Here is a 72,089-nt window from a genome sequence, read left to right on the forward strand (position 1 = left end):
ACTTGAGGACCAGATCTAGCCCAGCTTTCAGACCAGATTGTTAATTATGTCAATCAAAACCTGTTCTGGTCTTTGCATAATTCTTAGAAGACTTATTTAAATACTTTGGTGGCACATTTCTTCTTTCCCAGGAATAATTTACAAATAGAACTTATTATGTTTCTTTTTTGTTTTTTGTTGTTGCTTCTTAATATATTTTACTTTTAGATTAAGTTTAGGTTTATAAGAAAATTAAATAGAAACTACCAAGAATTCCCATACGTCTGCTTTAGTGTGGTTCAGTTGTCAGAATACATTATTATTAAGTAAAATCTACTGTTTATGTTAGGGTTCACATGTTTATGTTTTATGGTACTATAGATTTTGACAAGCTTTTAATGTCATGTATCCACTATCATGGCATTAAACAGTGTCACATGTATGTGAACAGGGAGTTATACAGTATGTAAGTCTGCTACTGTTCCTTGCTGTTCTCTTGAAATTTGCATTTTATATGTTCATTATGTGCCTGCTATAACAGGTGACCTTATATATCAGCCTTGTGCTTAGTTTTAACATTTTACTGTTTCCATCTTGAAATTTTAATAATTTTATCTGTGAACTTGTGTTTTTCAAATAAGGTTCTATGGGATAATGGAGCATGTTGTGTGACCATAAGAAATGCCTACAATGTATTTATTCATGATTATTCCTTGCCTCCTCTCTTTCACATAGCATTTATAATGCCCCATGAGAAGAGAATTCCAGTTAACTCACAATGTGTGGGAGTTCAGTAAAACTCAAAGTGAATATTGCATGGATAAATTGCAGTGTAGCATTGGATATGTGTTCATATTGATTTAACCAAACTAGAGATGTGTCAAGGCCAATTATACATGCTATGTGATCTACCTTCCCTGTTTAGGATGTGGATGTTTTAAACCATTCCTTTTACTCTGATGTAGAGTACATTGGGTCATGAAACTTTTTAATTACAGTGAGAAGGCATGTATGTGCACATGTTTATGTGGGTTGGGGAGAGGGAAAGAGAAAGAGAGAGAGAGAGAGAGAGAGAGAGAGAGAGAGAGAGAGAGAGAGAGAGAGAAGAGAGAGAGAGAGGAGAGAGGAGAGAGGAGAGAGGAGAGAGGAGAGAGGAGAGAGGAGAGAGGAGAGAGGAGAGAGGAGAGAGGAGAGAGGAGAGAGGAGAGAGGAGAGAGGAGAGAGGAGAGAGGGAGAGAAATCACAAATTCCGGAAGCCATATTCCTAGGTATGTACTATGTACTACACTTAAAGATTGAAAAAAGTTTTCAACGTGTCTTATTATTGAAGGATCCCAGGCAACAAATAGAAGCAGAGAAAGGAATCCAGAAATGTGAGTGACAAATGGGCAGAGAACTGGTCACATGGAGGAGTTAGAGCTCTGCTGCTCTTGCAGGCTCTTTCTATGCTCCCAATACAGTTTAGATGAAAGCTGGGAAGGGGACAGGAATACAGAGTTATCAGCCATAGGGGTTAGGAAGCAATCCTGCCCTAATAATCTAATTTGTGCTTATGGAGAAAGACCCAGGGGAGGAGGATGGAACACAAAATGGTTATGTAATCTTTTTTCTTCATGTACACATAGCATAAAGGTAACATTTGATTTAAGTCTTGAAGGATCAGTAAGAGTTCATAAAGCCATCAGAGAGATGCAGACTGCAGGGGCACTGATACATTGAACTACTGCAAGTGTTTATTTTTAGATGCAATTTAAAGCCTATGGAACAGGTGTGGGTAAGGGAGAGGTTGCAAGAGGTCCTATGAAGAAAGCAGAGGATATGCAGATCAGTGGTTAGGCAATAAAGAACATTCTAAGAATTTGTTGTTTCTTTAGAATATTTTAAATAGTTGAATGGCTTTAAACAGAGTGTTGGAGAAACAAATTAGAGGCCTTTGTAAAATGGCAAATGATTCAGTGATGGTGTCACCTATGTAATTTCATATGTGAGTCTGTGGAGGAGTTGTCAGCTGCTACAGGTACATAAAATTCTGAAAATTTCCAAAGAAGCCGGTGAAGGACTTGCACAGTGATTTCCTTAAACTGATAGTAGCATGAAAAGTCTTTAATGGGAATACAGAATTTTATGCAATTTGCTTAGTCACAGTTTAGATACCTTTTGGTAGGTCTTGAATGGAACCCCAGTCCAAAGCTTCCTTTGCTTTTTTTAGCACTAATGTTCCTTTAAAGGCAATACTTTGGTTTCCTATTCACACTTCGACTCCTCTCTCTGGAACAGTCGACTGGTAGACCAGGCCTGAGGCTTCTATGTAACTTGTTCTACATTCTTAATTTCACACAAGAAGAAACTGAAGTTTATAAATCAGGAAAATTTCCCATGAGAAAAGATGTCTCCTGTCTTATAATTTCAAGAGAAGGACTATAACTCAGTTCCTTCTTGTTGAAGATGAAATGTTCCCAGGAATAATGGTTGCATCTTGTACACAGAAATACATAATATTCATTTTTATACTATAATCTTCTTTGTGATCTAGGACCTCTCTGGGATCTCAGCTCTTCACTCACTTTATTGATCTCATGATTCCTTTCACCCTCAACAGAGTGAACAATGAGTCTCAAACTAAGCTCAAGTGAGTTGGCATTAGAAAGACCTAGTTAATTGATAATCCATATTACAATCTCTTGCCCTATTAATGTCCTCTCTCATCACCATAATAAAGTGTTTTGGGCTGAAATCTGTACTCCAAAATTCATGTGTTAAAAAGTCTTAGCCTCTAGTACCTCACAATGTTACTGAATTTTGGAGATAGGGCCTTTTAAGAGGTAACTGAGGTAAAATGAAGTACCTAGGACAGGACCTAATCTGATATGACTGATATCTGTAAGAAAAGGAGATTATGCTGTAATCCCAGCATTTTAGGAGACTGAGGCAGAAGAATTGCAAGTTCAAAGCCAGCCTCAGCAAATTGGTGAGGCCCTAAGCAATTTAGCAAGTCCCCTTTTCTAAATAAAAGAGGGTGCTGGGGATGATGTAGCTCATTGGTTAAGTGCCCCTGGGTTCATTCCCCAGTACCAAAAAATGTTTAAAAAAGAGATTAGGACATAAAACCTTACAGAAGAAAGACCACTTGAAAGTTGTGGAGAAATATTTCAGAAAAAAAAAAAAAACAATCTTGTGACACCTTGATCTTGGACTTCTAGCCTTCAAAACTATTGTTTAGAGAACCTCATCTGTGGTACTTTGTGATTATAGAACTAATGGACTAATTCAGAAATGATTGTGTAGCAAGTGGTAAATAAGCATATTATCACTGAGATTGTTATACAACACTTTTCCTCAATTCAAAGATATTTGCTCCTGGAGGTCCCTTAGATTATGTTACATTTTATTTTATAATCTTAACTGTTTGTGACATATAGAATGTGAAGTGTGCAATGGAGATACCACAAAACTGAACCTGGTCCTGTCTGAATATCCTCCTTTCTGAGCTTACTGGGAATAGCAGCTACAATTTATCCTGAACTGCATTTATACTAGGCCTGTCACTTATCTCACTTCATGCATTATCATATCAATTCTTTTAACAATCCTGTGAGATATATATCATATTCTTCTCAGCTTGCAGATGAGGAAACTAGGGCTCCAAAAGATTACATAATTTCTACAAGGTGACCCAAATAGCAGTTGCCAAATCCAGGGCTCAATGTCAGGTCTGTTGGATGCCAAAAACATGCTTTTTCCACTGCACTGCCTGAATGTAAGAATTCCGTCTTCCCTGCTTACAGATTCAGAAGGATGGTCATTAGCTGATCCTCTGGTGTTCCACTGAATACTCTCTATCCACTTCTCAGGCCCATTTCTATGGCTGAAATTATTATTTTGCCTGCAATAAAGTGTGAGCCACCATTCAGCTGGAGAAATTTTCATCCAGATGCTTGTGTGTCACTTTGAATTGTTATTACAATAAAAAGTTCCTGTTCATATTTGTTTCTATTTGCATATGTACAGAAGACACAGTTGTTCAGCCAAACCGAGCCATTTTGCAAAAATGCAGCCCAAGATTCACAAAGCAGTTCTGAAAATAGCCCATTTGTGGCCTCTTACTGAGAAGAAACTGCATAAAATATGCAAGACTCTTAGATTTATCATAAGTTCCATACTTTTTATCTGCAATCAGTTTTCCTTGCCCTCCCTTTCTCGTTTCTTGACATACAGACTGAGAATCTACTCTGTGCCAGTCACTAGAGAGACAAGGAACAAAAGTCTGGCCCAAAGGAGCTCAAATTCTAAGATCTGAAGATTCACTCCAGAAATGGGGTTGTTCTCAGAATAGAAGTATAGAGCTAAGGAATATATTTGTGGCTGCTGTTTGTTGTCCCCAGCCCCTTTCTTTGTTATCACATTTATGGAACCAAATTAGAGTTCAGTTTGCTGAAAAAGTCCCTTTTACCTGGTGTTAGAAATATTGGGGTGCTGCAAGAAATTAGACACATACTCAAAAGTTACTCAGCAAGGCAAATTTTACTTCTGCAGAAGGGTGTGTTACCAAAAATATCTGGCAAGCAAGCACCTTGGGCAGGAATATTGCCCAAGTTTTTAGTCCTAAGGTAGCACTCACTGCCCCTTGCTCTGATAGGAGGAGTTCAGGGTTATAGTCTACTATGCAGTTGTCTAATTTAAAATTAGGGTGGGCAGGAGGAAAGACTATAGTTATGATTGGATCACCCACTACACTAGAGGCATTATGATCGGAAGACTGAGGAGGAAGACAGATATGTTTGGGGGGCTCAGAATGGCTACATTTCAACCCCATAGTTTAGATTACAGCAAACATATTTTTGTTACATATTAGAAAACTCAAACTACAGGTTTAACTTTGACAGAAAAGAGAACATTAATCTTACCTCTATTCTAGAACCTACAATGGGACCTACTATAGAATAGCTCCAAACTAAATGTCTATATCTATTTGCAGCTATCAGCATTGATAGTGTATATTTTTTGGTGGGCAGTGATGTATATGATATTTATTTAAAACCTACAACCTGCTCTGTTAGAAGCTGTGCAGAGACTGGGTAAGGGCTTGCCTTCCTCAGCCAGCATGTCTTTTTCTTTTTAAACATTTTTAGCTATAGAAGAATACAATGTCTTTATTTTATTTGTTTATTTTTATATGGTGCTAAGGATTGAACCCAGGGCCTCACACATTCTAGGCAAGCGCTCTACCACTGAGCTACAACCCCAGCCCCAGTTATGTATTTATTAACATAGCCTTTCCTGTTCCCCATCTTCCCTTTACAAACTGGTTATTTTTATTATTTTGTTATCCTGGGATACTAGACCTAGGTTAATATATTAAACTTCTGCACACATACACATTGTTACAACTCAAATATACTCATATTAGGTAGCATTTGGTTTGGGATTGTTTCATTATATTATGCAGAGTGATTCTCAAAATTATAATAAAGATCAGATGATAAGGGTGACTGACATTATCTTTATTTTTCAAAAGTTAAGTGATTTGGCCAAGCTCAGAGAATGAATTATATGGAGTCCAGCTTTGACCCTGTTACTCCATATTGTTTTTGTCCCCTCTCCAGAAAAGCAAGGTCAGGGTATGCATTCTGTTGTTCTAGCCATGGAGGAAGATTTTTCAGTAGTGCCTAGAGGCATATATTATCTCATTATCCCCATTAGGTAAGAAATATTATTATTACTGTTTTACAGATGAAGAAAATAAGGCCTAGAGAGAGCAGGTAAAGCACCTAATGGTATTTGATGCCAGGCTATCTGATTATAGGATCCTTGCTATTAAAAATAATAACTAGCATTTTTCTCTTTTTTTTTCTTTGTGGTACTGGGGATTGAACCCTGGGCATTGTGCATGAAGGGCAAGTACTCTACCAACTGCACTAAATCCCTAGCCCAATAACTAGCATTTATCAGATAGTGCTTACTATGTGTCAGCACCAGACCTAGTACTTTTACAGGCAGAAGTGAGCATGCAGTTAGTCATCAGACCAGTTCTATGAGACATACAGAATCATTTCCTTCATTCTACAGAGGAGGAAAATTTGGATTAAAGGGGTTAGGTGACTTGGCTTGATTTCATACTGCAAGGCTGTATTCACCCCCTCTATCACACCTACTCATATATATTCTATTACTATCTACCCATTACATATGATTACTATATAGAAACTGACTGATCTGAGGTGTACCTCTCCACTTTTTTCCCAGATCACATCCCCATCTCCTCCTCTAATACATCACCTCCAGCAATCATCACCTTTTCCCTACATTACAGAACTTTGTACCTAATAGCAGCAAGCATGTTCTTTTTTGTCTCTTTCTAAGATGGTAAAAATCTTAGAAACAGACAAATAAAAAATGTTGTCTCTTGTTTCTTTCTTTTAGCTACTGCCCCAGTTCTCTGCACCTACTTAGACCAAAGTTTTTGAGATAACTTTTTACAATAATTGACCTCAATATTTTTCTTCCCCATTAATTGACCTCATTTTTTCTCTCCCCATTCTCTCCTGAACTCAGTCTATCCACAATTATGCACACAATTTCAATGACACTGCTATTTTCAAGGTCACCAGTGAGCTCTATCTTGCTAAATCCAATGGTTCTTTTTCAGCCCTTGTCTTACTTGTTCTAACACTGGTACTGAGCACAACTAATCTAGGGAACACTTCTTACACATAACATCCAGGACATCCCAATCTCCTTGTTTTAATCTTATTTGTCTGGCTATCAGTCTTATTCACCCCTACTGTCTTCCTGTTCATCATCTAACCTTTTGAGAAAATCCTAAGACCCAGTTCTTGGGGCTTTTCTCTATGTACACTCAGTTTTAGATGATCTTTTCCAATTTTAAATCCCATCAACATTTTCCTTATTTCCAAATGTTTATCTCTAGGCTGTACCTCCTCCCTAAACTCCACACTTTTATATCCAACTATCTACCATATCTCCACTTGGATAAACTAATAGACGTTATAGACATCATGTGTCTAAAATGAAATTCTCAGTTTTCTTTTTGAAACTTTTTTCACCCATAGACTTACTTGATTTGATTTATGTCAACCTCACTCTGTTTGCTTGCATTAAAATCCTCAAAGTCTGTCCTTTATTCTTTTTATCGTGCATCACATATTTAATAATAAAAAATCTATTCTATCTTTAAAAAATTATATAGAATTATATCATTTTTTGCCACTTCTATAGCTACCTCTCTGGTCTAAGACACCACTATCTTTCTTCTGGATGACTGCAATTTCCTCCTAACTGATGTTCTTGCTTCCACCATTTATAGCCAAGTCATGCCATTCCTTGGTTCAGAACTCCTCAATGGCTTCCCATTTTTTGAGAGTAAAATCCAATATTCCAACATGACTTTACACAATCATCTTCCATGTGCAGTTGTTTACTTCTTTGAACTTATCATGGTCTTTTCTCTCTTTCTTCCACTGTGTGCCAGGAAAATTGCTTTTCTCACTGTTTCTCAAATATACCAGTCATTAGGTAACATCAGCTTTTCTACTTGGTGTTTAAACTGTCTGGAATGTTACTTCTGCAAATATATAGCTGGGTTACTATCTGACCTCCTTCAAGTTTTTGTTCAAATGTCACCTCTTCCATGATACCTACCTGATCCCACTGTTTAAAAGTATACATTATTTACCTGTACTCATGATCTTGCTTAATGTGCTCTATTTTTCTCAAGAGAATTTATGTTCTTGTAGTAAGCTATATGATTTGCTTATGAATTTTGCTTATTGTTCATCTGTATTTTCTAGTGGAATTTAAGCTCCACACAATCAGGAATTTTTATGTCTTATTGAATGGTATAATTCAAGCATATAGAGTAACCCCTGGCTTTACTTAGAATTCTATAGTTCTTGAATGAAAGGATGAATGAATAAATGAATGGATGAAATAGTGAATCTGGACTTTGAAGCTAGTTAGGGTATGTCATAGGCTCAGAATTTATTTTCTCCAGCATTAACCATACTGCATTTCTGATAAACACTGATCTACTTGTCCAGTTTTACCCATCTTAGTTCCCATCTTCAGAGTTACTTCTGTAGTTCTTATTATCCAACTACTATTTATAACAGTTACTTATCATACCAGCAATACTAATAAGTATTTGTCAAAGCAATGATGAAATATATATTCCAGTTCTGAATTGCATAATTGTAGCTTGAAGTTGTTACTTACTTTCCATGTGAACTGGAGTAAATCCTTTTCCTTCTTGAGATCTCAGCTTATTCCTCCATAAAATGAAAACTTATGACTAGATATTCTCCAAGGATCATTGTTTTTCCTCAGGAAATTTGAGTCTATGCTACTGTAGTCCTATGTCCATAATTCTACTTAGTGCAAACAGTGCAACTTTTAGAGTCACAGAGATGTGAATTTGATTCTAGGTTTCAATATAATTGAATAGGCCAGTTCACATTTCTGTACTTCAGATAATTTATCTGTGAAAGTTGGACTGTCTCATTCTGTATATTACAACTTGCAGGAATATTGTGAGCATAAAATTATAGAATATATTTTTAGATTATCAACAGTGTGGGATACACTATAATAATTCAATATGTGGTGTTATATATATAAAATATAGTAAATCACTATTTACATCTATGTGATCTTGTAAAATAGCAAGCTGGAAGAAGAATAAAATTTGGAACTTGTACAACATCGCACAGTGCTGCTAAAAGGAAAGGGCCTGTCATTACATCGGCGTAGCACCTAGCCAGCCAAGCTAGTAGGAACAGACTGTACAGAAGTATCACTCACTCACTGTATATTAAGCAGCTTCACTATCATCGTTATGTTTGAAATAAGATTCTGTCTTACATACTGTGGATATTCAGAAGCAAACAATTCATAAACACAAATAGATATTCTGGCATGTAGTTTCTCTGTGCGTCATGTATTTATTCCTCATTCATAGAATGAGAACACTTCCCAAGGGATAAGCTTCCAGGCTTTCCTTGTATTACCTACAATTTATTGTCCAGTTCTGTAAACAAAGCAGGAAGGATGATATGCTTAACTATGGATAATTATGATTCTAATGTGCATAATACATTTGCTTACAGAACCTTTTTAACCTATTTTGTCTTCACAACAGTATTATGATGTTGATGTTGTGATCATCTCCATATCATATGTGAGGAAAGCAAAGGTCATCAAGATGAAGTGAATTACTATAAATTAGCTATAAAGTGTGATATAATCCCCTATCTCCTGTCTTTAAAGCCATCTCTCAGAGATGGAGCCATTTTGCTTCCAAAATGCAGCAACCTAATCAAGCCCTCTTTCTGAAACCTCCTTAGCACAATGTCTATCACCAGTAGGTGCTAATAAATGTTAGTATTACTTTGGAAACCCCTGTAAGAGCTTTCTGATGTATGCCAGACTGCCTATACCTACTCACTGAGAATACCTTTTAGCCAATGGCTTCCCTATATCCAAACTATAACTGAGTCATTTACTTGAATATAGAGAAGGTGTCAGCAGAACTGGTTGGTGTGTTGATAGGTAAATGAAACCTTCAACTTCCTTCAATAGCTCTCATCAGTATAAGAATATGGGTAAGCACTGTTCTATACCTACAAAAAGCTTTCAAACCAGAGAAAGTATGAAGAATAAATAAACAGAAAAATTAAGGTAGACATCTAGAAAGACTACTGAACTTAACAGAAGATGTGTGTTCTTACTTTCTGGGTCCTGCATTTATGGGTCCTGAAGTCTTACACAAATTACCTAATGTCTGAAGTTAACTTATCTCATTTTTTAAAAATTTTTAAATTTATTAAAGATTTTTTTTTGAGAGAGAGAGAATTTTTTAATATTTATTTTTCAGTTTTCAGTGGACACAACATCTTTATTTTTATGTGGTGCTGAGGATCAAACCCAGGAAGCATGCCAGGAAGCACGCTACTGCTTGAGCCACATCCCCAGCCCAACTTGTCTCATTTTTAAAATGAGAATTATATAAGTTAGGGTTCACAGGAGAAATGAAAGCAAAAGTAGAAAAAGTGATAAATAGATGCATGGGTACATAGAGAGACACACACATACATATAAACATATACATGCTTATCTTTCAATTGATTTATTAAATAAAATATCCAATGCATAAATAAAAATATTTAATATTTAAAATGTATTTATTTCAAGGAAGTGTCTTATACAGCTTGAGGGGATGATAAGTCTGCAATCCAAAAAGGCCCAAAGCTTACAAACTGTTGGTCAGAATTTGATGTTATAGTCTTCAGGCAGAATTTCTTCTTCCTCTGGGAATGTCAGTTTTTATTTTTAAGATCTTTCAACTGATTTGATGAGGCTCACCCACATTATTGAGGTCATCTCCTTATAAAGTTAAGTGATTGTAGGTGATAACTACGAATACAATACCTTCATAGAAACACATAAGTTACTGTTTGGTTGAATGAGCAGGAACTATAAACTAACCAATTTGACACATAAAACTAACAATCATAGAGATGATGATGATGATGTTGGGAATAGCTATCTTTTAAATATATGAAAATTATATTCAAACACCTTTATAAGCACTTAGCATACTGTCTAGTGTATGGAGAAGCTCAGTAATTATTGATAGAAGTAAAATTATGGGGATAAGGAACTATTTATTTATCTTTTATGTTTTTTCAATCTCTGCTACCCTCTAACTTCATTTGATACTGGTATAATACCAGAATATTTTCCATGGATCTTAAAGCTGTGCTGGTTTAAAATAGAGGCATAGTGTCCAAGAGTGATTTTTAGATAGATATATTTTGGTTGAGAGAGACCTCTGTAATTCCTTTATTAGTGATAACATTTCTCATTACTTACAATCTACTGCTTAAATACTAATATATTATTGTATTTCCTTCACAACTATTTTATCTTTTAACTTTCCTATAGGTTATGGAAGTTTATTCCTATTAAAAGAAGAAATCCTTTCAGATTTTTGAAGCTATACATGGTTTAACCTCATAACTTTCTCAAATTAATAATAAAGGTCATCACATGTGCAGAAAGGACACATTTTATTCTATTTAATTCTCAAAATATACCCATATAGACTGTTATAAGAAAGTAAAAATAGCCTTGCCTTTGGGTCTGGAAAAGTGAGCTTTCATCCTGGTTCTGCTACTTCCTAACCAGATGACCTTGGACAGTTCAACTGATCTTTGGATCTGTTTCTTCATTATAAAACTAGCTTTGTCTATCTTGTATATTTATAAGTTATTTAAGAGAGTTAACCCCACATGCAGCCTGAAACTGTTGATTGTATGAGAGTCTAAATGCAACATAGATATTATATCAGACTTTTGCCTAGATAATATGAAAATTTAAGAAATGAAAAGTTAGTTCTAGAAGAATCTAAACATCATTTCCTGTGCTCAGAAACCTTCAATATTACATTGACATTTGTGCTTAAAATTCTCAAGATCTATTATTGGGATCTTGAGCATAGGTTTCTTGTACAAATAACATTTTTTGATTATTCCTTTTTTGACAGATGAAGGAATTTGCATACTTTAGGCAGAACTAGTATTATAACATCAATCAGAACTTCAATACAGACAAAAGTATAGAACAATTGGATGAACACTATCTAGCCAAAGGAGTAGTGAACATTCAAGATCCTTTTTCCACCAAGGGACCAGTTCTGGCAATAGGAAACAGGATTAGAAATATAGAAGGTTAGCTAAGGTACAACCAATTACTTTTCAAAGGAATGGGATTGAATGAAAGAACAAGATGAAAAAGAAGAAAATAAAGTATCAAGCTGCCATCTGTAACAAGAAAGAATCAAAGATGAGAAACAGCCCCCACAGTGATACCTGCCTCCCCCTTGCCTTAATGCTGTGAATCTCAGCATTCCCAGTGTACATGCTTCCTCATAGGTAGTGATAAATATCTTGGCTCTGAATGTGAACAAAGAGGCTTTTAAAATTTTTAATAAAAGTTGCTAATTTCTATTGGTAGAAAGAACATTCATAGGCTTTAATAAGCATTAATTAGGAAAGACATGAAATGAGTTTGTGCCTGAGTTTATGCATATTAAAGAAAACTAAAATGATACATTTTCAAGATTTTTATAATATCTACACTGTATATTGCTCACTTTTGCTAAAGAAATAAGGTTGTGTATCTTAATATTTATACTAATTCTTTGAGATTTTATTCCATTATTTTTTCCATAACTTTTTGTTTACGGTGGTGTTTGCTCCTTTTTCACTTGGAATTTTTCCAGGTAATTCTCCTGGGCAGCAAAGCTGGATAGATTTACAAGTAAAAGACAGTTATATAGACAGTAGGAATGAGTGAGCAATGAGATAATACAAAATAATTCATGTACCATTATTCTTTTTTAATTTTTAAAAATATTTTTTAGGGGCTAGGGATGTGGCTTGGGCGTTAGCACGCTCGCCTGGCATGTGCGGGGCGCTGGGTTCGATCCTAAGCACCACATACAAATAAAGATGTTGTGTCTGCCAAAAACTGAAAAATAAATATTAAAAAATCTCTCTCTCTCTCTCTCTCTCTCTCTCTCTTTAAAAAAATATTTTTTTTAGTTATAGTTGGGCACAATATCTTTATTTTATTTGTTTATTTTTTTATGTGGTGCTGAGGATCCTACCCAGCACCTCGAACATACTAGGTGAGCGCTCTTACTGTTGAGCCCCAGCCCCAGCCCCAACCATTATTCTTTTTTTTTAATAATTTGTTTTAGTTGTTGATAGACCTTTATTTTATTTATTTATATGTGGTGCCGAGAATCGAACCCAGTACATCACACATGCTAGGCAAGTGTGCTACTGCTGAGCCACAGTCCCGGCCCCATCATTATTCTTAATAATGACTTGGATACTTTGTGACAAAGATGTCATATTGCGAGTTCATCCATATTCACCGAATAGCAAAACAGAATGAATAATAATCAAGCTGTAGCCCAAGACTTCATGCAATATACTCCAGAAAAGCACAGATTTACTCGGAGGTAATTTTTTTTTTTTTAAATCACCATCCATAGACAATAAACTGATGTAATAGGTGAGGGGATTTCAAATGTCCAAAGTATCTTTCAGGACAAAATAAAATTATCAGATGTTAGACATTGTACAAAATGACATATAATTGACCTAAGAACTGAACTCCCAAATAAGTTGCATACATACTCATATATATAGCCACTGTGCAATATTGGAACATAAAAGATTCCATGATTCTATAAACACACATGCCCACACTATGCAAGGAAAAAAAAACCTCTTACACACCCATAAAATATAATTGTGTACAATGTTCTAACACACTTGATTTGCTGCCAAATAACTTTTTTGAATAATATAATCCCTATCTTGGTCTGTGAATTAGTCTGTTTAAGCTTCATTGTTCACATCTATAAAATTGTAGTAATAATAATAAGTCCTTGTTTTCCACTTATGTTCAAATGAGAAGATACATTAAAAAATTTTAAGTTACATGAGCAAAAGGAAGTAGGGTAGAAGACAGAGGAACAAGAACAGGGAAGGGGAGGGAAAACAGGGTGGGAAAGGAGTGTTATGAACTGAAATCCAATTAGATATGTGTATGAGTTTGTCAGGATGAACCCAAAGAGTATATTAAAGCTGTATAAAAGGTAAAATAAAATGTTTTTAGTGACAGGATGTTATATAATATATTTTTACATATAAGAATTATTGTATTTATTCTTTTTTTATGACTTCAAATTTCTACCTGTGATTTACAAATAAGATCTATGGAAAAAACCAAAAATGTAACAACCATCACTTTTTCACCAATTTTATCCATATCCAAATTATATTGTAATGAAATTGAATAATTTTGCTTCTTCAAAAGAGTTACCTTTGGAGTTTATATCTAAATGAATATTTGTTGAGCACCACTATTTATAAGACATTGCTAAGTACTTTTACAAATATTACTTCAATTAATTCTTACAGTCATATGTAGGCATACTGAACCCTGTTGTGAATGAAAGAAATTGGAGGAAAAGAAAGGTATCCAAGGTCCCTGTATTGTTCTTATATAGCTACTGTCATTACTGAAATTTAAGGGAACTGACTGCATAGATAAAATCTAAGGAAGGGGTTATAAATTATGTGTGTCAAGACCCAGGAAAATAATCAGTCTTCTATGGTTGAGAGATAATAAAGAAAATAGATGGCCAAAATAAGAGGAATTTTGAGTCAAATTACAAAAACAAATCTGATAAGAAAGATACTGTGAAATATAAGATTAATGGGCTTGAAAGTCAAGTAGAAGAATTCAGCATTCATTCAGTGGGCATTGTAAGTGTTTGAATAGGGTAATGCCTTGATGAAAGCAGTAAATAAAGAAGATGAGTCTGACAGTTTTTCAGAATTTTGAACAAATTCAAAAATATAGATATGGGACTTGAGGTTTGAAATACTATTGCAAATATGCACATAAAATTCATGGTTCTTTAAAATAGGTCTGAACACATGTCTTTTTAAAAACATAGATCTTTATTCTAATGTATTTGAAAAGGATGCTATTACTTTATATGAACATTGATTTGATGAATTGAACTTTTCAGATACCAACCAATTGGGGACTATTCTTATTTATGAGTAATTATGTATTATCCATTTTGGGCCTTTTTATTATTATTTCACATTTCAAGACTTTACTTGTACTTACATTCTTTATGTTTGGAATATTATTATTTTTTTGATGTATACTAAAATATGAATAGTGAACAATCAACCATAGGAATGGTAAAAGAATTATTGTCTTCTGAGAAATGGATGGACTTCCTTTTTTTCTTTCTTTTCTTTTTTTGACAGTAGTACAGTTCGGACCCAAGAATGCTTTACCTCTGAGCCACATTCCAGCCCTTTTTGTCTTTTTTGAGACAGGGTCTTGTTAACTTTACCAGGCTGGCCTCGAACTTGCAATCTTCTTGCCTCAACCTGAGATGACAGATGTGTGCCACTATACATGTCCAGATGGACTTTTCCTTGAATTGGATATATCAAACAAACTAGGATATCATAAAATACATGTTAGATAAGCAAAAAAGTATTTTTGACCTTGTTTGTTTGCTTGTGTTTGTGATGGGTGGGCAATGGAGTTTAGACGTTACTTCAAATCCAAGGCTTTACAATTTCTTTCTTTAAATATAAGGAGACCAAATAAAGCAACAGTATGATGCCAAACTTAATATTAGCATGGAGAATTTAGTATATGGTGTTTCAATAATTGAAAATATCAATTAAATTGTAATTTAAAGGTTATCTTCTTTTGGGGAGATTGTCATTTTCATAGGCTTACTTTTCATTTTCATTTTTCTATCACAAACTCATGTTTCAAAAATTTCATGTTTGCAGGTAGGAATTTGTGTTATATTCACTAAAAATGTTCATGTGCATATTACTTATATATAACTTGGAATGTTTGACTTACAAAACCGATCATGAAAGCTTTACTTCAGCTCGGGGTCTCAAGTTGAAGAACTGGGAACACTTACCCCCTTACTCAATATTCTATAGAAATTACTAGAAGTGTACATACTATGTACAGGCATGGTGGTAAACAAGAAAGGATCCATCTGGAAAGGCACAGGCTCTGAATGTTTTAAAAGTAAAGCTACTTTAATTGAAATCAAGACTATGTAAGTAGGAGGAAATGTCAATGAAAACACATCATTAATGAAAAGTGTGTGTGTGTGTGTGTGTGTGTGTGTGTGTGTGTGTTTTGCTGAGTAAGGAGGGAAGGGTAAAGAAGAGGTAAGCAAAAAAAAAATTATTTAAAGATGTCCCTGACAAAAACAGCATTTTCATGAACCCGGTTATGCTAATTTGTAATGCTGTGTGGGCATGGAGATGTAGATGTGTACATGTACATGTGGGTAACCATGTCACTGAATAAGAGGCTGGTTCCCAAAAGCTAATATCTGGTTCCCAAAAGCAAATATCTGATTATCTTATGGTGGAGGAATATTTTACTTCTTCCCTATAATATCTCTCTCTCTCTCTCTCTCTCTCTCTCTCTCTATATATATATATATATATATATATATATATATATATGATATACACATATATATGTATATATATAAAATATATATGCTTTAAATATTTAAAGTGAGTATGCATTTTTGATATAACAATGACAAAAATCAAGATCTATGTGTAAAGACAAAAATAAAACAGATGACAGCAGAATAATGGGAAAATTCGAGCAGAAACACATAAAACTGGCAACTGTTGTTTTTCACAGCCAACCTCTAGAAATTTATAATGAAGAACCAAAACCAACAGGTGTAGATCATGCAGCAATTAACAGAGACAATAATTAACAACATGTGGAAAAACTGGGTAAATCTGGCTCCATATTGTTATTTGATTTTATCCTGCAGAGTGGCCATATTTGCATCTAGGAAAGTGTCCAATAAAGACAAAATTAAAGGTCTTATGGAAAATAGTTTTCAGTGTAAATGCTGGTGCTAGAGTGAAGCAGAGATCAACCTAATAATATTCTGGTCTCTTAAAGTACGAAGTGGAAGAGAGAGAAAAAAATAATCTTGTTCAAGGATGTCTGACTATCTCAGTTTGACCAGATGTTCAGTAGTAGATTTGGGAAAAGTCAATGAGTTGGTTACCTTATCTGATCCTTATGCTTAACTTCAGTTTCCAGCTTAAATGTTTAGCTTTCTGAGGACGTGATATTTTGGGAAACTCTCAAAGTGGGCAGTGGGACAAGAGATGTATTGAAGTTTCCTAAGTAATGATAGCCATCATAAGAAATGATGAGCTCCTACATTCTAGGGGAAAATATAAATGAACATCCATGGCCTACTGCTTGTCCTGCACCTCTCCCACAATTATAAGAGGCAGACTATGAAGATTAGAATCTGAATCTTCTATTAGGACAAATGTGATTCTTATTTGACACTAATAAGCTACATTATTTTAATATGAGTAGATGTGATATAGGAAGGAGGGAGATAAGAAAATTCCTTAATAATTGTTGAAGGAGAGTGTTATATGGAGAGTTACACGACATTGATATATGTCTAAATATGAGTGTTTAAAATAAAAGCAAACAGTATAATATTAGAAATGGGATATATAACTAAAAATAAGTCAGATTCTATACATTTTTATAAAAAATATGCTTACTTTTTAAAGTCTCCTTTTTTCCTATTGTTTTTTAAATTGATTTTGCTTCTATATTTTATTAGTGTTAACAGTTTGGTGCTGCCTGATGGGCACAGTTCCAACTGAGGTCAAAACAAATCTTTGTCTTTTATACTATAAATAAATAGTCTTTTTAAAGTATAAATTTAGTGCCAATACTTTTACATTTTTATGTCTTTAGTTAATAATCTCACTGTTTAGCACTATGCCGGGAGGATTTTTAAAGTGGTATCTAGTGTTCTTAAGCACAGAAATTCTATGATATGCCTTATGGAGAAAATGCTAGTGTTAGACTTCATCTGGGCATACATTATAGTGTCATTGGCTATGAGTGTAATTTTAATATATTTGGCAATATATATTAAATAAGATGCACGCATAAAACAAGCTTACACTACATTTGATCAGCTCATGAATTATTGGGACCAGAGGCTTGTAAGTACCTTTAAAAGAAAAACTTTAGACAAATTAAGTTTATCACAGTTCATTTGAGCAAAAAACAAAAATAGAATACATGAATTTGGCAGCACTCAGAAGCAGGAGAGGTTCAGAGACCTCCACCAGCAATATGGTCAAGCAGTATTGATATACAGAAAAAGGATATGAGGTACAGCAACAACCTGATTAGTTATTGCTTGATGTTTGCCTTATTTGGACAAAGTATGATGGGACATTTCTCTTTTATATTGATACAGTCTCATCAGCAATTGACTGGGACTTATTTATTACAGAAATATACTCAAATTAGGTTGCAGGGTTTTTTTTCTCTATTTTACATACTAATTAGGTTACCGTTGACTGCATACTAACTCAAAGTATGGAGGTAGCCCAAAATGAAATTTAGTTTAATACAAGCCTGGTATTTCCTCTAGTAACAATGGTTCTGTAATCACTAATTCAGTGTTTTTAATCACTTTTTAGAACATGAATAAATACTATAAATAGAATAAATTCTATATGTGTATATGGAAATTTACAGAAAATTATGAAGCAATACATTGCTACTTTCAGAAACCAGTATACTGTTCGCACATCTAATAATATCACACACTACATTAAAAAGTGTTTTATATATTTCAAAAATTTAAAATCATCTGTGACACAGTCTCTTGCTACAACACAACAAAATAAGAAATTAATTATCAAGGGAATTATTAAATTCACTGAGAATGTAGCAGTAAGAGCAGACTCTAGCATCCATCTGCCTAGAAAAAGTAGGCCTCTTGGAAGACCTGCCTTTCCTACACAGAATTTAATTCCTTGGTCTTCCAAGGCCCAGGGTGAGGAAAGAATTTCCCAAAAGTCACTCAATCTGCATAGATATAATTCTGTCTACATTTGTGATAAGTCATTGTGTATTCCAGTTTAATCACATTAAAATAGCATTTTTGTGTTGTATATTCAAATCCAAATACCAATTCATACATTTCTCAAAAAATACTATTTTTTAATGAAAAGTTAAATCCATTTCCTAATGACAAAGTAAAACCACCTCAGTTTTAAAATGAGTACCCCATAATTCCCTCTACTCCCTATAGTCACTAAGATTCCAGGGAACCTTATCACTCAATTTTGGTCTGGACAGATGTTATCTATTTTCATAGGCTCTTGGGATGTTTATGTTAAGTCCAAGAGCAAGCAAAACTACATAATCTTTACACCTTTTAACAAAATGATTGTATATTCATGGGTGTCCAGAGCTTAATACAATATTTAGAACAGGGTACTCACTTAGCAAGTGTTAGCTGTGGAGAAAAGAAATATATTTATTTATTCTATCATTCCCCAAACCCATCAAACAATAAGATTAAAATCCATTCTTAAGAAACAGAAAATAACATCTCTTGTCAGGAAGGTGAAGTTGAATGTAACATGTAATTTAAATAGAGCTTGGTTCATAAATAAATATATACATATATTTTAGTATTTGTGTGGAGGGAGGGAGACTGACTTCAAGGAAAAATCTGATAGGTATCTGGCTCTGATAGGTATCTGGTATTGAGTGATTCTTAGTTTAGCAGAGGGAGACACTTGATGAAGTCAATTAGTTGCTATACTATTGGCATTAAAATTACTTGACAAGAATTTTAAATGGATGCTTTCAGGATCCTATTTTGGCAGCTATTAACACTGATTCTACCTCCTGAACAAAGCTGTTGCCATATTTGTACGTTACCAACACAGTATCAGATGCGTTTGATCTCTAAACTGTCATGGCAGGATAGTTGATGTTTGATACTACAATGCTAACTGTACTTAAAGACAACCTATCTGAACAAAGGGCACTGTATATCTTCATAGAATATGACAGATTGGAAATGGTCCAGTATTATTTATGTGAATGACTATTGCAGATTTAAGATGCTCATCTTAGTTATTTCCTCATGCTTCATGCACCTTTTCCCTAACCCTCTAATTCCTGGACCTTTAAATGTGATTTAATAATGCAAATTTATAGCCAAATCTTGTATGTGATAAGACCTTCATGTATACATTTTTTCAAATAAATGGTATGCTTGTTTCTACCAAAAATGCTTCACATTACAAGGGAAATGAACCATTACATACATATGTTGCAGAAAAAGCAATTTTCTAGAGACACCAGTCACTTGATATAGATCCTGTTTTGAATAATTTCTGCTTAAAATTGAGTTTGGTTCAAAAAAAATTTAGTCTTTGAATCAGATTCTTGAGTGAAAAATTGCTTCTAGTTCTGCAGCCAACTCACTATAACACTTCTTGCCCATTTTACTTCCCTCTGTCTCCACTATGTCTCTTTTCTGGGGTTTATATGCTAGCTTCCTTTTCAGTTTTCCTCTTGACACTCTGATAACACACATTACCACCAAGTTCAACATTATTAAATTCAGTTATTGTATCTTCTCAAAAATCAATGGCATCATAATATCTGATTTTAAATTATACTACAGACTTATAGCAACAAAAAACGTTATGGTACTGACACTAAAACAGACAAAAACAATGAAATAGAATAGAATATACAGACAAATCCACATAAATACGCTTATCTGATACTAGAAAAAGGTGCCAAAAACATACATTGGAGGAAAGACAGAATTTTAAACAAATGATGCTGGGGAAACTAGACATCTATATGTAGAAAAATGAAACAAGTATCCTTTTCATCCTGTACAAAAGGCAACTCAAAGTGGAGAAATACCTAAGAATTAGACCAGAAAATTTGCAATTACTAGAAGAAAACATAGAGTCAACACTCCAATATATTGGTGTATGCACTAACTTTCTTTATAAGAACCTAAACTTTAAGAAATAAAACCAAGAGTCAGTAAGTGGGACAGGGGCTGGAGTTGTAGCTTAGTGGTAGAGCACTTGCCTTGCAAGTGTGAGGCACTGAGTTTGATCCACATAAAAATGAATAAAAGCATTGAGTCTATATACTACTAAAAAAATTAAAAAAATAAGTGGGACAAGATCAAATTAAAAAGATTCTGCATAGCAAACAATTAATAGTATAAAGAGAGAGCCTACAGAATGGGAGAAAAGCTTATGCCAGCTCTTCCTTGGACAGGGATTAATATTGAGAATATATGAAGAACTCAAAAATCTTAGCACCAAAAAAAAATCAATAAGCGGGCAAAAAAATGCTAGTAAATATATAAAAAATATTTGATATTTCTAGCAAACAGAGAAAGGTAAGTCAAAACTAAATGGAACTTTTATTTCACTCCAGTTAGAATGACAGTCATCAAGAATATAAATAATAATAAATGCTAGGGAAGATGTGCAGAGAAAGGTACACTCACGCATCGTTCGTGGGACTGCAAATTAGTACAACCACTCTGGGAAGCAGTATGGAGATTCCTCAAAAGACCAGGAATAGAACTACCATATGATGAATATATTTAACTCCTCAGTATTTTTCCAAAAGAACTAAAATCAGCATACTATAGTGATACAGGAACATCAATGTTTATGGCAGCTCAATTTACAATAACCAAATTATGGAATCATCCCATGTACCTGTTAACACATGAATGAATGAAGAAAATGGGATATATGTACACAGTAGAGTTCTACTCAACATCATAAAATCAAAGCATTTGCTGGTAAAAGGCTGGAATTGGAGATCATGATGCTAAGTTAAATAAGGCAGACTCAGAAAATCAATGGTTGAATATTCTCTCTTATATGTGTAAACTAGAGACATTTAGGGGAAAAAACAAGGGGTGGTGGTTCAGATATCAAAAAGATGGAAGATGAACAGAATAGGAGGAGAATGAGGGGGAGGGAGGAGGGATAGGAAAGGGTAGTCAGTGCAGAATGAGTTTGACAAAAGCACACTATGTGCATGTATAAATATATCATAGTGAAATCTATGTGTTTCTAGAAAGGAACAATTAAAAGTATATAAATGTGGAAGCTAGACCAGTAGAATAGAAGGGGAATAGGTAGAGGGAGGAGGTGAAAGAAAGCACTAGGGACTGAAATGAAATGAGTTAAATTCCATGCATATATGATGAGGTCAAAATGAACCCAACTGTTATGTACAAGTATAATGTACCAATAAAAGAAAAAAAAACCTCACACTCATTATGTCTCTATTAATTTACTTTTTTCTTATGTCATTTGCAAGAAAATGGATGGAACTTGAGAGCATTATGTTAATTGAAATAAGCCAAACTAAGAAAGTCAAGTGTTATGTTTTCTGTAAAAATGCGGAAGACAGAGAAAAAATGGTGACAGGATCTCACAAAAATAGAAGGGAGACCTGTAGAACATAAATAGGTGATCAGGGGACAAATAGAAGGAAGGGAAAGAAAGGTCTAAAGGAACAATATTGACCAATTTATATTGTTATATTATGTGCATATACAAACATGTAAAAAATCCCACCATTATATATAATTAAAATGCACCAATAAAAGAAGAAAAATGCTTGTAGGTTACTGAGAAAATAACTGAAGATATGAATAACATCAGACTTCTTAACTATGGCACTGAATTCTTGATAGGATTGGAATAATGTGTTTGAAATTCAGAAAACAAATAATTTATACTTTGGATTCTAAAATGAGAGCAAACTTTCAATTAAGTGTTCATGTATACATAAATGTATTTTTAGACATATAAGGACTCACAATTTATGATTTATATACTCTGTGTATATGTATATATTGATGAATTAATCCAAAATAATGTAAAAGACATGAAAAAGAATTTGAAATATTAATAACCCAGCTTAACTGGGAAGAAGAAAAGACAAAGAGAAATTAAAAGAGAATCCTTGAACCTGGATACGTAAAACAATTTACTTCCTGGACTCTGTCATTCAGTAACATAAAGATTCTTCTTTATTTGTTCTGTCAGAACTTAGTTTTGATTTAAATATAGTTACATAATTATAATAATGCTGGATTTTTAATTTTAAGGAATTAGACCAGAAACACAGCCCAGAAAAAAACTCCATTGTAGTTATCAAATCAACTGTACATGATACAAAATTCATTAGAAATAAAATAATAATACAACAAAGGCAAGAAGAGAGAAGGTACAGAATATAAATGCAGGAGAAACTTTCTCATTTTAATATTAGGCAGTCAACATATTTTTTTACCTCTTTAACATCATGTAATCAACATTTCCCTAAATCAAGAAATAGCAGTAAAAAGGTATCATTTGAAGATAATGATTATCATAAGCAAAACAAAAGGATAGAATCTGGAAAAAGTGCTTACATTTGTTGAATGACTACAAAGTGAAGAGGGAGGAAAAATGTTTCTTATTTTTAGAGCTTTCTGTATATTTTCTATTTTCATTTTCTTTTTTAGTGTGCTGGGAATGAAACCCAGGACCTTGCACATGCTAAGCACATATTCTACTACTGAGCTACACCTCAGCCCTTAGTTTCAGATTTTTTAAATCAGTTTTTTTATTTTTCAGTTGTAGTTGGACACAATACCTTTATTTTATTTATTTATTTTTATGTGGTGTTGAGGATCGAATCCAGTGCCTCGCATGTGCTAGGCGAGCAGTCTACCACTGAGCCACAACCCCAGCCCCTTAGTTTCAGATTTTAAAGCATGTATAAACATTTAATTTTAAGAGGATTGGATTTTTTAAAAATTAATGAAAATCTCATAAAAATATATATATTTTTCCAAGAGTTGGCAATCTGCCATCCATGGTCAAAATCCTCTTTCCTCCCTGTTGTATATGGTGTATCTACACAGCAATACTTATTTACTCTTGCATATGGCTGTTTTCACACTAAAATAGAAGAATATGTGTTTTTTTAGACTGCAAAACCTAACATATTTACTATCTGGATCTTTTCAGAAGTTAAGCCATTCCTATTATAATGACATGCTAGGGAGCCTTTGGCAAAATAAAGCAGGATTATATGGTCCCTGGTATGGAAACAAACCAAAGATAATAATGCTAAATGAAGACTTCTAAAGAGTATAACTAGCATAATTGTGGTTAATATAAGAAATCTGTTCATCTGCCATTGCATTTGCATGTCACTAAATGAACTGAGAAGAATGCACACCAAATTTTTGGTGTTGGAACGTGGGCTCAAGATCTCTTATTGTTTCCCTCTATATTGTCTATTTTTTAAAAAATGAGCATATAACACTTTAATAACTTTTTCACCCTATGCTTAGTGCCCTTCGGTGGTGGTTTCTCACAGCAGTTAGCATAAAATTCAGTCCTTACAACAGCCTACATAGAGTCTCTGACTTGGCTGAGACTCACTCTGCAGCTTCATCTCATGCCACTGGCAACACTTTCTCCCTACTCACAGTCACAGTCTTTATTTCTATTTCTCAAATGTGTCATGTTCTATCTTGCCTCAGAGCCATTGAACATACTACTATTCCTTGGGCGAATTCCTACTCATCTTTCAGATCACGTCAATCTCACTTCTTCCAAAATTTTTCTGACTCATTAATTTAAATTAAGTAATATGTTTTATTTTGTCATTATGATTGCAATTTTCCTTTAGTACATTTATCAATGCTTTTTATTATTCAACTTATGTGTTTATTTGTTTAATATCTGTCTGAATCTGTGGATCTTATCCTTTGGTATATCATTATACCCCATTAGACCAGATTTTAGAGCTTTATTTTTGAACAGTTGTAAGCACATGCATTCATGATTCGTGATGTTCACTAATTCTTAGAGATCTTCCGAAGAATAGAGAGAAACTTTACTTTTTTTTTTAAATACACAACTCACCGTACGCTTAGAATAAATTTAAGTCAGCAGTATACAAACTTATGTTAGCTTATTTTTCAATATCTTGAAAGATATTTCTTTTATAATTCCAGCAATTTTTTTATCCTTACTCGTTAGTACTACTTAATAATTCCAAATTATTACTACTGTTATTGTTACTATTGTTGTTGTTATTATTAATTTGCAATTCTAGGAATCAAACTCAGAGCTACACACATACTAGGCAAGAGTTCTACCACTGAGCTATACCCCAGCCCTCCAGACTATTTTTGAAAAGACCAAAATAGTATAAAGATAGGATAATGATGGATTGCCAAGAAAATGATGCAATGCTGAAATAAATTGTCAACTTTCAGATTTCTTAATGCACTGTCCAAAGTATTGAATCATCTTTCAGTAAGGTATAAAATAAGACCAGATGCAATATCTTTGCAGTCTATTCTTAACATTCATTGATCACAACAGAGAATTAAGATTTTTTTCCAACTATAATGGCAAAGAGAAGAAAATTGACACAGGAAAATTGTTCACAATTATTAGATTAATTGGTAAGATGAATGCAAAGAAACATATCAACACTAGATGCTAATAGTAATGGTGAAATTGACCAACTAAGAAAAGAAATATGAGATTATATGAATCTTTTTATAGTGTTATCCAGAGTGAATTTTCTCAAATTCAAGATTGTGTGAACAAATGATATATTTTTTAAGGACAAAAAGGAAGTGTATTGTTTTCTAATTGGTTCCTTAGCATAAACAACCTCACTACATGATATTGTCATATAAGAATCTGACCTATCACATTTTGCTAAGTACATATAGGGTTGTATTCCATGTTTCCTAATGATTGTGTGCCCAAATTAACTTGTTAAAAAAGGTTTACAATGGGGCTGGGGCCGTAGCTCAGTGGCAGAGTGCTTGCCTAGCATGAGTGAGGCACTGGGTTCGATCCTCAGCACCACATACAAATGAACAAAGTAAAGGCATTCTGTCCATCTATACTACAAAAAATTTTAAAAAGGTTTACAATGATTACATTCACAATAAAGTCATTTTCAGTATCCCTATGTTCTCATTTATGTAAATCATTCATAAAATGCATTTGAAATGTAAGAAAAAAAGTGCCCATTGGACACAGATGGCAAATGTTGAGGACCAGACTATCTGTCAAACCAAGCCCTATAAGGTAATAGAACCTGTTCATTTTGTTTATTCCTGAATTTCCAGTACTTAATAGGTAACAGGTAATATACTGGGGACTATTCCAAATTCTTTATATGCATTAAATCACTTAATCTCCAAAATACAAAAGTGGTAATCTCTTATAAATACCCCATTTTATGGAAATAGAAATTGAGGCACCATGAGAAGAAGTCATTTGCTCAAGGTTACCCAATATGTGGAAAGCAGGATTCTATTCCACATGATCAAACTCCAGAGTCAACAGCCTTATCCAGCATACTGAATTTCTGACACAGTGTCTAGATTATAGTACATGTACAACAAATATTTGTTGAATTAAAATGAGCATTGTATACTAGCCAAAGCAATATGTAATACCTCTGAGATGAGAGAAGCATTATTGAAGAATAAACAAACAACCAAAATTAATTTAGTTGAAATGTTCATGGTTGGGGTTGAGCTTTGGGTAGTTCCAGTAAAATCAGAGTTCTATAATAGCATTTGCATCTAAGTCTGTATTATCACTGGACATGATTTGTTCCATTTAAAAAGTTTATCTGATAATGATTTATTTTATTTGCATCATTGATTCATTGAGTGAATATTGGTCTTGTGCTTGCTCTATACCAAACATTGTGTTAAGTATTGAAAATATAGTCATTATAAAAAAAGGCTTTTTTAAAGACCCTACCAGTATAGAAAATTTTCTTTTAGAAGTGTTTATTTACATTTATCAATATTATATCTAGACTTTCATATTAAATATGAATTGAATATTGTTCTTATCTAATAATGATAAAATATGTCTTAATTGCCATGATCTATTTTTGGTAAATGGAGAAAGTCTCTTGTGTTCTGCAAACAAGGTTTTCCATTTTTTATAATTTAAAGCTGTGTTGATCAGTATATACCCATTAACCACATGTGGCTATTTTAATTTATATTTAAATTACTTTAAATTAAATAGCATTAAAGTTTCAATCCCTCAATCATACGAGTCACATTTCATGTATACAAGTAACATCATGTGCCTAGTGACTAATATATTGGACAGTACAGATATAGAATATTTTTATCATTGCCTGTTAGGGTCTGTAAACAAGTCAGGATGGCGCCTGGCATTTTGCCAGAGGGAGTGGTTTGTGAAGTAACACCAGCAAGCCATTAAGTGTGGAGATTCCTTATTGGTTGACTGTTGTATCTAGTTTATGTTAATTAAGATAAGCTGTGTGGAATGTATATATATACCACTCCTGTCCTACAATAAACGGCTCCCACTCCTGCTGTATCAATATACACAAGTTGTTTGTCACCCCCCGGTTATTTTGCTGCAGCCGGACTGCGGCAATTGCCAAAATTTTTATTGGACAGTGCCAATTTAGAGAATATTAATTGGCATAATTCCTTATCACTGTCACAAATGGTTTTGAAATATTTTACCCTGTTCTTCAGATGATAAAAAATGAATTATTCTATTTTTAGATGCAAAGACACTATCTATAATTCTATTACAACGTTCTATTCAAATAATTCCTATCACATATAATATATAATTTTTAAAAAATATAATTTCAAAATTGGGAATAAATATCAGGAAATCAGTGAATCACTCAAACATACCCTACTTGCACATTGCAAATAGTTCTTGATTCAATTTCCACAATCTCAGTAATCTCAGGAAGTTTCTTCATCACACAAAATAATACACAATGATATAAATGTCAGCAGGTTTTTAATGAGTTACATAGCATCCTATAACTTTACTCTTATTGAACTGTCTGATATACCACAAATATCTTCACATGCACATATAAAATTAAATACAAATAATTGATAGCATTGAGACTTCGAGTTCTTTCCCCACAAATATCTTGTCACAGTTGAATCCAAACAGAATGTTCATCACAGTTGGTTTAGGCTTATAATGCTATTGGTTTTTCCTTTTTAAATTTTGCTATAATTCAGTTATATTATCTACTCACATTAACTGTGCCATCATATGCCTGACTATACGTTTTATTTAAATTAAGTCTGATTTTCTAGGGTTCAATTTTTATAACCTTGGATAAATAGGTCCCAGTTGTCTCCTCAACACTGATGAAACTCAAAGACACTCTATTTAATTAAGATAGCCTTTGACATTATTTTTGGCTATCTGCTCCAAATTGACAGCTGTTCTTTCACTACACTATCATTTTTCCTATCACGTATTTTCAAATAAGCCAAGGAAGCATTGATTTCATTCAAAATTCCCTATAACATTTCAGCCTTTATTATTCCAATGATTAAGTTTTGAATTTGTACACTTCTCTAGGAACCAAATGCTGAGCTCCCCAGGGAAATTTTTTACTCATTTGAGCTTTCACTTTGATTTCTAAAAATGCCAAATACTTCCTTTATACATAGATAAAATAAACATTCTTAAAAGAAAATACTGATTTCAATAAATAAGCATAATATATCTGAATATCAGGGAAAATATTCAAAGCACTACATATATCAGGACATTGCTTCTATTTTGATGTAAAGATATACTGTGGCTCCTCCCTAGAGTAACATTGCCCAGGTTTAAGGAAAATATTTGCTACATAATAGCTGCATAATCCAGAGCAATTACTTAATCTTTCTCAATCTTAGTTTCTTCATTTGTAAAAGGGGTCAACCATACTATGTATTATGGTAGAAATGATTATCCAATGTAAGGCATGAATTGATATTGGTGATTGTTTTATTTTGATAAAACACTTCCGTGTTTGAAAAAATCAGCTACTTATGAGAAATTTAGGAGGTTATATATGATCTTTGATCTGTTATACAGCATATGACCTAAGATTAGCCAAAAGGGTGTTGAAACCTGGAATTCTGAATCTGAAGTAAGACACATAGGAAACAAGAACAGTATGGAATTTATTACAGTAGCATTTATGGTTCTGGTAATGGTATTTGGTATATTGTTTACTGTTCTAGTAATGGGGGTTATAAAACCAAGTCTTTTTCATTGACATGCACTACATTTTAAGTGCATGTTAAATGAAAAAAAACTCAAAACAATTTTTTCTAAGTGCCTCTACAATATTTAGTGTCTAGTACTATATTAAATATTGTTTTAAAGTATTTTTCAGGATTTTGTAATATTTGGTATTTAGAAAATCCTGCAAGCATCATTAGATTTTCATCTGCACCATTTATCTGCTGGACAAAGGACATTTCTTCTATGCAGATTGCCATTTGTTATCACTGAAATAGATATAATTATAAAGGATAAAGGGTTTGGTTTTTGTCATGTAGTGAAAGAGAAGCTGTGAAAGGTTTAAAAGAAAAATAACATGGTCAGATCTGAAATGATCACTCTGGAGTAGATGAGGTAAGTATGAAGAAAGGAGTTAGGTTAGAAAGATATTTTAATAACTCAGATGAGAAAATATGGAGTCTTGGAGTAGGTCAATAATAGCTGGAATAAAATTCAGAGAATCAACCTGAGAATTACTTAGGAAATGTAATTGTGAAAGCCTGTTGCCAGTTGGATATTGAGAATGAGATGTGGAAAACAAAAAGACTTTGAGGTTCTTGATGTAAGAACTGTACATTTTTAAATAGTTTGTAGTTTTTATATTTTCTTCAGGCTAAATAATGTTGAGAAAAGTACCTTTTAAGATTTTTACAAAAATTTTCAAATATATCAAAAGTAAAGCAAGCAGTATAATACATACCTTTACATCCTATTTCCTTGTCATATATATATATATATATATATATATATATATATATATATATATATATATATATATATATATATATATATATATATATATATATATATTGATGCTGGGGATTGAACCCAGGGGCACTTTACCACTGAGCTATATTTCCAGTCCATTATAGTGTTTGACACAGGATCTCACTAAGTTGCTGAAACTGGCCCTGAACTTGCAATCCTCATGCCTCAGGTTCTTTGGAGAAATGTCTGTTCAATTTATTTGCCTATGTTTTAATCAAGGTACTTGTTTTCTTCCTGTTAAGCTATTTGAGTTCCTTAAATATTTTGGATATTAACCTCATATCAGATATGTGGTTTGCAAATATATTCTCCCATTCCACATGTTGTCTCTTCATGCTATTGCTAATTCTTGTGCTATGCAGAAGCTTTATGGTTTGATATCATTTTTTGTTAATGGTGTAAGGGGACCAATATCATTCTTTTGCATATGGATATCTGGCATTTTCAACACCATTTATTTAAGAGAAGAGACTTTTTTCATTGTCTATTCTTGGTACTGTTTTCAAAGATTACTTGACTTTACATAAGTGGGTTTATTTCTTGGTTTTCTAGTCTGTTCCAGTAGTTTATGTGTTTGTTTTTATTCCAGAACCAAAATGTCGTGATCACTATTCCTTTGTGATATACTTTGTAATTGGGAAATGTTAAGCCTTCAGGCTTGTTCTTCTTTCTCAAGAGTACTTTAGCTATTTGGGGTATTTCATGATACTGTAAGAATTTTAGAATCAACATTTTTCTCTTTCAGTAAAAAAATGCCATTGGAATTTTGATACAGATTGTATACTTGGATAACATGGACAGTTTAACAATATTTATTTTTTCCAATTTATGAACACAACATCAATTTCTGTTTACCTCTGACTTCTTCAATTTCTTTTATCAGTTTTTGTGTTTTTCAGTGCACAGTTCTTTTACCTCATTGATTAACTTATTCCTAATATTCCTTGTGAGTATTGTACATGGGATTAGTTATTGTTTGTGTTTCATTTTGTGTACCTATTTTGTTAATTTTATTATTTTATATTTTAAATGGACAGATATCATGTTATATACCTTATAAAACATGTTTTGAACTGTATATACTTCATGAAATGACTAAATGTATCTAATTAACATATATATTATCTGAGGTAGTTATCATTTGTATGGTGAGAATACCTTACCTTAAATTTCTTAGTATTTTTCAAGAACCCACTATATTATTCACAATAATCAGCATGTTCTAAAATAAGTCTCTTGAATTTATGCCTCCCATGTGACTGATACTTTGGATCCTTTGATCAATATCCCCTAAATCCCTACCCCTTCACACACCACAGTTCTTGGTTACCACGAATATGTTCTTTGCTTTCATGATAACGACTTTATTAGATTCTACAAGTAAGACTTTATAGTATTTGTCATTATGTTCCTGGCTTATTTCACTGGAAAAAAATATATCTATATATCTATCTTTATATATTTCTATATATCAAGTTTTCTTTACCTGTTCATCCATTTATAGACATGTAGGTTGATTCCATATCTTGGCTATGGTACATAATGCAGTATTAGACATGGGAGTACAGATAATCTCTTCAATATACTGAAAAGTTTCCAAATTTGTAGAAGGATATAAATACAGGTACGGGAAGGTCAGTGGTTTCTAATCAGATTAAAACCAAACACAACTACAGCATGACATCTGGATTGTGCTCAGGGGTTGGCTACAGTTCTGGAGTCAGGGCATTCACAAGGGTTAAAGAGGTTCTCTTTCTAAAGCAGTTCAACAGCAGCAGTTTCTTAGGTGGGGAAGGGATGTGGAGTTATGTCTCCTTCTCTGGGGTTTTCTGGCAGGAATGCCTGTTACTTACCTTAGTAGCAAGAGATACAGGCATCATCTGAGAAGCAGAGAATATATATTATGTATGTATGTGTATATATATATATGTGTGTATATATATATATATGATTATATATATGATACATATCTGTAACTCCCTATATATCTATACATAGATAGATAGATATAAATATATATAGATATATATCTTTTGGGGAAGGGAGATGGAGGCTGATATTTCCTAGTCTGCCATCCTGGTGACACAACCTAGTTAAGCTGTTTTGTGATAGAGGAAGCCCCCTGCTCCAGCTCCCCTCCCAAAGCAAACATAATCATGCATAATCACTAATATAATTTGCACGTGTGATGTTTTACATTTCTGCCATTCAAAATAACACCCCCATATCCACCCACAGCAGGTATTTAGTCACTAGAACATCAAAGAGAAACACCTAAAGGGGGAAAACAGAGGAAAGAGTGAAGAATGTGTCAGGATTTGTGGAAATTGACTTCTTTTCCTTAGAAACTGTTCACACTGAATCATAACCATAAAAAAGATGAAAAATGGTCCTGAAACTTAACAAATCTTTTTTTTTTTCATTTTTACTCTGTTTTCCTCTTTTATTTGATTCATCAGATGAAAAAGAGCTCTTTCTTTACTGTACTACCAACACTCAGTATCAGAGCATTTCCAAGAAATACAAGCTAAGATGAGCTATTAATCAAGATTTTGTAACATAGGCAAATGATTCTGACAAATACATAATGACAGGAGGTCTCCACCTCCGGCATGAATTTTAAGTTTTCTTTTTACACATTAGACATTGAAAATGTAAATGATCTATTTTATAAAGAAATATTTGGTAGAAATATTTTCTACCAGATCATAAGAATCATTGTCTAGTTACAGAGCAATACATTTTTACAGTAAGGATCCAGAAAATGCCATGCAATAAAAGTGTGAGACTTTAACATAAGCTTTGTTCTTTTGAAATGGCCTTTGTGGTCATTTCCAAGTGTATGAACATCATTAATCCTGCCTATAATATTTCTGTAACATATATATTTAAAACATTCTTAAAAATAAATTATGAATTGACCATGAAATCCTTCACAAACAGAAATTCAAACACATATTCTAATTTGTATCTATTTTCAAGTCTTTAACTGTGAATATGTTTCTTTTATCAAAGAAAACAAAAAACAACTCCAAAACGTTTTTGTGGAGGGTTATAAAAGATATATATACATACATACACATACATACATACTGACTTCTTCTAGTATTGACATTGCTTCGGATAATTTCCAAGATACTTTGAAAGCTGACATTATGAAGTAATCAGTTTTAACATAGGATTTCTATGGGTAATCATTGCCTTTGTCACCTCTATATACAGGAAATAATTTCTTACCTATTTAAATATCATAATTATTTTATAAAGTCTGGGCAAAGTGTCCAAAGCTTGATTGTGTTTCATTTTCTTATACCTGTGCCAACTTTCATTGAACATTGCAGCTAGAAAATATTAATAAGCTTCATGCTAAGGCTGATGGGCTCCTACTATCTAGATTCACTTGAGAGTCTTTGCATGTGACAAGAGTGTTCAAATATGGTTTGGGTAAACTAGAATAAGATTCATTACTATTCCAATGTCTTACAGTTTTGCCATTCTGTGAAAACCATGTATTTGTTTACTCTGCACTATGTCAATCATCTATACATAGGTAATATGAATATCCAGTATACAGAGGGTTGAAATAATGTACCAAATAATTAGCTATTAACAATCATGCAAAAATTCCCATCTTTTAGACACAGTTCATTTTTATACTTTGTTTCACGTGTTTCTCTTTTAAACTAGAGCAAATGTTAATAGCAGTTATTTTTATTAACCCATTCTAGATTAATGAGGATTGAAAGGGATTTCTTTATGATCTGTGTACTGATTTGATTCAAACTGTTATGAAATACTCTCTGCAAAGCTCACCATCCCCTTTTTATTGGTAAGTATGGTTACTCACTGAAGGGTTAGTTTTTGCATATTTAAAACCACATAATGACATGGGTTATTTATGAAACAAGAAAAAAATGATGTGTTGATTAATCCTTGAAACTCTTAGTGCCAAAACATTAAAGGAAGTACTGTTGCTATAAAAAAATAAAACCCTATTGAAGTTCTCTTTTGCACAGCATAATACCCAGCTTTGAGAAATATGACCCAAAAAGGTAATAGAGTCTACAAAGATGAAGAGTTTCAATGTATTTAAATAAATTAATGGAAGTCATGGGCCTTCCTGTGATAAGTCTCTTATTGCCTTTATCAGAGATAAAGTCAGGGATTAGCTGATCCATGTGGACTATCCCAGGAAGTAGTGTTTCTAATATCAGGTGTACAAATTTAAGGTATATATCAAGGATTCACAAAAGGAAGGAGGTATACACATTCTTCTCCTCAATGGATATTCATTTGGTGTCTAACATATACTATGCTGAGCATTATGAGTGGTGAATAATGGGAGAAAATAATAGTAAATGAATGGGTATGTGAAAGAAATAAAAAGACATAGTGTGAAATTATGACCAAAAAGAAGAAAATGTACCTGTAAAGCATGGGAATGTGCCAGTGTTGAACATTGACAAAATCAGGTCATTTATCAGTCTTTTCTAAGTTCATCACATTCTCTTTTTCTGACATTTTTTTCTATTTCTTTTTTAAGAGGCTCAAGAATATTATGTTAGACTACTGGGCCATGGATTAGCCAAGACACATTGATCATGGCTATCTCATCTCAGGTGAGTGATTCATTCAATCTCTGCTTTCCAGCAGCTGGTATATGTATTATAATTCTCAAAAGCCACTTACTAAGTTTAAAGACATTAATATTACTAGAGATTTTCATTTATTGCTCATAAAGAATGTATGAACAAAACAACACAAGTCCTTTTCTGAATAATAGGCAGAATTTCAAGGTCAAATACTGTTTCCTTTTACTGATAAACAGGGGATGGTTTGTAGTGGAGTAAACACAAGAGCCATTGGTAAAAAGTGACATAGACACTCAACAGCACTATACAAGATATTATGAATAATTTAGCTTTACAAACTATATCTTGTAGAGTGAGAGAGGAAGAAAACATGCTGAGGGAAATGAAAGCACAGAAAAATGGACAGCAGAATAAGGGCTATACTTAAATTTGATTCTTTTCTATAGATTTATCTTCAGTATTCTTTATAAGATATTTTTATGATGACATTTTACCATAAAATATATGTTCATCTTTTTTCTTTACAGGAGATATTGAAAGGACCCTTGTATAAGTATTTTTTTTTCTTTTTTACACTGCCTATGGATAATTTACACATATTTGAAGAAAGGAAGTATCTTCAGTAAGTAAAACATACCCTATAATATTGTATCCTATCAGGTCAAAGTTTAAATCTGGACATTTTTATAGTACATATTTAAGATATACAATATAATATTTGATATACATACTGAAATAGTTACTATAGTCAAGTCCATTAATATACCATCATCTTGCATCATAGTTACCCTTTAAAAAAATTGTGTGTTGTGTTTGTGTGTGTGTGTGTGTGTGTGTGTGTGTGAGAGAGAGAGAGAGAGAGAGAGAGGGGGGGGGGCGGGAGCAAGCACCTAAAATTGACCTGCATTTCAGGTGGCATAGTGGCATGTCTTGATAAGGATAAAAGATAAGGACACTGTCAGACTGATCATATGGGAAAGACACTGCACTTTTCTCAGGTGTCCATGGAAAGTGGAGGCAGGCACCATATTCCCTACCACATGACAGTGGTTGGGGACATTGGGACCAAACCCTGGCACCCAGACCTGTGTAATCCAAGGTGGGTCCAGAAAACCAGAATGGGCAGAGGCCTTCCATGCAACTCAAAGTGTGACTAGAAAACCAGGAGAAATTTAGGTTTGGAAATTGTTTTGCCCAGGAAAATACAGGACATTCAGACTTGAGAGATCCATGGTCCCTATCACCCTTTGAGTCTGGCATTATTTCATACTAAGCAAAGGTGCCAAAAACATACATTGGCGAAAAGATAGTCTCTTCCAACAAATGGTGCTGGGAAAACCAGAAATCCATATGTAGTAGAATTAAATTTAATGCCTATTTCTCATCCTGCACAAAACTCAAAGTGCATCAAACTTAGGCATTAGACCAGAGACCCTACACCTGCTAGAAGAAAATGCATGCCCAACACTCTAACTCAGGAACTTCCTTCTTCAACAAGACTCCTAAAGCACTAGAAGTAAAATTAAAAAATCAATAAGTGGGATAGCATCAAATTAAAACCTTCTTCACAGCAAAGGAAACAGTGTGAAGAGAGCCTACAGAATGGGAAAAAATCTTTGCCACCTGCAGGATATATAAATAACCCCAAAACTAAAAAAAAAAAAAACCCTACAAATAACCCAATCATTAAAAGGACAAAGGAACTAAATAGACACTTCTTAAAAGAAGAAATATGAATGGTCCACATATATATGAAAAAATCTTCAACACTCTAGCAATTAGAGAAATACAAATTAAAATTACACTGAGGTTTCATCTCACTCTCATTAGAATGGCAATTATAAACAATACAAGTAACAAAAAATGTTGGTGAGGATGTAGGGAAATGGGTACATTCGTATACTGTTGGTGGAACTGTAACACAAGTCCTATTGTTATGTATAACTAAAAAGAACCAATAAAAATAAATTAAAAATGTTATTAAAATAGAATCTAGTGATATGTGACTTAAATACATCAAAACATAATATAATTGTCAATTTCTATGTAGTTCAAGATACAATATCTATATTTTCTCCATGCTACACTGTGATTGTCTCACATAGACCACAAATAAGTATTGCTGTCAAACATTATTAAATTTATTATATGTATATTTCTAGTTCATTTTCTGTTGCTATAATAGAATCCTTGATGGGAAATTTATAAAGGAAAGGAATTTAGTTTGGCTCATAATACTGGAGTTTGGAATTTCCAAGATTGAGTTGCCACATCTAATCAGGGTTTTGTGCTGCTTTATTTCATGGCAGTAAGCAGAAAGGCAAGTAGGCACATGCAGGAGAAAAGGGGTCAAAATTCTCAAGATAGTTAACCTATTCTGAAGAGAAAATAATTCATCTATTCAGGAGTTCTCTGTCCCCATGACCTAGAAATCCCCCACTAGTATATACCTCCCAACACTGCCACATTGAGAAATTAAGATTTCAACACATTAATTTAGGGGGGTATAATCAAGCCCTAGCAGTATATACTTTCATTATTGTTAACTACCCCTTTTCCTTCATACTTGATGTTAATAAATGTTATGTCACTTAATTCCTATTTAAGCAATGGAACATAATTATTAATATATGATCCTTTTTTTATGTGAAAGTTGTAGTTTCAGGATTAATGATCTTCCTATGGTGACACAGTAAGGAGAGGCTGAGATATTGGGGTAGACTTGGCTCTAATGCCCATTTATATCTCTCATCTCCACGAGTATGAGTCATTTCTTTTCTTTGCCGAACTATTCATTCTCTATATAACCATTAGATTTAACACAACAATTTGACTTTATCTTTCCCTTTCCTAAAACAAATCCTCAATAGTTCCCCTTTTGTCAATAAAATCTTATCTTGGCATGGCACACAAGGCCCTTCCCACTTTCACTCAAACCTATGACACATATCACACTATAATATTCCGGATGCACAGAATTCTTGCACTTTCTGTTGCTATGTTCTTTTTTACTATGCTGTTTCTGTGTTATTCCTTCATCTTGGAACATCATTATTCCCATCTCAGAAGACAGATTTAACTTTTCTTTGAACTTCTTTCAGGTGTCTGCGAACTTCTTAGTTCTTATGCATCAGCTATTCCATGTTCTTTCACTTATCTAAGTCTAAATATACTGTATTCTTTCCTGGAACGCCTGTTCTCTCATTCTCTGGATGACAAATTTCTCCTGTTTCTTTAAGGATCAACTTGTATACCTCTTAGAAAAGTCTTTCTAGGTATTTCCTCATATACTGCCACTTTGTATAACTATATCACATATATACTATGAATGGTGCTCTAGGACTGACAGAGAGTGACATGAGTACTCCATCCTTTAGGTTCTCAGACATTTTTGCATACTTTGCTTAGACTTTTTCATCTAATCATATTAATACTCATGTAAAAATTGGCCTGTTTTACTCAAATAAGCTTTTTGAGGCTGACACTGACACCTTAAACCCTTTATATTCTTCATACTGCCTTGCACAAGGCCTTCCATATTGCTATGATGATAATAAATCTTTAATTCAAACTCAAGCAGTAAGGAAGGTTTGACCTTTAAGGGCCTAAATTTATTTTAAACAGTTTAAAAAGAAGAAAAGAAATTGTATCTTATAGGCCATCTGAAGATAAGATTACAGAATGTTTTTACAGATTCTTTGACAGATGTACTATTCAGAGATTCAAAATGATAAGCCAAAACCAAAATGAATAAATTAATGAATGAATGAAACAAATCTCCCCTAAATATTTTGTATTCTCAAGGCTAGATATTAAAATTATTTTTCATGCATACATTCAGTCATTCAGAAACATAGTATTTTTTTATCTGAAGCCTGAGAATAATAAATAATTGATAAGATGTCAGAGCTAGGCTCTTCCCATAGTCTTTATTGGCCACTTATCCCACTGAATGGTCAGGAGAAGCTTCTAGTGCATGGGAAGTGAATATGAGATTTTACCCTTGACCAATAGGAGGATGAGGAGAAGATTAAATTGAAGAGACTATACATTATTCTCTATAGTCTCCAGAAAGGATTTGGGTCTAAAACTCTCAACTTTGGAAAAAGGAATCATAGTAGAGGCCACTTACCTGCCTGTGAATGCTGTTAAATTTAATGAGGATCTTTGTGCAGTCTTCAAGATCCTTTCAAATAACAATTCTGTAAGTACTTAAAGGACTGTGACTCTAGTCTTTTAGAAAAAGGTTACATATTTACATGTAAGAGTTAATATGAAACTATATAATTGGAAAGAAAAACCCCACCGATTAAAATCAAATCCCAAGTGAGTTCATTATAATTTTATTTAATTCATCAAATGACAAGAAATTTAATAAAGACTAGGACCTGGCACATTTCCTGAATAGATAAAGATTCTGATCAGTCTAAGTTTTGCATTTTTCTTTTCTCATTTTAACTTTCAAATAGGAAAAAAAATGAAAATTAATAGATCTGACCTGAGATCCATTGTGAAGAGAGAAATTCTAACATTGTGTGTGTGTGTGTGTGCGCATGCAGGCCTGTGTGTCCTACTTTCGGCAATCCATAGTTCGTTTAAAGTAATATTGCTGAATGTCTATTCAGAATCACTTTGAATGTTGGTTGTTGGGGAAATGAAGCCTAGATATCTCATAGATTTATTATAACCAAAGCAAAACATTAAAATGCTATAATTAGACAAAAATGCTAATTTTGTATTGATGAATTCTAATTGATTATAACTGTGGTACCTACCCATACATTGTTGGTTTAGGCAATTTCCCTTCCAGAAAATATCTTCCTACTGTGTCAATTCTGGTTAAGACACACTCAATAGATATAGTTGAACTACCTTCTTATTACTGTCCTTTATGACGTCCTTTATAATCACAATCTGAGCATGTACTTTTAGAGTGGGAAAGAACCTTCTATATCAGCCTGATGGCCAAAGCTTCCATTTTATAAATTCAGCATTAGCTGGTAACAAAAGAATGGAACCCTCTTCTAATGACCTAACTAGTGCTCTATTCAATATACTATCCATTCCTATCAATGACTTCTCCCTCATCTTTAATCCTGCAATCATTTCTGTGATTTGTTTAAATATCAGCTATGACTACATTGTTACCTCTGTTATGTATTTTTATTAATGATTCATCTTCACAACATTTATTCCATTTTCTACATTGATGACTTGACTCCTTGATTGTAAACTATGTGAAAACAAGGACTGTGTCCTTCTTTGTTTTTGCCCCACATTCAGGATGTGTTAAAAAGCAAGATGCAAATTAAAAAGAGAACATGTGTCCGTAAAAGTTTGATTTAGTCATTTCAGAGCAGTAGCTATTAACTTTCAGCATAATAGATATGTAGAAATACTTATATTTAAGGTTTCACAGATTATTTTCTTGTACAAATGTTTTAATGGTATATTATCTAAGTATTTTTAGGTAAAGAAAATTGATCTTTGTTATGGTTTAGATGTGGTGGTGTCCCCCAAAAGCTCATGTGTAGACAACACAAAATTGTTCAGAGGTGAAATGATTAGATATAAGAGTCTTAACTTAATCAATGTGGTGTTAATTCTCTGCTAGGTAATTAAATGATGTTCACTGTAGGCAAATAAGGTGTGGCTGGAGGAGCTAGGCCACTGGGGGTGGGTATTTGGGGTCTTTATTTTGTCCCCAGTGAGGGGAGCTCTCTCTCTGTGACCTGTTGTCATGTTCTGAGGTGCTTCTCTCCATCACACCCATCACCATGATGTTCTGCCTTACCCTGTTTCCAGAGCTATGGATTTGACCAACCAGGGACTGATCCTTTGAAACTGAGAACCAAAATAAACTTTTTCTCTTCTGTATTTTCTTGCCATGTCTTTTAATTACAGTGATTAATAATCTGACTAAAACAATCTTTAAAGTAAATAAATACATAGACTTTTTGCTTTATCAGTTTCCTGTCTATTTATGAATATATAACTAGTAGAATCCTTTAATTTGATAATTAAAAAGACATATTCCCCCTTTTCCTAGTAGTATTGTAGCTTTAAAAAAAAAGATGTATAGTTTTATTACTTCATTTACATAGAGTTTGCATTTGTAGGAGACTAGAATGTAACAACCCAAAATTGATTTTTTGAAATGAGAATATGCCACTCCAAAATAATGTCTTTTGATACAAGTAATATTTTGAACGGATTAATTTGATAAAAATCTAGACACAGGAGAAACTCTGAAAATAAGGGTGGAAATTATCTAATTAGAAGGAAAACTTATATATTTATAAGGGAAATCTCCTTATGTAGATGTTCTCCATACTATGAAAAGCAGGAGAACTCCAAATCACTAATTTTATCAATGCAGAAAGCAATAACTTAAATTTGCATAGCAATCCTTAATTTTATTTACTATGCTTTTCCTTGGCATCACCAATTACTGGTCTTCCCCTCCCTCCATCCCTCTTTCCTTCCCTTCCTTCCTTCCTTTTCTTTTTTCGGTGGTGGGGCTAGAAGTTAAACCAATGATTTCTGTATGGTAAGCATGCTTTTAAACCCTAAGCTATATCCTTAACCCACAAATTCTTCTTTCTTTATTTCAGAGAGCAATGGTATTTAAGTATAAACTCTGGGACATCTCTTGGAGTATTATTTATTCCTTAGTCTCTTCCACTTTTACATGAGATATATGTGTTGATAATCTTCTGTTTGTTATTCTCTGTTAATCTGTATTTTGTTACAGGTGTTCTTCCCAAGTAAGGACATGGAAAGGTAGAGAAAAAAATTTTTCCCTCTTACACATTCAAATCAAATTTTCGAATATAATAAAACCACTGCCTTTTTAAGAAATATGCTAAAATAAGCATTTTACATGATTTAGGATTCATATGCACTCTCTATAGAATGGTAGTTTCCTTCCTGAAAGTAAAATCAAGGCTCCGACAATTAGTTACCACATCTTTTATTTAGTCTATATTAGAAAAAAAAGAAATGCTTTATTTAGAAAACCAATAAAATGTGTTTTTGCATAACAGCTGCTTGTTTGTATTTTAGACTCTAAAACCATTTAATCTCTCTAAGTAGCTTCATATTTGTTCAAACATTCCCCTTCTACTTTCATATGTTAGAGAAAGTCAGAATTGGGATAAAAGTGAAGTTATACTTTGGTGATTCTAGGAGCAGAAATTCGACATACTAGAGTACCAATGTGGTGTCTGAGGCTTGATTTAAAAAAAATAAGAAGGACAACAACAATGACTAATGATTAATTAATCAGAAGATATACCTCCTCGCTTAGTTCCAAAAATCTTGATGTTCAGACTTGTAGTTATTGAGAACTACAGTTCCACTAATACAGATATGTTTATGAAAAAAACATACTTATTTCTTGTTAAATGTGTACAGAGATTGATTAGAAAGTAAACAACAAAAGAGAGACTGTGTCAGTGTCTTTAAGTCTACTTATTAATGCCCTGCCTCATTCACAGAATTTGAGGTAACATGTACCATAGCCCTTTTGATTGCAAGTGGAAACACTGTGGTAAGAAACATCCTAAAGTGATTCTCTTATGTAATCCCCTCTGCTTGAGTACAGACAGAGTGTGTGACTTGCTACTAATCAGTATAATATGACAAAGATTATGGAATTTCACATCTATTATATAAGCCTTCATTTTGGTAGACAGGAGCAAGAAATTCTCCAGCTGTTCTTAAAGAATCAAAACACCCATGTGGCAGAGAACTGTGGGAGCTGTGGAAATTAGAATGGTTCTTGGCCTAGAGCCATGAATAAAAGAGGGATGTTAGTTCTATAACTCCAAGGAGCTGAACTGTTCCAACAAAAGTATAGGCTCAGAAGAGGATACAAGTCCCAGAATGGAATGCAGCCTGGTCAACATCTTGATGGTAGCCTTTTGAGACCCTGAAGAAAAGTTATAGGTAATCTGTATTCAAACTCCTAACCCATAGAAACTTAACCCACAGAAAAATAATGTTCAAAGTTTCAGGATACTAAATGTATGGCAATATATTGTACTGCAATGAAAATACATTGATTTAATCATTGCAATAGAGTGGTGGTACATTCTGAATCAAGCATGAATTCAAAATCTGACAAAGATCAAAGTTTCATTGGGAACTCAAAACTCATTCTCATGGGTTCTTTGCTTCTCTTTGTTCTTACCCTTTGTTCTACTGTCTACTGAATAGTTTCAGTAACAACTTCAGTGGCATTAGACCTATTTTGATATCAACTATGCTCCTGTGTTTTAAGCGATAGCCTTCACTAGTAACTGCCTCAATTACTATTTCCTTTTTCCCTACTTTTTAAATATAGATGACTGTTATATCAAGGGTGCATATATGCTCTGATTGATACCCAACTGGATGTACCTTTGATACAATAGTTATTTTTAAAAGGAAAAAATAATTGAGGCAGTCACTGGTGGAAACTATAATTTAAAACATATAAAAATGTTTAAAATTTATATTAAAAAATCATGTCCTGAAGTTCTGTATACTGGGTAGTATCTTTATGAAGAAACTATGTGCAAACCAGCAAAAATATGTGAAGGCTCTAATATATTGAAAGGGGAGAATTGGTTGTATCAGGCTGACAAAGTGAGCTCATATGTACACACTAAGTTTTCCATAATAAAAAATACTAAGTGCACACAAGAGTGCTTGAAAATAAGAATATCAATGGGGGCCCAGATATTTGGAGTAAATTTTTTAAATAGAGGGGATAAAAAGCCCCAAAGAGTATTAGACATACAGAGAACAAAATCTGGGGAAAACTAAAGTTGAAAATAATTAAGAAAAAGACTACTCTCGAGATTATTTACAAGTATCATTATAAAGTTAAGGATTATATGAGATGTTGCCCTATGCTCTGAGCCATTATCTGAATATTTAAAAGATGACCTAAATTTGTACAGCTTCGTGGCTAGTAAAAACTGGCTTCTACTTGGTCTCTGCAGTGAACTGTGCTTTTCTTTGAATTGTCTCCTTATGTCCTCTTCCCATTGCTGTCTTATTGATTTATGACAGTTCTTTATATATTAGATTAGTAATTTTTGATCACATTTTTAAACCAATTCAATTTTATTATTTACTTTAACTAGTTCTACATGTTTTGAATTAATTGCATTAAAAAAGCTAATACTTCTAAGAAAAAGTAGAATAAGTAAGATATATATTTATAGTTGGGAATTTATGTAGCTAAAAATATTAATGTTTGTGGTTTCTGTTTTTGTTGGCATGTTAGAAAGGGCTTTCCCAATTTGAGGTCATATAGACATTAACCTCTTTACTTTTTTAAAATTTTTAAAAAATTTTTAATTGATTTTATTATTTTTTAAATACACAACAAAAATGGAATGCATTACAATTCTTATTACACACATAGAGCACAAGTTTTCATATCTCTGTATATAAACTATGTTCACACCAATTTATGCCTTTATACATATACTTTGGTTTTTTTGCATTAAAATTCTTAATACACATATATACCACAATTTTTCATATCTCCGTTTGTATATAAAATATGTTGACACCCAATTCAAGTCTTCGTAACATGTACTTTGTATAATGATATCCATCACATTCCACAAAACTTGCTAATCCCCTGCCCCTCCTTTTCCCTACCACCCCTCTTCCATATCTAGAATTAATCTAATCCTCCCATGCTCTCCCCTCCCTACCCCACTATGAGTCAACCTCCATATATCAGAGAAAACATTCAGCATTTTTTTTCCAGGGGGGTGGGATTGGCTAACTTCATTTTGCATTATCTTTTCCAACACCATCCATTTACCTGAAATGCCATGATTTTGTTCTTTTTTAATGCTGAGTAAAAAATCCATTGTGTATACCACATTTTTTTAACCATTCATGCACTGAAGGACAATTAGGTTGGCTCCACAGTTTAGCTATTGTGAATGGTGATGCTATAAAAATTGATGAGGCTGTGAACCTGTAGTATGATGCCTTTAAGTCCTTTGGGTATAGACTGAGGAGAGGGATAGCTGAGTCAAATGGTGGTTCCATTCCTAGATTTCCAAGGAATCTCTATACTGCTTTCCAAATTGGTTGCACCAATTTGAAGTCCCACCAGCAATGTACGAGTGTGCCTGTTTCCCCACATCCTCATCAACACTTGTTGTTGTTTGTCCTCATAATAGCTGCCATTCTGACTGGAGTGAGATAAAATCTTAGAGTAGTTTTGATTTGAATTTCTCTGATTGATAGAGTTGGTAAGCATTTTTCCATATGTTTGTTGATTGATTGTCTATCCTCTTCTGAGAAGTCTTCAGGTCTTTGGCCCATTTGTTGATTGAGTTATTTGTTTTTTTTTTTTTGGTGTTTAGCTTTTTGAGTTCTTTATATACTCTAGAGATTAGTGCTCTATCTGATGTGTGAAGGGTAAAAATCTGCTCCCAGTATGTAGGCTCTCTATTCACCTCACAGATTGTTCCTTTTGCTGAGAGAAAACTTTTTAGTTTGATTCCATCCCATTTATTGATTCTTGGTTTTAATTCTTGTGCTATAGGAGTCTTATTAAGGAAGTTGGGGCCTAATCCCAAATGATGAAGATTAGGGCCTACTTTTTCTTCTAATTGACACAGAGTCTCTGGTTTCATTCCTAGATCCTTGATCCATTTTGAGTTGATTTTTGTGTATGGTGAGAGATAGGGGTTTAATTTCATTTTGTTGCATATGGATTTCCAGTTTTCCCAGCACCATTTGTTGAAGATGCTATCTTTTCTCCAGTGCATGTTCTTGGCACCTGTGTCTAATATAAGATAATTGTAATTTAGTGGGTTACTCTCTGTGTCCTCCATTCTGTACCATTGGTCTACCAGCCTGTTTTGGTGCAAGTACCATGCTGTTTTTGTTATTATTGCTCTGTAGTATAGCTTAAGTCCTGGTATAGTGATACCACTTGCTTCACTCTTCCTGCTTAGAAGTGCTTTATCTATTCTGGGTCTTTTATTTTTCCAGATGAATTTCATGATTGCTTTTTCTATTTCTATGAGGAATGCCATTGGGATTTTGATTGGAATTGCATTAAACCTATATAGTGCTTTTAGTAGTATGGTCATTTTGATAATATTAATTCTGCCTAAACATGAGCAAGGTAGATCTTTCCATCTTCTAAGGTCTTCTTTGATTTCTCTCTTTAGGGTTATGTAGTTTTCATTGTATAGATCTTTCACCTCTTTTGTTAAGTTGATTCCCAAGTTTTTTTTTTTTTTGAGGATATTGTGAATGGGGTAGTTTTCCTCATTTCCTCCTCAGAGGATTTGTCACTAATATACAGAAATGCCTTTGATTTATGGGTGTTGATTTTATATCCTGCTACCTTGCTGAATTCATTATTAGTTCTAGAAGTTTTCTTGTGGAGTTTTTTGGGTCTTCTGGATATAGAATCATATGGTCAGCAAATAGAGCGAATTTAAGTTCTTCTTTTCCTGTACATATCCTTTAATTTCTTTCATCTGTGTAACTGCTCTGGCCAGTGTTTCAAGAACTATGTTCAAAAGAAGGGGTAAAAGAGGGCATCCCTATATTGTCCCAGATTTTAGAGGGAATGCCTTAAATTTTTCTCCATTTACAATGATGTTGGCCTGAGGTTTAATGTAGATAGCCTTTACAATGTTAAGATATGTTCCTATTATCCCTAGTTTTTCTAGTGTTTTGAACATCAAGGGGTGCTGCATTTTGTCAAATGCTTTTTCTGCGTCTATCGAGATGATTATATGATTCTTATCTCTAAGTCTGTTGATGTGATGAATTACATTTATTAATTTCCATATGTTGCATCCCTGGGATGAATCCCACTTGATATTGGTGTACAATCTTTTTGATATGATTTTGTATTTGATTTGCCAGAATTTTATTGAGAATTTTTGCATCTACGTTCATTAAAGATATTGATCTAAAGTTTTCTTTCTTTGAAATATCTTTGTCTGGTTTTGGAATAAGGGTGATATTGGCCTCATAGAATGAGTTTTGAAGTGCTCTCTCTTTTTCTATTTCCTGAAATAAATTGAAGAGTATTGAAATTAGTTCTTTTTTAAAGGCCTTGTAGAACTTGGCTGTGTATACATTTGGTCCTAGGCTTTTCTTGCTTGGTAATGTTTTGATGGTTTCTTCTATTTCCTCACTTGATATTGGTCTTTTAAGTTGTGTACATCTTCCTGACTCAATCTGGGCTGATAATATGACTTAAGAAATTTCTTGATGCCTTCAATGTCTTCTATTTTATTGGAGTATAAGGTTTCAAAATAACTTCTAATTATCTTCTGTATTTCTGTAGTGTCTGTTGTGATATTGCATTTTTTATTACGTATGCTGGTAATTTGAGTTTTCTCTATCCTTCTCTTCATTAGCATGACTAAGGGTCTGTCAATTTTATTTATTTTTTCAAAGAACCAAGTGTTAGTTTTGTCAATTGTTTCTTGTGTTTCGATTTCATTGATTTCAGCTCTACTTTTAAATATTTCTTGCCTTTTGCTGCTTATGCTGCTGATTTGTTGTTCTTTTTCTAGGGCTTTGAGATGTAGCATGAGGTCATTTATTTGTTGACTTTTTCTTCTTTTAAGGAATGAACTCCATGCAATGAATTTTCCTCTTAGTATTGCTTTCATAGTGTCCCAGAGATTTTGATAAGTTGTGTATGTGTTCTCATTTACCTCTAAGAATTTTTTAATCTCCTCCTTGATGTCTTCTGTAACCCATTGTTCATTCAGTAGCATATTGTTCAGTCTCCATGTGATGCAGAAATTTTTATTTTTATTTTGTCATTAATTTCCAATTTCATTCCAATGTGATCTTATAAAGTACAGGGTAGCGTCTCTACTTTTTGTATTTGCTAAGAGTTGCTTTGTAGCATAGTATATGGTCTATTTTAGAGAAGGATCCATGTGCTGCTGAGAAGAAAATGAATCTGCTTGATGCCAGTTGAAATAGTCTCTATATTTCAGTTAAGTCTAAGTTATTAATTGTGTTATTGAGCTCTATAGTTTCTTTATTCAACTTTTTTTTTTTGAAGATCTATCCAGTGGTGAGAGAGCTGTGTTAAAGTCACCCAAGATTATTGTGTTATGGTCTATTTGACTCTTGAACTTGAGAAGAGTTTGTTTGATGAACATAGCTGAACCATTGTTTGAGGCATATATATTCTTGATTGTTATGTCTTGTTGGTGCATGGTTCCCTTGAGCAGTATGTAATATCCATCTTTATCCCTTTTGATTAAATTTGGCTTGAGGTCTACTTTATTTGATATGAGTATGGAAACCCCTGCTTGCTTCTGCAGTTCATGTGAGTGGTATAATTTTTCCCAACCTTTCACTTCAGTCTGTGTATGTCTTTACCTATCAAATGAGTCTCCTGTAGGCAGCATATTGTTGGATCTTTTTTTAATCCAATCTGCTAGCCTATGTCTTTTGATTTTTGAGTTTAAGCCATTAACATTTATTAGGGTTACTATTGAGACATGGTTTGTATTTCCAGCCATATTTGTTTATTTTTGTTATTTAACTTGACTTAGTTTTCCTCTTTGATTAGTTTTTCCTTTAGTATACTAGCTCCCTCTGCTGGTTTTCATTGTTTTTCATTTCATCTTCATGAAATATTTTGCCAACGATATTTTGTAGTGCTGGTTTTCTAGGTAAAAAAAAAATTTGTTTAACGTGGAAGGTTTTTATTTTATCTTCAAATCTGAAGGTTAACTTGCTGGATACAAGATTCTTGGTTGACACCCATTATCTTTCAGAGTTTGAAATATGTTGTTCCAGGATCTTCTAGTTTTCAGGGTCTGTTTTGAAAAATGTTCCATTATCTTAATTGGTTTACCCCTGTATGTAATCTGATTCCTTTCTCTTGTGGCTTTTAAAAGTCTCTCCTTATTCTGTATGTTGGACCTGTTGTGATTTTGCACATTCAGAGTCCTGTAGGCTTCTTATATTTGGATTTCCATTTCATTCTTCATGTTTGGAAAGTTTTCTGATATTATTTCATTGAACAGTTTGATCATTCCTTTGGTTTGGACCTCTGTGCATTCCTCTATCCCAATAACTCTTAAATTTGGTCTTTTTATGCTATCCTATATTTCTTGGATGTTCTGCTCATGGTTTCTTATCATTTTTTGCTGTGCTGTCTACGTTCTTTTCAAGATGATTTATTTTATCTTCATTGTCTGATGTACTGTCTTCTAAGTGGTCTACTCTGTTGGTGATGCTTTAGTTTGAGTTTTTTATTTGGTTTATTATTTCTTTCATTTCAAGGATTTCTGTTTTTTTTTTATAACCTCTATATCCCTTTTGTGGTGATCTTTTGCTTTTTGGATTTGTTTATGTAGCTCGTTGTCAAAGTGATCTTTCACTGCCTGTATTTGTTATCTTATGTCTTCATTGAGGTCCCAAAACATTTTAATCAAGTATATCCTGAAATCTTTCTCTTTCATTGTTTCTACTGTAGCTGTCAGTTCTTCTAATGATGTGTTATCTTGAATTTTTTGTGGTACTTTCTTCCTTTGTCTTTTCATGTTACACGGGTGTCTTTCTTTCCCAGTCTATGGGATTGGTATTTTATTGTTTTTACCCTATAGCTTTGTGGTTCTCTTTTATGGTTCCAAAATCCCTCCTTCGTAGGGAAGGGCAATGTTAATGGATCCCAATATCAACAATACATCACCTGTTCAGTCAGAGATCCACACGGATAGCCACACCCACCAAATATGGCGAGAAAGTTTTTCCAAGGTGGAGTCAGTCTGTTTTTAGCACCAAGGTATCTGGTGAGGTGGGAGGATCTGGGATGTCCTTGTGCTATAGCTAGAATGCAGTCGAGTGTCCTGCGTGGGAAGGGAATGCAGTCTGGAGTTCTGCAGAGTTGCTGGTTTGGTGATTCTCCTCTGTGCTTGAGAGCTGTTTGTGTGCTAGCACTTTGGACTTTTGTTCCAGAGTCCAGAGTCTTACTGGAACACAGAGGTTCTGATTTCTGTGCCAGTGCTGGTTTCTGCAAAAATTCACTGTATAGGGGTCCTGTATAATTCTCTGAGATATTGTATTCCACTTAGGTGAGACTTTGTGGAGCAGCTGCCTGTCTGCTTTCTTGTATTCATGCCACAGAGCAGCCAGAAACAGTACCTCCTCTATTCCACCATCTTGGATCCCCTTTTCTTTATTTAGGTCTTTCATGGGATGCTTTTTTAATATTTTTCAAATTATTTTTAATATTTTCCAATATGACATATAAGAGTATTCTGTTTGGATTTCTATTAATTTCTTCTATTAATATTTATTTAATTATTATTATTTTTACATTTCTATGGGTTTTGTTTTCTCCACATATTTATTGGTACATTATAGCTGTACATAAAGGTGGGCTTTGTTGTTACATATTCATACATGCACACAATAGAACAATCTAATTTTACCAATATCCCTACCCAACCCTGCCCCTTCGCTCTCGTCCATCCATCCCTGGACCTTTCCCTCTATTCTACTGCTCTCCCTTTGCTTTTTTTTTTTTTTTTTTTTTAAGAGAGAGTGATAGAGGGAGAGAGAGAGAGAGAGAATTTTTTTAATATTTATTTTTTAGTTATCGGCGGACACAACATCTTTGTTGGTACGTGGTGCTGAGGATCGAACCCGGGCCGCAGGCATGCAAGACGAACGCGCTACCGCTTGAGCCACATCCCCAGCCCTCTCCCTTTGCTTTTTATGAGATATTTTCCATCTTTCTTTTATCCTATCTGGCTTCCACATTTCTGAGAAAACATATGACCCTTGACTTTCTTAATTTAGCTTAATTTTATTAATAATTAATTTAAACACAATTTAGAATTATATTATTTCAATTGTGTTCATTCTTTTAATTCCAGTTTATGACCTTCATCCATTTTTCTAATATATTCTATTTTTCAAAAACTTTCTATAGAATTTTCTTAAATATTAACAACTCTAACACACTTAAAAATGATACAGGTAGATTTTCTCTTCTAATATTGACTTTCAAGTTATATGTGGTTGTTTTATTAGGAACTCCCACTCTCTATTTTAAATTGAGATTAACTTCATTTAAGTGATACATAAAAACATAGAAATTCCTCATATTAATGGGGTAATGTGAGGTTTCAATATATGTATATATTGTGTAATGTTTAAGCCAGTTTTGGCATATTTATCTTACAAAAAACTTATAATTTTTTGTGGTGAAAACTTTCAACATATTTTCTTCTTTATGGTAGAAACTTTTGAAACAGTTTTGAAATGTACAGTATATTATCTGTAGTCACCCTATCATGCAATAGCTCACCAGATCTTTTAGCTCCTATCTATCTATAACTTAATAGCCATTGATCATCTTTTCCATACTAATTAACTTAAATTAATCTATAATTATTTTGGCTTATATTTATGAAATATATTTATGTATAAAATATAATGTGGTTTTAAAATACTTAAACAAATTTGCTGTATAACATGTTTAAACTAAACCATCCTTTTGTTGTTATATTAAACTTATATATTTACTTTCTTTTTTATTATATATATAATTCTTATAGAAACTCAGGATTTTAGTGTGTTTACTATTGTTCTTTTTTTGTTTGTGTATTATTTTCTGTTTTAGTAGATATTTCAATAATGTATATTTTTTGTATGTTATGCAATATGATTCTTGAATATTTTAGATTAAATTTATTTTTTTTAAAGAGAGAGAGAGAGAGTGAGAGAGAGAGAGAGAGAATTTTTTAATATTTATTTTTTAGTTCTCGGTGGACACAACATTTTGTTGGTATGTGGTGCTGAGGATTGAACCCGGGCCGCACGCATGCCAGACGAGCGCGCTACCGCCTGAGCCACATTCCCAGCCCTAGATTAAATTTATTAAAACATTTTCTAAGAATGTAATTCAGATATTATGATAATATGACATATATCTATTTATTACATTAAATTAGATAATCTAATATTATATTAGATATTGATTATTTAATAATATTCTATCTAATATTATTTTGGATTAATCTGCTATGACAAACTTTCTATGTTTTGGGAATATACATAAATAATCACATTATTAAGAGTTTTAATAAGTTGGTTTTATGGTTAAGATCTGGAATATCCCACAAAGGTCTTCTGTTGAAGGCTTGGGACCCCAGTGCAACAGTGTTCAGTGGTGGGGTTCTTGGTAAGTGATTGGACCATGAGGGCTCTGACTTCATTAATTGATTGGTCCATTGAGGGATTAATAATCTGAAAAGCATTATTGTAAGGTGGTGGAACTGTAGGTACTACTCAGAGGAAGTGGATAACTATGGGTGCCTTGGAAGGGTGTATTTTTCCTCTGCTCTTTCCATGTTCTTTCTGCTTCCTGGCTGCCATGAGCTGAGAAGCTTTCTTCTGCCATGCCCTTCCACCATGATGTTTGCCCTCACCTAAAGAACAAAGCAACAAAAGTAGATGACCAGGGACTGAAACCTATGTAACTGTAACCTAAAATAAATCCTGCCTTATTTAAATTGTTTTTCTCAGGCATTTGTCACAGTGACAAAAAGATAATAGAGTTAGTTTATATTATAGTTTTCTTAATTTTGAACAGATTCCAGAATGGGAAGTCCCTAGTTCTAGTCTCCCTTATTCCCTTAACTAGATTTTTTAAAAACAATCTTTTTCCTTTCTTCTATATAAGTTTTTGGTTTATTTATCAATTTAATCAGTTTCTTTTTTTCTACTTATTATGATTTTATGGTTCTTTTCTGCATGCTTTCCTTATAATTTGTTGTTGCTGTTTTTCTGATGTTTTGAGATTAATGTATTTGTTTTCATATAATGAAAACATTTAATCCTCAATAATTTGGTTTTAAATTATGAATTTATTTGTTACTATATTTTGAAAATGATCTCATTTAAATTTTGATTTTTCATATTATCCACTAGTTTTTAACAAGGCCTCTTTCATTTTGAGTTTTGTGTTGTTAAATTTTTGCAATTCATTTTTACTAATATATCGTTATATTTATATATTATGACTTACAAATGTCTTTTATGGAATTTCTTCATAAATAGACTGCATATTAATTGAAAAATAAATAATAAATGCTATCAGAACTCTTTTAATCCCTCTTAAAGCCTAACAAATAAACAAAGAAGTATGCTGTTAGTAAATAAGAAACAATATTTTCCACTAGCTATAGATTTTGAGAAACTTCTGCTAAATGTAGTAGTACCTTTGGCACTTTTCTAAACAGCAGAAACACTGCCAACTCATTTTGAATATTAATCAGTAGTTTACGAAATCAATTTATTTATCTTAGTCTACAAGTTTTTACAAATGAGCATTCTACAAAATAATTATTCAAGTGTTGTCATTTCTTTCCTTAATTATAAAGTAATGATATTTTCAACAACAGCAAATACATTAAAAGCTATATTCTAGTTGTCTCTCATAAAGGGTTAAGTTTTACTGCTTTGAATAATTTATAGTAGTATCTGTGATGAAGATTTTGTGTCTTTTTTAGTCTTCCTTTCAGAAAACTGTCATTAATTCACTTGTAAGGAAATTAAAAGATGTAACCAATACTTGACATATTTTAGGAGATATTTAACAATTTATCAAGTTGAATTAAAATATGCACATACTGCTTAATGTACTTTTGAATTTCAAAGTATGTCAATATTCAGAATAAGCCTTGTTTAAAACAATAATAACAACCAAAAAAAGTCTGCTAAACTAAGGACAACTTCTTTATTTTGGATACAGTAAAAAAAGAAATTTACTGATAAAGAGAATTAAACTTATTGGGAAGCCTTCAACTCAAGAAAAACAAGCTTTTCATAGGAAGTCATACATTTCAAATATGATTTATTTAACATCTACCTCCTGTAAGTGTTATAGGCAATAGTTTCACCAGCATTCCAAGTATTCTGTCTTTAAAAGAAAATATGCCTGGTGAATATACAGACTCTTCCCATATTTCTAGTTAGGATTGTGCTTTAGGACAAACATATATAATGAGAACTTCACTTTTGGGGACAATCACACCTTGAAGAACAATAGAATCTTCATCCTTCAATTCTGTTCAGCCCAAAAAGTCAGACACAGGAAAAAGAAAATCTCTGTGCCTTTATAACTTGAAATTTGCTAAATGGCTCTGGCAAAGAGGTATACTAAAAGAGGAGAGATTATAGCATTCCAGCCTTTTATATTATTTTATTTTTTTTCCATTTTATCATTATAAAGCTGTGTGTTTCTACCTTTTAAAGCCTGGTCCATTGTGTTCCATTTTGAATTCACTATGTCCTTTTTCCTCTAGTAATCTTAGAGTGTTTTAGCCTCCCTTCTGTTTTGCAGTTATTTTTGGTGGACTCTTCCAAATACTTCATCTAACTGCTCTCATTTTCTCCTGTTTGCTTCATGTCAGATTGTCATTAAGGCCAGCTTATTGTTCGCCTTCATTCACCTCACATCTGCTGAGCATTCATCATCTTTCCTTTTTTACTCCTTACCTTCAAACCTATCAACTATAATCATCTCTCCTCATTTATCTTCTTTTCACCCTGCATTCTTTACAATTTTCCATCTTTTAAAAATTTTGTTTTCTGTGTTTGCATTTCCATTTGGCTTCCATTAGTCTTGAGCTTTAAACATTTGAAAGTTAAAATAGCAGTGCAATTCTTTCCTTCACTAGCTATTGATTTTAGAAAAGTGACTTAAATTCTCTGTAATCAAATGGCAATACCCATGCCTACATTATGAGTTTGCTGTGAGGCTTAGAGATATCATGTATGCTGGGCCACTCTAGTTAAATGTCTCATACATAGTAATTATTCACATGGCTCTTGCTAGTTTTTTAAGACATTGATATAAGCTAGATTCTGGTTTCATTTTTGGAATTTTAAAGGGGTTTTCAGGAGGAAAATAAAGTTATACATTTGAATTGTCTGTCAGGTGGATCTAATTCAAAGGTAGCATGAAGTAAACATTCATCCCAAAATATACCTTGCGCTTACCATACAATGTCATTTATCTTAAAGAGAGAAACTTAATAAGGGAGTTATACTGTGAAATTTCTAATTAAATAATTAGAACTTTGAACTATATGTGTGTATCTTTGTTCAAGATAAGATCAAATGAAATAGACAACCAGTAAATTCCTACTGTTTACTAGGCATACACACACAAAAAAAACTGATGAAATTTTCAAAAGTGTAGCTATTGTAGGTTGGGGTGATTAGACATAGTAGCTCATAATTTGTATTACTTTATTCCAGGGCAAATTCATTGTGATTTTTGGCCACAGCTTATTCCCTTTGGAATCCTCGCAAGAACCAAGAGATGTTTTACTGTTTGAATACATAATAACTGCAAAAATTTAAATTTTCTTTATGATTTTAACAACAGCCATTTATTTTATGTAGACCTGAATGATTTATATAGCATTTCACATTCATCATTTTATTTATCCCAATGGCAGTCCCAGGAGGTATTAATAGATGGTCAGTGTGCTAATTTTCAAGAAATAGTAAAGTTGGAATTTTAACTCAGGCCTGTTTGACTCCAAAGTCTGGGTTCTGTTTTAATGTGGACAATCCTTTTTCTAATATATTAGAGTGTTTAGATGTTGAATTTGAATTCCTGTAAATTTGTGAGAAGGAATTTATTGACTAAAAGTGCCGCTAGGATTTTTTTTGTCATCCATTATTTATTCATAAAAATTTTAGTGATTATTAATAGTTATTTCATTCTTATTATTATGCATATCTAGGCATGTAATTTTTGCTGTTATCACTGTCAACTTTTCAACTTTATTACTCTTTCTTTATTTCTTCTATTTTATTTGTAACTAAAAAGTTCCTTTCTAATCCCAAAATCATAATTACTTCTCTTTGTTCCCATAGGCTTTTAAAATTGTACAATTCTTTAGTACATCTAAGTTGCTCCATCCTCACTGGTGTTCAATGTGTGAGATGAAATTCAAATTTGACAGTGTTGAAACTAGCAATTATTCCAAACACAATTTATTGCATAATCTAACCCTGCTCCACTGATTTAAGACCATTCATTTTGCAAACAGTAAATTCAGTATGTCAGGCATGCTGCCACTCTTCCTTGTACTAACAGTGGACACACATAAATGTTCATAGTATTCATCCTCCCTGAGTAGGTGGAGGTGTACAGATTCATTCTCACCCCAGTTCCAGATGGTTAGTAGCGTCTGATCGCCAAATATATATGATGAAACCTATTTGCAGAATCTTGATTAAGATTAGACACATTTTAGTAGTCTCTTTCTGGAATATTTTTGTCCATCAATCTGTCTCCTATTTCTCATTTCAGTTTTGCATGTCAGCTATGGTACTTTTATGAATACATTTTAGAACATTTTTGGTTTAGACATTTCTATCACTTTTTAAAATAATGTTCTTTTATCTGATTAAAACTAATGCATGTGCTTTATAGAAAATCTGTGAGATGCAGAAATAAAAATAACAAAAAATAGCCTGTTATAACCACCTGTGGATAAGCATCACGAAGAATTTAATGTATATTCTTACAAATATTGTTTTTGTCAGCTTTTTTTTCACTGCTTTAACCAAAAGACCAGACAAAAATAATTAGAGAAAGAAAAGTTTATTTTGGGTTTCATGGTTTCAGAGGTCTCAGTCCACAGATGGCTGCCGCAGTCTGGCTGGGCACAGTTTAGGAGCCACTTGTCAAAAGAAACGAACTTTATTTTTAGAACCACACACACTCCAAACAAAACAGCTCCTCAGGAAAACCTTCAGAGCCCAACTGCCACCACCGGCTTCCCACAAGCCTCTCAACCTCCCCCACTCCTCCTGCTCTTGAGGCCGATTGGCTGGGTCGCGTGGGCGGAGCCAAAAAGTCCCCCAATGAGAAGCTCCGTGGTCTGAAAGGGCGGGGAAACAGCCCAATGAGCATCACCGCAGAGGAGCCAATCAGTTGGCAGCTAGAAGTTGCTGGGGCGGCTGTGAGCCAATCAATCATCAGCTGGCAGCTGGAAGTTTGCTGGCAGCTGGAAGTTTGCTAGGGCCCCTTGGGCTGTGGCTCTCAATAGATGGCCAACTCCATTGCTTAGAGCCTGAGGTGAGGCAGAACATCATTGTGGAAGGGAGTGGCAGAGGAAAACATCTAGGAACATTGCACCAGGAAGCAGAGAGAGACTCTACTCACCAAGGACAAAATATAAACAGCAAAGTCATGCCTCCAATGACCCATCTCGTTCAGCCACACTCTACCTGTCTTGTTACCACTCAATTAATCCCTATCAGGGGATTAATTCACTATTTGGGTTAAGGCTCTCATAACCTAATCATTCCACCTCTAAACCTTCTTCAATTGACACATACATGAGCTTTTCAGAGACTCTTCATATGTAAACCATAATACATACATATATTTTTCCTATAAAAATAGTAGAATATTTCATATATTGTTAAGCTAATTGACTAACTCTTAACATTATGTTAAAATTAACTTTATTGTTAATGTTTTTGCAACTTCATGTGTGAAATGTGCATATTATTCACAGCAATAAATGAGTATTTGTATAAATTTGTGGTACTTTCATTCATGTAAGAAAATTTATTGTGTATCTGCTACAGGCCATGCATTGTTGTAGATATCGGGAATATATGTGGAAAAAAAAACAGGCAAAATGTTTACATTCTAGTAAGTGTTTATATATATATGGGGGGGTTGTCTGCATGTGTGCATGCATGCATGTGTTTGTGTGTGAATGTTGAGTATTAACGTAATGAAAGAGTAAATAACATAGTACTTAGAAGGTAGTAAGTTCTCTGGAACAAAACAGATGAGTAAAGAAAGTAGGAATAAATGGAGAAGGTTAGGGTTGAGGTTGTGGCTCAGTGGTAGAGTGCTTGCCTAGCATGTGTGAGACACTAGGTTTGATTTTTAGCACCAGAAATAAATTAATTAATTAAATAAAGGGCCAAAAATATGGAGAAGGACATGTTTGATGAAAGGCATGTTGTAAATGCCTTTGAAAAAAAACATCTAAATAGGTAAGAATCAGTACAACAACCCTGTTGACAGAAAGGTAAGGATGCTGTGTCACTGAAATCAACTGTTCCAAAGGGAAATGGCAATAATAGGAGTTGGGATAAGAGAATTAATGGACCTCTATTCTGATTCTCTCTTCTCTGTCTCCTCTCTCTCCTCTCTCTTCCCCCTCCCCCTCTCCCCTCTCCTCCCTCTCTCTCTCTCTCTCTTCTCTCTCTCTCTCTCTCTCTCTCTCTCTCTCTCTCTCTCTCTCTCTCTTTCACCACAGATTGAACCCAGGAGAACTCAACCACTGAGCAACATTGGTCTCTGTAAGTTGCTTAAGGCCTTGCTAAATTGCCCAAACTGGCCTTGAATTTGCAATCTTTCTGCCTTAGCCTCATGAGTTGCTGGCATTACAGGTGTGCACCACTGCACCTGGCGCGGCACAGATGACCATATCTTATAAACCCTTGTAAGTCAGGGGTTTTATTCTGAATTAAACAGGAAGCTGTCTCTGGCTTTCATGAAGATGGGCGCAGTGCAGGTAGTTATGTATGTTGGAATTCTGGACATATTTTGAAGTATAGCCAAACGACTTCCTGACAGATCATATATAAATATAATTTCACAGATTTCTTTCAATTTATTTCTCAGATTATATCATGTTTTTGTACTCATTTAATTATAATTTTCCAGAGCTGAGGTTGTGACTCAGTGGTAGAGTGCCTGCCTCCCACCTGTGAGGCACTGAGTTCAATCCTCAGCACCACATAAAAAAATAAACAAAAAAAAGGTACTAAAAATTCTCTTAATTATAATATTCCCTTGATCTGTCATATGATAGTGGTATACAATGTCTGCTGCATAGCACTATACTTGTGTTTTGGTAAGTATTTTTCTTTCTCCTTTACCTCATTCCATCCCATTTTTGTTTTTAAACTCAATTTACAAAACTTCTGCTTTTTTGTATAGTTTGATGTGATGATGGCACTTAGAGCATGCAATTGATCATTTTTCATTATAGATAATATATCTTATTGACACATTCTTTTTATTCCATATAACTCTATGCCTTGTTTTTATGTTTTTTTGTTTTGTTTTGCTTGTTTGTGAATATATTGCTGTGTGTGTGTGTGTGTGTGTGTGTGTAGCCATTCTTTATTTTGCAATTTAGTGAGACCATGACCCATGTGGCTCAGTGGCTGAGTGCCTCTGGGTTCAGTCCATGGCATAAAAAAAAAAAAGAAAAGAAAAGACAAGACTTAGAGGTCACTATGTATCTCAAAAGTAGTTTATTACAGGATCTGAAAGGTTGCAAGTATTTTTCTTTTAATAAGAAACTTAATAAATTTTCATTCATCACTAATATTGTTTGATATTTGCTTCTTACATCTTTATCAGTACTTTTTTTTTAAAGAGAGAGTGAGAGAGGAGAGAGAGAGAGAGAATTTTTAATATTTATTTTTTAGTTCTCGGCGGACACAACATCTTTGTTGGTATGTGGTGCTGAGGATCGAACCCGGGCCGCTCGCATGCCAGGCGAGTGCGCTACCGCTTGAGCCACATCCCCAGCCCTTTATCAGTACTTTTTTATTGTTTCTTTTTATTCCCAGTTAGACTTCCCCCCAGCTTTATTGAGGTATAAATCAAAATAAAAATTATATATACTTAAGATATACAGCATGATGAGTTGATATACATTGTGAAATGATTACCACAATCAAGCTAACTCATATATCCATCATTTCATATAGTAACCTTTTGTGGTGAAAGTATTTACGACCTATTTCCTTGCCAAATTTCAAATATACAGTATAATATTATTAAATAGACTTTTTTATAGACTCTTTTGTTTGTTTTCAGTAGTGATATAAAACACAGATGTTCTATATTTAATTTCATAAGTGGTTATCTCAGAGCTTTCCAAGATACTCTTAAATTTATATTGAACTTGCCACCAAAGCAAAAACAAAAACCAATACAAAACAAAACAAAAAACCAGAACAATGTTTTCATTGTCTGTTGTAGAAAATCATTTAACCACGCTACCTTTGCTCTCTTACCCAAGTTTTATATTTATTCTGTCATTTTAACTTTTTTTCCTATGGAAAGATCTCTTTAAAAGAAAAAATATCATCAAATGTATAACTATGTTTAAAAAAATTGTTTCTACCCTGTTTCGTACGTTTAATTGGATTCCATGCTAATATCCAGCTCTTGCTTGAGATGATTCCTTCATTCTTTAGTTCTTTAATGACTTTTTTTTTCTTTCTTCAGGCAAGGCATTCAAATAATTTCTTCAGGAAACGTAACTTATGGAAATATGAAAGTCTGATTATGTCATTCTTTTGCTCAGATCCCTCCAGTGGTTTTTCCTCTCAGAGTAGAAACCAGTCCTTACACTGACATATAAGGTCCTATATGATCTTACTCTTTGTATCATTTTCTGTATCATTTTCTCCCTCGTTTCATTCTAGTTTCTGCTTATAGAAACTTTTTTTATAAAAATCTTTTCATTTTCTATAAAATTCCCACTTTGCACTCTTTTACTCAAGTATACTCTAATGCTCTTGTCATGCTGTGGTTTTCTTTATTGCATATATCGAACTAGACATAATATGTTTATTGTCTATCTCTAGAGGTTCACTAGAAGTAGAGTTCATGACAGCAAGCATATTGCTTTTCATTTTCATTAAGGTATCATCCGTTTTACAACAGGATCTGCCACATGGTAGGCACTTAATAAGGCAAGTAAGGTTCAAATAAGACAGTTTCTCAGTAAGAGTAGAGCAGTAGAGGCTCTCAAAGATTTGTTTAATGAAATAATAAATAAACTGCTTTCCATTGCCTTCAAATAGGAGTACCACCTTAATTTTGGTATAGACTTTTTGGATCTATATCCCAACTGAGTAAGTTTTACAAATGTTGCAACTCTCCCTGGTCCAACCAATTTACCAGTGCTTGTTTTTTTTTTTTTTTTAGTTTGATTAAATCCTAGATTACTCTGATAACACCGATAAGTCCTGGTCTGTGAGTATGTTCATTCTTTTCTATTTTAGCACCAAAAACTATACTTCATCTCCGTATTGCTTCAATCAAAATGCAATCACCCAATTACTTTCCTTTTTCCTTTGGACTCTTTCTTCCTGTGTATTCTTTGGGATAAAGTTTAAATTGCTCCCCATCTCTTTCATCACCACCAAATACTAATTGCTTATAAAAATCCACTTCAGTGTTCAGTGACCCTTCAATTACAGCGTGAAGTCAATGCTGCTTTCTAAAATTATCTCCACTAAATCAAACTCAACCTTCTCTTAATTCTAGAGTCTATGCTGCCAACACTTGACTCAATGACGGGAACAAGTCTGAGAAAGCAAGAAGTTAAAAAGATAATTGCTATAAAAGAAATATATCCCATTCAAATCCTGGTTTCCACATTGTATGATTCCATGCACATCACTTAACTACTTAAACCTTGGATCTCTCATTTGTAATATGGAAAAAAAATAGTCCATACTCTCTTATGTCTTGATAACTAAATAAGATTGGAAATAACAACAATAAACACAATTTCAGTGTGTCAATTCAGTTTTAGCCTTTTGAATATTTAGTGTCTAATATATTCTTGATTGTTGTTCTTAGGAGTTTAGTTGTGGAGCAGTTAGTGTACCAGGATCTTTGTTGCTCTAGGACACATATTACACTCCATGACTATGCTAAAATTTCTTGATTTACCTGTAGTGCATTTGGATGAAGTGTAGCAAAAACGAACAAAAACAAGTAAAACCCCACTACTTCCAAACAAACTCTTGCAGACTGGGGTTGTTGTTGTCATCATTGTTGTTACCATATTGTGGAAGCAAAAATCACAGGTTGGCTTGAAAGATTGTTTCTAATGTTGTCTTCATTTTGCCTTAATTGCTTCATACTTATTCAGAATTATCTAAGAGTGATTCACAGGAATTCCATGGTACAGACTGTGCTAGCAACTTATTCTCTGTTGAAGACATACATAACACTGACATTCCATTGGCTAGGACAATGCTCAAGGGATAAGTGAAAAAACAAAATCCTCTGGACAATCACAAATCACTGATGAGGTGTGAAGCTGTGCCAAGAACCCACTCTTAGAGGCCTTTAGGAAAAGGTAAGGAGAGCTTTTTATTAATTTAAACTTTGTAGATGTGTCATTAAGAGTAAAACAGAAATTAAGACTTAACTGAATTTTAGAGAACATGTCTGCCTTCACCTTCCTCAGCCCCACTTAGCTTCTAGAAATGATTTTTATGATGAAGTGCCTAAATTTTACACAGTTGTTAGGCCAGTACTGGCTAGGGCAATCAGGGTAACTAGAGTACAACCCTCAAAATTGGAGTCTGCTTAAAAGTAAATTTCACTTGAAGATCTGTACCTGGCATATTCACCAAAATGAAGCTTTCTCCCTTTAAATTTTGTGCTTGTAAATACTGCATAAACATTATTCATGATTTTTTCATGTACCATATATCTATGGCAGACTTTAACAATCACTTATGGGCTTTTACTTTCTTAAAGGTCAAATATGGTTTTGTAATCCTTCTCAAATCATTGCTGAGGACATCTCTTTGTACCATTTCTAGTTGGTCCCTAAGATGAAGTCTGTTTGCAATGCCTGGGCAAGCTGTTGCTCTCTATAACTGTAAGCAATGGCTTGGGTCTTCCTCTACTCTACATGGATGATTTTAAATCAATAACACACAGCAGAATATAATTCTACACTTATTGTGATGATGTGTATAACAGCATTCATCTACTTGAATAGCAACAGTTTCTTGGAATGAAATCTATTTCACCGTGCCATCCTGAGTACTGATTGTTGGACTGATGGCTGTTTGCCCAGCACTCTAGGCACCCATCCCTAGAGACTGATTAGCATCTTGTTATGATGGTTTGGATGTGAGGTGTCCCCCAAAAGCTTACATGTGAGACAATGCAAGAAGGATCAAAGAAGAAGTGATTGGTTGTAAAAGTCTTAACCCAAACAGTGAATTAATCCCCTGATAGGGATTAACTGACTGGTAACTGAAGGCGAGTAGGGTGTAGCTGGAGGAGATGGGTCCCTGGAGGCAGGACACTAGGGTATACATTTTGTATCTGGTGAGTGGAGTCTCTCTCTGTTTTCTGACCATCATGTGAGCTGCTTCCCCTTGCCACACTCCTCCTCCATGATGTCTGGCCTCACCTTACACCCTGAGGAATGGAGCCAGCCACTTATGAACTGAGACCTCTGAAACCATGAGCCTCCAAATAAACCTTTTCTCCTCTGCTGTTGTTCTGGTTGGGTCTTTCAGTCATAGCAGCACAAGCTAACTAAAACGCATCTCAATTTGTGCCTCTCTTGTCCTCGCTGTTTTTATGTATCTACTGATCATGCTAATGTCTCTGGATGCTCTGATTCTAAATTCAAGTTTAATTTGAAATAGAGAGTTTGAGATGAGGCTATTATTATAAACTTAAGTAGTTACTTTGATTCAAATTCAAATATTCATTCAGTAAACAGCAATAGGACATACTTTAGTACTGAAAACACAAAAATTAATCTGATACTATATCTGTTCCCCAAAAGCCTATCTTTTAGTAGGGAGAATAAACCCTTTACACAAATAATATAAATAAAATTAAATACAAAGTTCAGAGAAGCGGAAAAGCATAAGTAAAAATATGGGATGTCACTATAGCTGTTAGTTTCCTTCTAGATAATTGGTGAGGTTGATCCAGTGTGATATAAAAGAAACATGAACTCAGTTTGAGCCTTAGCTAAGCAATATCAGGAAAGCTATTGGATAGTTGTTCCATTACTTAACTAATTTATATGGTCTTCTTTCACCTTCTCTTATGTGTCAGGTCTTGTTAAAGAGTCAAATAGATTACTTAATTTTTTCAGTTATACTTTACTGAATTTAATTGTGGTGGGATAAAGCGAATATATCAAATTTTACCATAAGACACTATAGGTAAGCATATGCTTCTTTTTCACAAGCCAAAATATCAGTCTGACTAGTTAAACTGCTTGCATTTTACTTTTATTCTAGCCTTTCTCTTAGAATCTCTTAAGGTTACCTCATGTGTAAGCACAAACCAGTCTGTTAGCTGTAATCATTTGGCTGTGAAATACACTTGGTTTTCCTGTTGTTCTGATTCTCACCTGCTGCATATGAGTCCATTTGGAGAAAGCATACTAAAATCATAACTAATTGTAAGAAAATTATTATTTCTATCAAGCATGCTGAAAGTAGATGTTCCAGCCCTCAGGCAGTTAGAACATGACTTAAATTTATGCGAGATGAGATAAGCTTTGCTGGTGCCTGAATTCTCAATTTCCTTTCGAATTTGTGTCCACCCTTGCCCTAAACCTTTGCCCAGATCAACAGTTTTCTTATAAAAATATATACCGCATATGTCTGACCTTTTAAGACAAGTAGCTCAAAGATGTCCACATAGCTAGGCAAGAATCAAATGCCTTAGAAATTGCATATCTTCCTCATTTTTCCTTCTGGCACTCTTCTCCATCTAGTCTTTCCTCTTATGGGAAATGGGAAACAGAAAAATGGTCCCACTTAGTTGAAATACTAAGAGATTGCATATAAATCTTTTTAATTAACAGTTACATCTCAGTCAGAAAAGAAAAACTTCCTTTGCCTGGAAAAATCACAAGATATGATGATATTTGCAAACATTTTTATGTCATATACCTTCATGACTATTGAGGTACATTTTTTATTGTTGTTCTAACTACTTTCATCATCACAGTCAATACAATGCAATTCAAACCTCTGAAATCAGTTGACATTGCTGTGTTATCACTGATAATTCATTTGTCAAATTGAAACTCAAATATGCCTTGAGGTATCAAGCAAAGAGTATTTAAAGTAACACAAACTGCTAAAGAGAAAGAGAAAAAAAATAGTGTATTAACACATCAGGAATTTCTGGCTCATGCAAGGTGCAAAATAAGTATTCTAATTGGGCAGGGAACTCTCTTGTAAGCAGTTATCCTGAACCTGGGACTCCTGCAAGAGTGTATTCTGAAGTTCTTTTTAGATCACAAGGAAGTATCTAAAGATGATTCTCCCCAATATATACTTATTTGGAGGTCTATAATATGCCAGGCATTTAGCAGATGCCAAGGTACAAAGTCTCAAACTGTTATTTATTTATTTATTTTTATTTTTATTTTTTTTAGTACTGCAGATTGAATCCAGGGGCACTTAACCCCAGAGCCACATCCCTAGCACTTTTTAGTTTTTATTTTGAGAGAGGATCTCACTAAGTTGTTTAGGGCCTCACTAAGTTGCTGAGGCTGGCCTTGAACATGTGAACCTTCTGCCTGATCATTCTGAGCCAGTAGGATTACCAGCATATGCCAACCCACCCAGCAAATTGACAAATGTTTTTTAATGCTCTTTAACAATGCTGTGTTCATTGAGTTTGTAGTAAAGATAACAGACATTAAAAGAAATAATTTTCAAGTTACTTAATGACAATTATTTATTTACTGATGATAATTGCTATGAAAATAAATGCATATGAATATATAAAAGAAGGCATAAGTTATTCTCTGGGGAAGAAACATTGGTACTGGAATAGCAGGTAGTGTCTGAAAGGAGGTATATACAGCATGACCTGTCTGGAATGTGGTTAACAAAGGTAGAATCAGCTGCAAAATGAAGCTAGAAATAAGGGGAGGATATGATATATTGAAGGTTTGGGTCTTTACTCTGCATTAAGTGAGAAAACATTAAAGCATTTTCAACCAGATAGTGATTTAATGAGATTTAGAGAGATTAATTAACTGCTATCTGGAAGAAGAACTGATATGTATATGAGAATGAAACTTGAGAGCACAGTAAAAAACAGTTGCAGCAATTCTGGTGAAAGACATTGGTTGAGTAGGCTTGGACAATACTACTTAAGGTATATTTAGAATGTCGTATAGAGCTTTAGGTGGTCAGTTGAGAATAAGGGTATGTCCAAGAGGAGAGATTCAAGATGGAGTGCCAGGTTTATGGTTTCAACAATTAAGTAGATAGTAGAGTCAAACTCAGTTCAGTTTTAGCCATACTGAGCTTAAGCAACCAGGGAGAGATCTAATTGGCACTACTGATCAGGCAGGTCAACATATAGGTCAGTAGTTAAAAAATAAATAAATAAATAAATAAATAAATAAATAAATAGTTCCAAGTTAGAAAAAAAGATGTGGGATTCATCAACATACACTCATGCTATTTAATGCTTTAGTACTGAAGGAAGTCACCCAGAGAAATAACCATATTGTTTTGAGTCGAAACCTAGATTCTTTTGAGAGTTTTAGGGAGTTCTATTAATAATTGTGCCAAGATGGCAAGCATAAAACAGAACTGTTCTATGTAAACTTTGATGGCTCTTGACAAATATTTAAAGGTCAAACAGGGAAGTTGTGAGCCAGGAAATAAGAATAGTATGAGAAAAAGGATGAAAACCAGGAAAACATGGTGTCATAGAGGGCAAATACAACTGAAAAGTCAATGGATTCCTTATGATTTGGTGATGTCCTAAATGTACTATATGCTTCCACAGTACCCTGGAATTTTTTTATTACAGTTATCATCATTGAAATTTATGATTTCATATCTGTCTATCTAAACGTGTATAGAGTATCTAACATATGTCTGACAATCAACAAATATTTGTTGGGTGAATGAAGGAAGGATTATGAAAGTGAAAAATATCCACTGAATTTAGCAGAACAGAGATCACCAGTGTCCTTGTCAAGAAGAGTTTTGGTATAGTAGTGAAGAACTGAGTTAATTTGCTTTAAGAAGAGAAGTGAGTGGGAGGTAAAAAAAAAAAAAAAAAAAAAAAAAAAGGAAGACAGTAAAAATCGACAACTCTTTCAAGAAGTTTGGCAGTGAGCCATTGGCTTAATAGACACCTGTTCTAAGTGGGTTGATTGTTCCTTTGGGTCCTGGGGAAATGTCAGCTTGTGATAGCTCTTTCTGAAAGTGATTTTACTAGATAAGGGCAGATATGCTTCATTTATGAGACTTTAAATGGCTATGAGGTGGTTTCATATATATTATATATTTGGCCTAGAGTTTGCAGAGTATCCTTAAGAATGTCATATTTTAATTTAGTAATACTATTAGGAAGTTCTCCTGTGACAAAATGTAGTATTTAGGAAAAGTATTTCAAGGGCTATACATTTCATGTCTATTCTATTTTAAAGTCTCATAACTAGAAACAAGTAAAAGAATCAGAAAGGTGCATGATTTGACCATTTTTATCAAACCAGTGAGAATTTTTTAAATTTACAGTGTGCATACTAATGGCAGTTTGGAGCAACAGCTATGTGGATTCCAACTCTTTTCCCCGATATCATCATTATTGAAGATAATTTACTTTATATTACTCAGAGTCTCTCTACATCAAGCACTTTAATCCATTTATTTCTGAATTCAGTGCTGGGAAAATTGTATCTCTAGAGGAATGTTAACATTTCTCCTTTCCTCTAATAGGATCTTTTGGCTCCAACTGTGTCTTCTTTTCTCCATGGCTGTCAGGAAAAACAACTGAACTTGTGGTCAGCATAATTTTAATTTTCCATTTTAATATAGATTATCTCTACTTTAGTATAGATTTTATTTTTGTGCAATTTGCCCAAATTGTCTATGGGAACACGGAGACTTGACTTCCATTTCAGTCATATTCCATTAGCTTACTTCCTTTCCTCCCCTCAAAATTGTAGGGTCATTATTACCTAGAAGAAAGAAATGATAGACAGCAAGAAGTGCATATAAATGATAAAATGGTTTAAAAATGTAGCACTTACATGAACATCTATTCATATGCATATACATTAATGTGCCATATAAGAATATTTTAATCAATAACAGACCACAATTTAAGGGTGACTCCATGAGATTATAGCGAATGTGAAAAATTCTCATTGCCTAGTAATGTCACCGCCCTAATGTTGTAGGGCAAAGTACTATTCATGTTTGTGATGACCTACTATGTCATCATTTAAAAATATAGCAATATAGGGGATGGGGCTGTTGCTCAGTGGTAGCACACTTGCCTGGCATGTGTGAGGCACTGGATTAGATTCTCAACATGGTGTATAAATAAAATAAAGGTCTATCAACAACTAAAAATAATTTTAAAAAGGTTTTAAAAATATAGCAATATAATTATGCATATTACATAGTACTTGATTATGATAATAAATGACTGTGACACTGGCTTATGTATTTACTATTACATACTATTTATCACAACTTAGAGTGCACTCCTTCTACTTATTAAATAAAAACATACATATTGTGTTGACTGAATCTCCTGATAGCATAGTTTTCTCTTGTGCTTGATTTAATCTTATGTTGTTTTGTTCATTGTGGCCCTTAAGTGTACAAAATTCACTGCTAATGTTGCCAGTAAGAGGCATGGCAAGTGACTGAACTGGAAACAAAATTAAAAATGGTTAAGGAGTATGAAGTTAGAAAATTAGTCATGGTTATGGCTCAACCCTGGCCACGCATGTCCCATTTCACTATGGTTACCATCTTGAAGAATAAGAACAAAGTAATAGAAGATGTTAAAGGATCAGTTTCATTGAAGTCAATGAGATTAAAATAAATTTGAGAAGAGCCTATATTGCATAGGGAAAAATTTTTAATGACTTTGATTAACAAACAGAAACAAGCATATCCTTCTCAGAACCTTGGTGATCACAGCCAAAGCAAAAAACAAAATCATTTTACATGTTGAAAGAAAAGGCTGGACCCTGACAATGATGTTGAATTTATTGATAGGTCTGGATGGTTTACTCAGTAAGTAATATGAAAGTGAGTGGTGAGTCTTTAAATGCTAAAGTGAAAATCATTGCAGAATTTTTGGGAAGTTCCAGATAGGCTGATTGTGGGGGAAAATTTCTTACCAGAGCAAGTCTTCATTCATTGTGAATGGAATCTCCCTATTCTTCAAACAGATGCCCCAAAAGACTTTCATTCTTAAAGAGGCCAAGACATTGTCAGGTTTCAAGGCTTTTAAAGACAAAATAAGAGTCTTGCTTGGTGGCAGTGTTGGCAGGCTACAAATTGAAACCATGTGTGACCTGGCACAGTGAGAATCCCAGGGCCTTCAAGGATATCTATAAGCTGGCACTGCCAGTGTAATATAGGAGCATTTAAAAGTCATGATGACCCAGCTCCTCTTCCAGGATGCCCTCCTATATACCAGCAAAATGAAGGGTACTCTATGGAGAATTATATGCCTTTCTAGATTTTGCTTATTTTTAATAATGATGTGTCACATCTTTCGTTTTGTTGGTGATCTTCATCACCACCTCAAAATAGCCATTCCCCCTTCAGACACCACCTCTTTCATTTATCCAATCAGTAGATGAAGGAGTTATAGAAAGTTTTAACCCAAGGAGAACCTTGGGCCAGGGTATTGTTGCAACTAAGGAAGACACTAAGGAGACTCTGATATAATTCTGGAAGGATTACAACCTCAATGACTGCACCAAGAACCTTCCTTTGGCTCTGGATGATGTCACCAAAAGTGTATGAATGGTACTGGGAGAAGACAGTCTAGAGGTTTGTTAATGACTTCAAAGTATTTATATCAAGGATGATAAAGTCACAAAAATCAACAAGGTTGTTGTTGAAATGGCAAGCAACTTTAATCTGGGTGTGGATGGCATGGAAAACTCTTGGAGCTAATTCTGGAGGAACTGATTAATGAGTTTTTGGAATGGGAACAAGAACATACAACTAAAGAAGGAAGAAAAAAGAAATTTCCAGGAAGGAAAAAGAATAGAGCCTCCAAGAAAATTCACAGTGAATGGTTCAGCAGAAGTTTTGACAGATCTCAAGAATTCCATCAAAATAGAGGAAAGATCAGTAAAGCAGATAAAGGGGATTGAGGAGGAGGAAGGAAGGACAGGAAAAGGGAAGAACAGTGGAATGAATCTGAGTGAACTTTTGTATATACACACATGCATATATCACAGTGAATCTCAATATCATGTTTATCTGCAAGACACTAATTTAAAATAAACTGTAAATAAATTGCATAAACGTCTGAAGAGTTTGGAGGGGGAGTGCTGGGGACTGAATTAGAGCAAATTATGTTCCATGCTTTTGTGATTATGTCAAAATGTTACATATAACTAAAAAGAATAAATAACAAATTTCTGCCCCCACTAATCAAAACCAAACTAAATAATATAAAATTTGAAAACATGGATCCTGACACAGCAAGATTTTAATTAATAAAGAATATCCATGGATCATTGTAAACTTACCAGAAAAAAATATAATGAAAAAATAAACAAACCAAGCAAACCATTATAGAAATATTTCTGAAAAGAATGACACTTCTTCAAGAAGATCCTCAGGCATGTAATTCAGGAGGCATTCCAGAAGAAGACATTACTTATTGTTAAGTTACAAAAGCCTACATAGTATTAGTAATTTATACAGGTTAGTAGCCTAGGAGCAATGGGCTATACCATTTAGCCTTGGTGTGTAGCAGGCTACCATCTACGTAAGTACACTCTAAAATATTCATACAATGTCAAAATTGCCTAGTGATTCATTTATCAGAATATATCCCCATTATTATGTGCCACGTGACTATATATGTGTGCACATAGTTTCATAAATACACATATACACATATATGTATAATATAGAATCCAAAAGCAATTTAAAATTTTCAGCTCTCTTCCCGTAAAATATTATTGTCCTTGAGAATATTTGCAGTATACTGAAAGATTCACATACCAACCACTTGATATGTAGTGTCATTTATACTAGTGCAATCTCCAATGTGTATATTTTATCAATCAAACCAAACAACACTAACCAAAAAAAAAAAAAACCTAACAAAACAAAATAGAAAAAATATATACTGCTTTTCAATGGCCATGTGTATGAAAATATAATCATATACATGTATAATGTAAACCAACTTCTACTAAATAAATCAATCCAATATCTCTAAGAATTAAATTACAGTAGAATATATCAATGCATAATTATGTAAATGAGCACATTCGCATCTTTATCAATGCCCTAATATAGTTTGCCAGTTAAGTCAGTACAGATTACTGCTTTACCCATCTATCATTCTATTTCAATTCCAAGAACAGTATGATACAACGTGCTGTTATATTTATTTTAAAATATTTGTATTGTCTTGACAATTTTAGAATGATTTATCAAAAAAGTTCTCAATTTTAAGCTTGTTATATCATTGTTTTTAATAATAATACCTTATAAAAGGTTTTGTTTTTAAATTATCTTTGTATATTAGTAAAATATTAATAGAAATTATTAGTTTTTTATATAAACTATCTATATAGTCATTCACCAAAGGTCTACATTTAGATATTATCATGCTAGATTACCTCCATTAAGTACTTTAGTATTTTGCACACAACTAATTAACCTTTTGAACCCCATTATGGAATAGTAAGAAGGAATACAATTACCAAGGACTGAAATTTGGTCAGCATGCTAAGGCTAATACATTATTATTAGGAAGGCAAAAAAGACCTCTAATCTTTTTTAATGACCACAGATGATCAGAACAGCTGTGTTAAATCATTTGTTTACAGTAACCCACATCTGGAAGAGAGGGCTCCAACAAAGGACTGGGTCACTGGCTCTCTGCATGAACCCAGGAGAAAATGGCTGCCTCAGAATCACCCACTTCAATCCTTGCTGCAGTAGGATTGGCTACAATGATATTTCCTTGTATTCACATAAGACTTGGCACTTTGCAGACAGCCATCACTAATATACTTTCATTTGATCCTTAAAACAATTCTGTGAGGCGTATGGCTCAATGTTATTATCTCCATTTCAAACACAAATAATTTAAAGTGCCAGAAGGATCAATGACTTCTCAAGTATCATGCAGCCCAGATTCAAACAGTGATTCCACCAGAGTACTTGATGACTGTGTATATTAACCAAGGATCCTCTCTTTTCTCAGGCAAGTCACTATTCCTTTGTGAGTCTCTGTTTTAACTGGATTTAATAAGGAATGGTATTAGGGTGACTCTGATGACACTTCAGGCTCTGATGATCTGCAGATCTATGCAAAGCACACACTCTTAGTCTCTCAGGACTCTCCAGGCCCTAGAAACTAACCTGTGGGCTGTTCTTTCCCTCTCTTTCAGGAAAGTTTTTGATAACAGTTACCCTGAGTGATGTGCTAGACTCCTTCTCCTGTGAGAGAAATATGCTGCCTAAACACATCCCTACAAAGAACATTATGGGAAAACATAAAATTTGACAATCAAATTTTTACTGAGCATCAATTACCTAATGAATCATAGGCTCAGAATTGAGGTAGAGAACAGCAAAATGGAAAATAAGAAGGATGTTCTGGAGGTAGAAACCCAATTAAATTGAGTAGTGGCCAGTTTTCTTTTAATCCTTATAACTTGCAGAAAGATGAGGGAGTAAAATGGGCTTAGGAAACAGAGAGAATGGAATAGGTATAAGAGAGAGAAAAGGGATTTATATGTGTTGTACTATGATGAGTTCAGAAAAATTGCACTGTGCTATGTACAAGGAGGTAGTAGACCCACTTAGAATGGATTAGCATAGCAGAAACAGGGGACAAAAATAGTTATCTACAGAGAGTGCAAGAGTGATACCTGTGCCAGATGAGAAGGGAAACATAAGAAGGACTGGATTTTGTTTAGTAAGGTTTTCAGAATTTAGCAAATGAAACTATAGGATTTTCAGTTAAACTTGAATTTCACATAAAAAACAATTTTGAATGTACTGTGCAATATTTGGAACATACTTATGTTCAAAATTATCCCTTATCAGTAATTTGAGTTTAAATGTGCACCTTATACTTTTTTTTCTGACAAATATATTTGCAGGAGACGTGTTATTTAAGAGTACTTCTTTCAGGAAAACATAAGGTGATCCCAACAATATGATAGTAGTCCAGTAACTCAGAGAAAGGTACTCAGTAGAAAACTGCCATGGAGAGGGCTGGGGA

Source organism: Spermophilus citellus (genome assembly GCF_964194105.1).
Source record: "Spermophilus citellus genome assembly, chromosome: X".
NCBI lineage: Eukaryota > Metazoa > Chordata > Mammalia > Rodentia > Sciuridae > Spermophilus > Spermophilus citellus.